Source organism: Nannobrachium achirus (genome assembly GCF_963921795.1).
Source record: "Nannobrachium achirus genome assembly, chromosome: 5".
NCBI lineage: Eukaryota > Metazoa > Chordata > Actinopteri > Myctophiformes > Myctophidae > Nannobrachium > Nannobrachium achirus.
Window position 1 is genome coordinate 6088384 of NC_137814.1, and position 72089 is coordinate 6160472.

A 72089-nucleotide genomic window follows, 5' to 3' on the forward strand; every position below is an offset into this window, starting at 1 on the left:
GGGATCAGTCCTGGGGCCAAAGCTTTTTATTTTATATATTAATGATTTATGCAATGTCTCAAGGAAGCTGGGCTGTGTCTTGTTCGCTGATGATACTAATCTGTTTTGCTCTGGTAAAGATTTAAAGCATCTTCTGGATACAGTGGAAACTGAATTAAAAACAATAAAACGATGGTTTGACACAAACAAATTATCATTAAATCTAAGTAAAACAAAGTTTATTGTATTTGGAAATCGGCAAATTGACAAAGATATACAAATCATGATAGACACAGTAAAAATAGAAAGAGTCTATGAAAATAAATTCCTTGGAGTGGTTATTGACCATAAGTTGAGCTGGAATGCCCATATTATGCAATTAAAAACAAAAATATCTAGAGCCATCGCAATACTGCATAAAACTAAAGATATTCTTTCCACAAATTCACTGTATATCCTATATCATTCATTAATAATTCCATATATTACATACTGCATTGAAGTCTGGGGAAACACCTTTAAAACTGTAAGCAACCAAATATACATACTACAAAAAAAGGCAATGAGAATTGTGAACAAAGTTGATTATTATGAGCCAACCAACACATTATTTATACATTCAAACAGTCTCAAATTCAGTGAACTTGTGGATTTTAAAATTGCTCAACTTATGTTCAAAATGAATAACCGCATGCTCCCAGACAGTATCCAGAAAATGTTTAATAAAAGAGAAACGAAGTATAAACTTCGGGGTACATGCATTTACTCAAGAGTAAAGGCTAAGACCAATGCTAAACAGAGATGTATAACATATGCAGGAGTAAAGTTGTGGAACAATCTTGATAAAAACATCAAATTGTGTAGCTCATTAAACATATTTAACTTTATAATTTTTATCCCACAATTTTGTAACCCATTTTTTCACCCAGTGCTAATTGCCTATGTAATCCTGGGCTCTGCTCTCCCTCTGCCGCACCAAGGGAGACAACGGACTGACCTCATGCTTCCTTCTATGCATGAGGAATCCAAGTTGCTTCTTTTCACCTGACAGTGGAGATTTCCCTGGTTTGGACGTAGCGCGTGGAAGGAACACGTTATTCCAACCAGTTCCTTTCCCCTCCATCAGGCGCCCCGGCTGGCCAGGGGGAGGCATTATTGAGACCAGGATTACGTGCATGTTTTTGTGAGGGTATCAACCCTAGGAGACACGGGGAGAACATGCAAACTCCACACAGAAAGGCCCTATCGCCAACCCCACCATATTTAAAAAACGACTTAAAAATAAGATGATTGATAGTTATAGAAATATGTAAAACCCAGTACGTATGTGTATGTATGTATGTGTATATATATATATGTATGTATTTATGTATATGTATATATATATATATATATATATATATATATATATATATGTATGTGTATGTGTATGTATATGTATGTGTATGTGTATGTATGTGGGTATATATATGTGTATATGTATAGCCCACTTGCATAAGATTAGAAAACACTGCTTCCATGTTTTGAACGCCCAACATGTACAGCAAAAGTGTCTTGATCCTTGCTTCCTTTTTTCTCTATTTCCTTGTTTGTTTGTTTTTTCTTTTCTCTTCATTTTTGAAATCTCCATCTCAAATCTGTTTTTGTTAAAGGGTAGGCATAATAAGCATTGCTTCAGCCTATGCCTTTTTGGTCAGAAATGTGGCTCTATTTCGTTGAATAATTTTCTTTGTATTTTTTACTAAAAAAGATGTGTATGATGCCACAAGAATGATTGAAATAAACTAAACTAAAAAAAAAAAAAAAAAAAAGAAGAGATCATGTCATTAAACATGGTGTCACTGTCCTTCACTGCTCTGTCAGCACAGTGATTGATGGACTCCACATTCTTGTGAAGCACCTTCACATCTTTCACTCTCTGCTGGATTCTATGCTTTATGTTTTGCTGACTTGTATCAAGATCTTTCTGTCTCTCAGTCCTCTCTGACGCAGCTGAGACAATAGTGTGACCTTTGTGTTCTTCCACAGAGCACAGATAACAGGTACACTGCTGATCAGTACGACAGAAAAGCTTCCTCACCTCACCGTGACGAGAGCAGATGTTCTCCTGAAGCTCGCTGGATGCTTTGACCAGCTTGTGATTCTTAAATGCAGGAGACTGATAGTGAGGCTGGAGGTGAGTGTCACAGTAAGAGACCAGACACTGAAGACAAGTCCTCACAGCTTTAAGTTTTCTCCCCGTGCAAACATCACAGGCCATGTCTCCAGGTCCAGCATAGCAGTGATCAGGAAGAACATCTGCTGTAGCTGAGACGATATCGTGGCCTTTGTGTTCTTCCACAGAGCACAGATAACAGATACACTGCTGATCAGTACGACATAAAAGCTTCCTCACCTCGTGGTGACGAGAGCATATGTTCTGCAGAAGCTCGCTGGAGGCTTTGACCAGCTTGTGTTTCTTAAAGGCAGGAGACTGATAGTGAGGCTGGAGGTGAGCGTCGCAGTAAGAGACCAGACACTGAAGACAAGTCTTCAAAGCTTTCAGTCTCCTCTCAGTGCAGACATCACAGGCCACATCTTCAGGTCCAGCATAGCAGTGATCAGGAGGAGCATCTTGGAGTCCTGTCTTCTTCAAGCTCTCCAGCACCTCAGCCAACATGATGTTTGTCTTCAGAACAGGTCTTGGGATGAACGTGTGTCTCTGTCTGCACTGTGGACAGCTGAATGTCCCTCTTTGACTCCAGTATTCCTCAATACACCTACTGCAGTAGCTGTGTCCACAGGGAACACTCACTGGATCCTTCAGTAGATCCAGACAGATTGAACAGCAGAACTGATCCCGAACCAGTCCATGGTGTGCCATTTTACAGTTGGCTGGCTGACTGACTGACGTGAGCTCAGTTTGGTTTTACCTTCCCATACGTGTGTGTGTGTGTGTGTGTGTGTGTGTGTGTGTGTGTGTGTGTGTGTGTGTGTGCGTGTGCGTGTGTGTGTGTGCGTGTGCGTGCGCGTGTGCGTGTGCGTGTGCACAGTTTATGAGAACATTGATTTGCTTAGCCAGCAGAACTTCTGAGAAGGTGTGACTCTTCTGGTGCCTAGACCTGTCTAATATTCCAGTAGCTTAAGCTTAGTGACTCGTTCAGGTGTGAACTGGATTGTGCCTCTGCCCTAACCGAAGGGCCTGTCTATATAAGACACGGTTGCCATTGGACGGCCTATGACACCGGCCTAGCAACGGCTGCCGTCTATGACAACAGTCCTATATGACACAATGGACTATCCATTGGCGAGGCCAAGAATTGGCTATCTGGACCAGTTACCCAATCTCAACAGTGCCTGTTTAGATTGGCAGAACATGTCCATATATGGGCATTACCAAATGGGCATTCCCAGATATGCCCTTAATATTGAGGACATCGGGCAGGACAAGGACGTAATTAATTTGAAAGTGTGATCTGGGAATACCCATATATGGGCATGTCAGAACATGCCCATATTTGGGCATTCCCAGATATTCCCTTAATATTGATGACACTGGGACAGGGATCGCCATTTATGGGCATAACACGGACAAGGATGTAATTGATTTGCAAGTGTGATCTGGGAATTCTGACATCACATTGGGCATAAAAGGGACATGAAGTGTGATGTCAGAGCAGCAAACCCATTCTGTTAAGAGTGGTTCCCCTACATGAGTGATGAGTGAGCACTATGGGTTTTCCCCATACGTGGGATTCTTAGCACACCACACCCTTGGAAGCTTGTGCGTCAAGTCTAATGATGTTCATCTGGCCGCCCCGTTAACCACCTTCTTGTTGCCCTGCCCTTTTCCTCCCAGAAGAAGGGTAGTTTCTTGACAGCGCTGGCTTTCTTTTCTTGAGAATGCTGTATGGAGTTGGCCATGAGCTAGTGAGAGAGAGGAGAGAGAGAGAGAGAGAGAGAGAGAGAGAGAGAGAGAGAGAGAGAGAGAGAGGTGGTCAGATCAATGGGCTCCCTCGCACTAGACAATATTTATATAGGCGATAAATTCGACCTAGATCTAGATGCAGCCCCCCCGATACTCGGGAGGTTTGTTACATTTATCGGCTAGTGAAAGGCCACCTTAAACCAAGGAAACCCCTTCTCCCCTTCTCCTTTAAAACCCCTCCAGCCCACCCCCCTCACCCCTCTGCTGAAGCTTTCCGTTCGGCCGGTCGACTTCAAACTCTGCGTGAGGGTCAACAAGGAATCAAGACACCTGTGGCGTCAGGTGTGAAGTCAGACGGATCAGCAGCTTCTCCAAAAATAATATCGATAACTCCACGAATCTCCATATATGGTCAGATCAGTGGTTGGGATCTCCATACTGGCAGAAGACAAATCCAATGTCCAAGACAAATTTCCCTCAGGACCAAATAAATTAATCTTGAATCTTGAATACTGGGCACTAAAGGGACACAGACAGACAGATAGACAGACAGACAGATAGATAATTATAAAGATCTCTATATATGGGAGATCCATATGCGTTCCAAACGGGCGTCAGCCTAGTGACCCACATAATGTTTGCTGGCCATTACCAGCAACAAATAACATGAGCACTGGTCATCACCCTGTTGGCTTGTGGTGGACAGACTTTTCTTGTGGCCACGGACACAAAAGCTGAGCGGACAATTATAGGCCTAATATTACCAGAAACACTTAAAGAGATAGCCCTGATCGACCATAACAGGTCTGAAAGTGTACAAATGGAAACTGGAACCAACCATGTGTACACGTTCAGAGCTACAGTATGATGGTCCTTGCAAATAACACATTTGAGAACCACTAATACTAGTGAAACTAATATCTAACTAGAAACTATCTGAAAGTGCACAAATGGTTGGTTCCTACACACACACACACACACACACACACACACACACACACACACACACACACACACACACACACACACACACTATAGTGGACTCCTAATGTGACATAGTGTCGTAGTACATAAGTGCCATACTGTACATATTTCAAAGAAACCTGAGGACTGACATTCAGAAATGCTGTATTATGATCAAAATATCATGTTGTGTAAAAAAAGAAAATCTAAAATGTAAAAAGACGTGTGTCGTGTACAGACTTATTGATGACCCCAACCGACGATCACCTTCAAACAGGTTTTGTACTGCCGATGTCGCACTGTTGGCTGTGAAGTCATTTAGGATCAACAGTTCTCTGCCTTCCAGAATAGTGACCCTGCTGCCCCCTTCTTTTGATCAATCAACAAATTCCAGGAATCTCGAAGGTTTTCTGTCCAAACATGAACTCATAGTACTGCAGGAACATCCACTGCTCTTGAGGCATCACCAAAACACATTTATTTCATCATTAAAGTTCTCCTCAAAATGACAATCTATCCGTCAAGTTCTCCTCAAAATGATGTAATCTATCAGTCAAGTTCTCCTCAAAATGACATACCGTAATCTATCAGTCAAGTTCTCCTCAAAATTACGTAAGACTCTACCTTTGTACCGACAGTACAAAGGCAGGACCCTTAGCCAATGAGTGCAGTCAAAGGGTAGATCTTTGTGTCCATACATGGTGTTACATGCAAGCCCACACTGTTTCGTAGGAACAGTATTTCTAGTTTATATATGTATTTATTCATACGTTTATTTGGATCGCCCAGTTCTATTAATGAACACCACACATAAAACGCTGTGTAAATCCACCGGATCTAGCAAGAATCCGTAGTCCCCGACCAGTGCAGAAAAAAAGCAACATTACAAAAAAGAGCACATACTGTATAAACATTACTAAAAGCATATAAACAGTAAAAAAAAAAAAAAAACTACAGCTAAAAAGTACCATTTAGTTTATGGACCTTAAAAGATGTAAAGGATGGACACTCTTATGTTAGTGGGTGTTCCAACACAGTCCTTTTGGTGCAATACTCTGATGTCAGCCTTGCCCAAATATAGAGTTCCACACGGCTCCAAACTGGGTTCCAAGTACTCTGAGAGGTTTGGAAACGTTTCCTAATATGGGCGCTCAAGAGGTTCTATACTTTGTGTTGTGATGTCACGCCAAATCTCTGATCTATATAAGAGGATCTTCCCTGTGTAACTTACAGCAGAGATAGAGAGAGACCAAAATATCCTCCAGGACATCAGAGATCCACGCTCCACACCCATCACAGTCCATGGATAACAGCGCCTGCGAAGATAAACCTCGGCTCCAGGAAGGAGCGACAGACACGCTAAGATCTCACAGTGTGCAGCAACAGATTACCGAGACATTAACTCGGCCAGAAGTCGAGACACGTCGTCTGACTTACACGGGAAAGACCCACGTCTGCGAACAGTGTGACAAGCGCTTCGGTCGCTTAGACGCTCTGAAGATACACCGGCGAGTTCACACCGGAGAGAAACCCTTCCGATGTACAGAGTGCGACAAAAGCTTCAGCCAGCTGGCCACGCTTACGTCACACCGGCTCACCCACACCGGGGTGAAACCGTTCCGTTGTACTCAGTGCGGCCAGAGTTGCGGAAGGTTGAGCGACCTGAAGAAACACCAGCGCGTACACACCGGGGAGAAACCGTACCGCTGCGAACAGTGCGACAAGCGCTTCACGCAGCTGTCCAACCTGATGAGACACCAGAGCATCCACACCGGAGTGAAGCCGTTCGAGTGCGATCAGTGCGACAAGAGGTGCAGCAGGCGGGGCGACCTGAAGACGCACCAGCGCATGCACACCGTCGCACTCTTCCGCTGTGAAGAGTGCGACGGGACCTTCCACCACCCAAGCACCTTGAAGATACACCAGCGCATCCACAGCGGGGAAAAACCCTTCCCCTGTGGACAGTGCGGGAAGCGGTTCAATCACGGAGGCACCATGAGGAGACACGAACGTATCCACACTGGAGAAAAGCCGTTTCAGTGCCAACAGTGTGGTAAGAGTTTCAATGATTCGGGTAATCTAAAGGCACACCAGCGTATTCACACCGGAGGAAAGACCTGTCCACTGTAATCAGCGTGACAAGAGACAATTCCTGTGTGGCGAAGTTTGACGCTTCGCCACGCTCACGCCGTTTTACGAAAACTCACGATTTTGATAACTTATCATCATTAAGGTGTCTTGTGTATGCTGAGCGAATTTGAAGTTGATCCTATTAACCCCCTGGCCTAGAAGGAGTTTGTTAAAGTGCGACACATGAAAACGGCCCAAAATGTGCCAAAACGCCACAAAGAAGTAAAAATGTCTGACTTCCTGTTTGGTTTCGGACATGGCGCCATGAGACTTTTTTGTGAGTCCGTACAACAGCTCCAATAGTGAGGGAAAGTTAGCCGATTGCTACATCAATCTGGGAACTAAATCTAAATAAATTGCTTTCTCCACACTGTCCACAGATGTGTTCATAAAGGTTAAAGTTACTCCTTGGCCATAAAATAGGCCTAATTGGCTAAGGCTTAGCCAATCATGTAATTCGAGTTCACCTGTGTCCTGTTAGTCCCTATGTTTTAAACCCTGTGTTTGAGTGTTCCTTGTCAGATTGCAAATGTTATCCTGTTTGTCATGATGTGTGCTTACCCGCCCGCCTGATCTTAAATAGTTTTCATGAATTCCAACTCCAACCATTTTTTTGTATTGCCAATATTATGTCTCATGTGGCCTATTTTATGGCCAATGAGTCATTTTTACTGATAACCAATGGTTGGAATGGATTCAGCAGCCCAAAAATACCATAATTACACACCTCAAACGTTCATATTGGCCATTTTAAAATGTTCCCCCTTTAATCCCAGGCCCTCGGGATACCCCCAACTTTGATTGGCTCCCACAAAGTATGTCAAGGGAGTTGGGTTTGACAGTTCAGAGGTGATAGTAGACACCTTTATGAACACATCTGTGGAGAAAGCAATTGATTTAGATTTAGTTCCCAGATTGATGTAGCAATTGGCTAACTATCCCTCACTACAGTGCCAACAGCTCCCTCCTTCCGTGTGCTCGCCATCTGAGCAGCCATCTACTGGGAGAAGCTGTAAAATCCATCAGAGGCGTCAATTGGGAATGGCAAGGTATGGCAGCTGGCATACCTTGGCTACAGGGGGAAAAAATAAAATGTACTTAAAATAAATTCATCATGCCTGTTGCAAATTATTTATCTATTATAAATAATAGATAAATATATAATAATAGATAAATACATATAATATTATTATATGTATTTATCTATCTAAAGGTAATCTATCTACCTAAATGTATGGCAACAGCCTTTGCTGAACTGACACCACTGAAATCCTTTTCCAATTCCCCCAGACACCATTCTATTGATTAGTGTTTTAGTCTTGAAGCATGGTGAATAAACATAGGGTCTATACATATATCAGATACCCAGCCAGCACGCCCACATGGGTTGGTTACAAGGTGGGCTACTTGGGTACCAAGTGGGCATGGGCTTGAAGTGGGGAAATTACAAGGGTCCCACATGGGCTAAATTTGGGCTGGCCCCATGTGGTTCCCACACGGGTCTATTTTATAGAGCCTTGTTTTTGTATAATTTTTTTTATTTCAGTTAACTGATTTATATTTTTTTGCTGTTGGGACAAATATATTTCCTTTAAATATTTCTATCTGGACTTTACCAACCAAGTGTAGCCTAGTTATTAACAGAAGCTTGAACAAAATATCTATAGGCCTACATAGGTTGCTTGTAAAGAAAAAGAAAAAAGAAATGATGCTACAACAATTCTATGCTGTATTGGTACCAAGAGGAAAGATAGATAGAAGAATAAAAGTCTGCACACCGATTTATGCTCCCAATGATAAAAGTTTACTTGTTGTCATTGGGAGCATAAATCGGTGTGCAGACTTTTATTCTTCTATCTATATTGCACTGTTTTAGTCTAGCACCCAGCCAACTTTGGCTATAGATGTGTGTGCCCTTTGGCTGCTTTGCGGTCATCTTGCTTACCAATAGGAAAGATAACATTTAAAACATTGATCAAAACAAGAATTCTACATTCTACATGTGTAGAAGAATAATTGTAATCTTGAGAGTGTAAAATTAAAGCAAATGGACCTGTAGATCTATAAGGGTCCATTTGGTTACCATGTCCCTTTAAATACTGTGTGTTATTGTGACCGAAGGTCACAGTTTAGTATGTGAAACGGCACATCAGGTCTCCGTCCGTCTGTCTGTCTGTCTGGAGGTGTACATTTTTTACGGTCTATGGGATTGCCGCTTTGACATCACTGTGATGTCACACTAACAGAATCCCTTTTATGCCCATATATGGAGTTCCCTGATGAACAGGACTTCATATGGGAATATATGGGAATGCCCATATATGGAGGCCACATCGGCCACATACCACACTAACAGAATCCATATATGGCCAAGACAGATGGCCAAGACAGCCCATATCTGTGAGGCTGGTTCTACAGACAGGGATCTCCATGGGCATAAAAGGGCATGATGTCAGATGTCATAGACATCATAGGACTTTCACATAACGAATAACTGAGTAAGCATGTTTAGACTCTCACAGCATATCTCCATATACAGTACATGGATCTACATATATGGGTACCAGGGGTCTCCATATATGGGTAACTGGTCCGATACACTCGCCCTGAGGCATCTTACTAGTAGTACTATGCATAAATGGAACATGCTAGATTCCTTACATAAATATAAAAATCACACCCAATGTGAAGTGAGCGGTGGTCGTGCTTGCATAACGTCTTCAATTGGTAATTGGTGATACAGGCTACACACACACGCACATTGCTATGGCAAAACGCTGAGGAAAACACATTGCTATGGCAAAGCGCTGAGGAAAAAGACTAGGATATAAGACAGTCTAGGATGTAATTGGTGATGTAATATGGCTACACAGTACACACACACATATTGCTATGGCAAAACGCTGAGGAAAACACATTGCTATGGCAAAACGCTGAGGAAAAGTGGCTACAGATAATTGGTGATGTAATATGATGTAATATGCATGGCTACACACACACACACACACACACACACACACACACACATATTGCTATGGCAAAACGCTGAGGAAAACACATTGCTATGGCAAAACGCTGAGGAAAAGTGGCTACAGACACACGCACAGCCACTCTTAGGAGCGGTTTACCACCGCTCAAAAATCTAGTTGTACCAATTCATGGGGGCCCAACTCTTGCAAAAAAGAATAAAGAAAAACAGGGCCTGCTCTATTTACACACATATATAATAATAAAATAATTAATAATGTCCGAGGTAGGAGGGTATCTGCCATTTTGTTTACACTTGAAAAAGAAAGAAAGAAAGAAAGAAAGAAAGAAAGAATCAGAATCTATATATTAAAAATCAAACCTCGGTTCGAAGTGAAGCGGTGAATCTTAGTATAGAATTGTCTGGAGAGCCGGTATGACAGCCGGTATAATAGGTTTTAAAAAAATATATAAAAGATCCTGCTTGCTCAGTATTCTGGACGTACAGGACAGATAAAGCCTATTCATTCTGAACTGAAATTACCATATATGGACATGGGACACACATTTTGCTTTTTGAAAAAGCCTATTCATTCTGGACTGATATTTTGCACGTACGGGACAGGAAAAACCTGTTCATTCTGGCCTGGAGTGACCATATATGGACATGAGGTGACATACATTGTGTTTTTGAAAAACCCTGTTCATTCTGGACTGAGATCACCATATATGGTAATTAAACGGACATTCTGTTTTTGAAAAAGCCTGTTCAATCTGGACTAAAATCACCATATATGGGCGTGATACACACGAAGCCACTCATTGGAAGCGGTTTTCACCGCTTCAAAAAGATGTTATTAAAAATCTATACATGTTTTGAGTCATCGTAAATCAGTGTCATACATATTCTGAAGAAGACCTGGAGACTTGTCATCATTCAGTAATTAGTGTGGTTGCCATACAGGCAACACAATATTGTATTCTGTCATAGATTGTATATTTATTTTATTCCCCGCCATGTGTTTTGTTGAGTAATGTTATCTGGCTCCACAACAGAAATGTGAAGCTTTTGGTCATGCTTCACTTGACACCACAGTATATTTGTGGGCTCGCCTGAAAGGCAAGAACACTATGTTATCCTCATTATGTAGAGTGAGTTCCGCCGCATATTTCCGCCGCATATTTCTGCCGCAGACAGTACAAAGGCAGGGCCCTTAACCAATGAGGTGCAATTGGTGGAAACAAACCTGGGAGTGGTGTTAGCTGGAGTATTGGTTGAAATTCACAGACAGTTAGCACGCTGCAGAATATAGTCACGAGCGAGCCCACACTGTTTCGTAGGAACAGTACTTCTAGTATAATATAATAATCGTGTCACAGCAACCACACTTGCATTTTCCCAGAGCTGCATCTTTCTAGTTGGTTAGCATGATCAAAATAGGAAGATTATAACGGTGTGTGAAACAGAAAATAAAAGATATGCCACGGACGCATTTGTCCACGTTTCAGGCATATTGATGACCCCTGGGCTGAACCAGTCAACAGCAAATTGATGTTGATCAAGTAGTAGGAAGTGTCAATCCAGCAGCATATGAGTGGCATTGTCATCATGAAGTACGGTACGGGAGCTCATGGTTGGCGTTGTACTTTACCTCCATCTCCTAAGGGTCTAGACCAGGATTCCCCAATTAGTTTTCCCCAAGGGCCGAATTATGTCTAGGGTACCAAGCCGAGGGCCACAACATTGCAGGGGGCGACGGTGGCGTTCCTGCTACTCCAGCGACAGTTTTCGTCGTTGTCGGGTGAAAATCGTGTATGTCCAAAACAGTTCGTTTTGAATCATTTTAAAAATGATTTAAACTAGTCAAAACAGCCGATCTACAAGCACACAACGCCTCGCGGTGAGAGGCATTGTGTGCTTGTAGATCTGCTGTTTTCACTACTTTTGTGCAACGGCCTTGTATGATTTGCAAAGAACGTACAAATTCAAAAGATTTCCACCCGACAACGACGATATACTAGTGTTGTTGCTGCTCTTATACCACCATTATTACTGGGGTTGGTGTGGGCCAGACAGTAGCCCCCCGCGGGCCGCAAATGGCCTATTGGGGAACCCTGGTCTAGACGCAGTGTTCCTCAACCCTTTTTGAGCGGTGCTAACCACTCCCAACATCTGGCTTTGTCTGTACGTACGTCCCGCCCCATCCCACATTGGCCAGGAAACTAACTCATACAGTAATTAGCTCACTTCACACTGGGTTTGATCTTTTAACTTCAAGCATTAATTAGGCCACGGACCCCCGTCTGAAACCCCAATCTACACAATGAAATCCTCAATGTTGATTTAACTCTGAACTTCTGAAGAGGGTACAAATGGAACCAAATCTATTCAGCAGCACCGCTGCTCGCGGTTGGTCCTCGGACCCGACTTTCAGAACCAGAAGTCCCGCAAATCGATGAAGGGGGTAGACACCCCTGTTCTTGGCAGCCATAGCTGAAATGGGTAGAGAGGCTATCTGGGAAATAAAAGGGCCCGGGTTTGATTCCTTGTCTGTGGGTAGAGTTGTTCCTGAGTCAGACACTTACAACTCATAACCTCTCCCTGCTCTGTGTGTAGAGTTGTTCCTGAGCCAGACCCTTACAACTCATAACCTCTCCCTGCTCTGTGTGTAGAGTTGTTCCTGAGCCAGACCCTTACAACTCATAACCTCTCCCTGCTCTGTGTGTAGAGTTGTTCCTGAGCCAGACCCTTACAACTCATAACCTCTCCCTGCTCTGTGTGTAGAGTTGTTCCTGAGCCAGACCCTTACAACTCATAACCTCTCCCTGCTCTGTGTGTAGAGTTGTTCCTGAGCCAGACCCTTACAACTCATAACCTCTCCCTGCTGTGCAGTCAAAGCCATCTGAGTGAAGCCCTCCCCCAGCAGGATTCACAGGGTCTCCCCTGCTTACAGGATTCACAGGGTCTCCCCTGCTTACATCTCGTCCAGATCGTAGTCTTCCTGAGCGTAGGCCCCGACGGTAACGTTCAGCGGCTTAACGAACGCTCCGTACCCGTCCTGGCACTCGAAGTACCGCTTTCCGTCGACGCTCCCGTCGTGCTTCCCCAGGGGCTCGTCGTACCTGACGCCCACCCAATAGCCCGGCTTGAAATCCGTCGCGCCCACGTACATGACCGTGCCGGTCTTGTCGGGCTGCCCCGGAATCTGCACCCGGCACCGGTCGCCGACCGCGATGCCGCCCGCGGCCGCCTTCTCCTTCGCCTCCTCCAGGGCGGCGGCGGCCTCCGTCTGCTTCTTGGCGACGTCCCCCTCGCCGAAGAGGCGCCCGGCCTTGGCCTTCTTCAAAAACGACCGGGCCGATTCTTTCCTCCTGGCGTAGGCCTCGTCCGAGATCTCGTACTTCTCCACCCGCGACACGTCGGTGAACTCGCCCGTGCGGGCGCCGCTGCGGTCGGTCACGTGGACGCGGCAGTCGTCGTCCACGTGGTAGGAGCCCAGCAGCGCGTTGTTGTCGTCGAGCTTCTGCAGGAAGGCGTCGGCGACGCTGAACAGCTCCAGGTCCATGGAGGTGGCCGGCGTGCCCACGATCAGCTCCAGCTTGCCCTTCAGCTCCGCCACGCTGAGGCCCCGGCTGAACTTGCGGTTCACCTCGAAGGATGAGAGCGTCGATGTGAGGCGCAGGGCTACCGTGGGACTGGACACGACCGTCACGTTGCCGTCCATTTGAAGACGTTGCGCCGATAAGTTCGATAACCACTCAAAGCCTGCGAAAGAAATCTCTGTAATGGGTTGATCCGATGAAGAGAAAACTGTGGAATAGCAGCTTTGAGCAGCTATAAATACATAATACAATACTTTAGGCAAGACCATGTGATTGTACTGCTGATGTCACGGTTGTGTGACATCAGCAGTGATGTCATTGACTGGTCCCTAGGCGGAGGTGGGTGGAGTTGCCAGGTATAACAGTGATGTCAGTTCAAATTTGGGAATTGTTTCAGCGTGCGGCTGTTACCATGGCGGAAATGCATGCATAGTACAGGCTGCGGAATCAGTGATGTTGTCAGAAATTTGGGCACTGTTTCAGCCATTTTATAATGATTACTTTCAACTTTTGGTGCTTTAAAGATGGGGTGCCATGCACAAATAGACATCAAAGGGGGCTTGAGCCCCTGCCCTTTATTCGTTTGCTCCCTCCAGACCAAGAAAGCAGTTTTTACTATGGTGAAAGAAACGCAAATGCCCTCCTTTTGCAAATGCCTTGTCCAAACTCTAGGAACAAGATGAGCAGGAAATTACACTCATGACTACCACTTGATTACAGTCGGCAGATTCGTCGCACTCTGTGGCAAATTCACACCGGAAGTTCGGTGAATAACATTAGAGTCTATGAGGGCCGGCTGGACCAGCTCATGAACAAAAACTATTTATGAACGACTGAGACCTTTGTCATATAATCGGTTCAGGAACATAAAAGAAGGGGCATACCAGAATGTTACGTGTTGACATCATAGGCTGACATCAGAGATATCTGACATCATAGACCACATGAGACTGACACAGTATATCCATTGGGGTGCAACGGTTCACAAAATTCACGGTTCGGTTCGGTTCGATATTTTGGTGACACGGTTCGATACTTTTTCTATACAAAAAATAAACAGAAATGTCCTTGATTTATAAATGCATTTTTATATATAACTATGTATTTTTTTTGTTTTAACAATACGGTACCCAACCTCTAGGGTAGTGGTTCTCTAAGTGGGCTCTGCGGACCCCTAGGGGTCCTTGAGGGGATTCCAGGGGAATGTGGATGTGGAGTGGTATTGTATGTTTGGTACAGGGTCATTCGGTTTGATATTATTCGGTTCGGTTCGATTTTCGATATTGGGTTCGATATGTTGCACCCCTAATATCCATATATGGGCTTTCCAAGATAGGGGCTTAATATTGATGACATCAGGGATCTCCATATATGGGCATAAAAGGAACAAGGACTGACAGAGATCTCCATATATGGCCATTAATTTATTAATGAATACATGTTCCCCATTGACTTGAAAGGGGAACTTTCACTTGGTAAGACGAAATTAAATTGTGAAATTCACATCACGGCAACCACACTTGCAATTTCCAATAGCATCTTTCTAGTTTGTTGATGAAATTATCAGTATTTTTTTGTTTTAGTCCTCATAGCTTAGTTTTTATTTTGTTATTATTTAGTTTTCGTCAGTGAAAAGATTTAGTCGACGAACATCTTTCTTCATAGTTTTAGTCGACAAAATCAACACTGGCTTGAACCTGCGTGACTTTGAAGTAGCCTACCCGCATTGTGACGTGTTGTGTTTAATACTGTTACGAAGGCTTTCACTCACTTTGACGTCATATGGATATTTGATAGGTTGCCATAATTACCCACTGAATATTGGTACTCCACATATGGAGCTATCTATCCAACATATCATTTAACTCATTGAATGCCCTTTTCAAGATGGCCGCCAAGTACCAGGATGCCACGTTCCTAAATTTCTAGTGCACGGATCAATTTTTAGTGCACGGATCGTGCACGCCCATGCACCATATAAATGCACCATATGTGTAGTACTTTTTAGCAGCTTTCAAACAAAAAAATCCGCTTGGAAATCCGTTCAGGCATTCATGAGATAGAAGCCTTCAAAGTCAGACAAAACAAACACTGCCACCTTCCTACATTTCTAGTGCACGGATCAATTTTTAGTGCACGGATCGTGCACGCCCATGCCTAGATCATGCACCATATGTGTAGTACTTTTTAACAGCTTTCAAACAAAAAAATCCGCTTGGAAATCCGTTTAGGCATTCATGAGATACAAGCCTTCAAAGTCAGACAAAACAGCCATTTTTGACATTTTGAAAGATGTGTTTGTTATGGGGCTAAACATGCAATTTCGCAATTGCGATCATGCCTAATACATTTGAGGCATTTTTAGAATTTTTTTTATAAAAAATAATTTTGATTTTTTTTTTCTTTTCTTTTCTTTTTTTTTCAAAATGGCTTCCAACTCGGGAAACTCGGGCTGTGGCAGCCTGGGACTACTGTAATAACTCGGGAAACTCGGGCCTTGGCAGTCAAAGTATGACATTAGAAACTCCACATTTGGGCGTGGTTGATCTAGAGCTCCATATATGGAGCCAGCAGAGATATGACATCATGCTAAATGATTATTGCAGTATGGCTGAGTCATCGTGACATCATTGAGATGTCACAGGCAGCCAGCCAGGTACTATACCCTTGAGGTGAGATGCAATCAGCGTTACCTCATAGTCCCACCACTATCTATTGAGACTAGAACCTTCAAGATTATCGACCGGCTCCCACCAGGAGAGAGTCCAACAACTTCTGTACGAACCAGGATATTTGCAATGTTCCTCTGCAACGTTCTTGATTACCAGGGTTAACATCTTGGTTAATTTCTTAACGGACACCACTATGGTGAGTCCTACACTTAGACAACCAGTCACTTTCCTTTGAAGTAGTATTTTATAAATTCTGTGTCGACAGACTCGACACACCCTCGATATGAGGGTTCTGAAAGCAGGACTAACTTTTGGAACAGCACGCCTTCTTGCACCAGGAACCGTCGCTCTCAAAAACGCGCTCATCAATAGCGGTCGGACATGCTCCTCTGGCATCTTCCCCAACGAAAGGATCCGCAATATTGGCATCTCGGCCCACATTGACTCTGGGAAGACCACCCTGACGGAACGTGTGCTCTATTACACTGGCAGGATAGCCCAGATTCACGAGGTGAAGGGGAAAGACGGCGTGGGGGCCACCATGGACTCCATGGAACTGGAGAGACAGAGAGGCATCACCATCCAGTCCGCTGCCACATACACTGTGTATAACAACAACAACATCAACATAATTGACACGCCGGGCCACGTTGACTTCACCATTGAGGTGGAGCGAGCTCTGCGCGTGCTGGACGGCGCCGTGCTGGTCTTGTGCGCGGTGGGAGGCGTCCAGTGTCAAACCATGACCGTCCATAGACAGATGAAACGCTACGACGTGCCCTTCCTCACCTTCATCAACAAACTGGACCGCGTGGGCTCCAACCCCACCAGGGCACTGCAGCAGCTCAGAACCAAACTGAACCACAACGCAGCCTTCGTGAACATTCCCATCGGGCTGGAGGGGAAAATGAGCGGCGTCATCGACCTCATACGCGAGCAAAGCGTGTATTTTGAAGGTCCCTTTGGCCAGAACGTCCGGTGCGATGAGATTCCGGCGGAATTCCGATCCGAGGCGGCAGACCGGCGGCAGGAGCTCATAGAGTGTGTCGCGAATGCGGACGAAACCCTCGGGGAGATGTTCGTGGAGGAAAAGAGTCCCACCGTTGACGACTTGAAGGCGGCGATCCGCAGGGCCACGGTGCAGCGTCTGTTCAGCCCGGTGCTGGTGGGCTCGGCGCTGAAGAACAAGGGGGTCCAGCCGCTCTTGGACGCCGTGCTGGAATACTTGCCCAACCCCGCAGAGGTCTCAAACTATGCCGTCGTGAACGACGAGGATTCCAGTGAAAGCTCCATGGTTCGCATGGACCCCGTGAGAGACGACTCGCGCCCCTTTGTTGGCCTGGCCTTCAAATTGGAGGCGGGGAGGTTCGGTCAGCTGACATACGTGCGGGTGTACCAAGGCTGCCTGAAGAGGTCCGAGTACATCCGCAACACGCGCACCGGCAAGAGAGTGCGAGTACAGAGGCTGGTGCGTCTCCACGCCGCCCAGATGGAGGACGTCGACGAGGCGTATGCGGGAGACATTTGCGCTCTGTTCGGGATCGACTGTGCCAGCGGTGACACTTTCACCTCCCAGAACGGCGCCAACCTCTCCATGGAATCCATTCACGTACCAGAAGCCGTCATTTCCATGTCTATGAAGCCCGGGAACAAGAATGACTTGGACAGATTCTCCAAGGGCATCAACCGCTTCACGAAGGAAGACCCGACGTTTAGAGTCCACTTTGACACGGAGAGCAAAGAGACCATCATTTCCGGCATGGGAGAGCTGCACCTGGAGATCTACTCCCAGAGGATGGAAAGGGAATACAACTGCCCCTGTGTGATGGGAAAGCCCAAGGTGGCCTTCAGGGAAACCGTCACCAGCGCCGTGCCGTTTGACTTCACCCACAAGAAGCAGTCCGGAGGTTCTGGCCAATATGGCAAAGTGATTGGAGTTCTAGAGCCCCTGGGGGCAGAGCGCTACACCACGGTGGAGTTCGAGGACCAGACCATTGGCACCAACGTCCCCAAGCAGTTTGTTCCGGCTGTCGAGAAGGGATTCAAGGACGCTTGCGAGAGAGGACCCCTGAGTGGACACAAGATCTCCGGCGTCAAATTCGTGCTGGAGGACGGAGCGAGTCACCTGGTCGACTCCAACGAGATTTCCTTCGTCCGCGCAGGAGAGGGCGCGTTAAAGCAAGCTATGGAGAAGGCAAACGCCGTCATAATAGAGCCGATCATGTCTGTAGAAATCGTAGCGCCCCAGGAGTTTCAGGGAACCGTGATTGCCGGTGTTAACCGGCGCCACGGTGTTATTACAGGACAGGATGGGGCAGACGGGTACTTTACACTGTATGCAGACGTTCCTCTGAATGACATGTTTGGTTACGCCACTGAGCTGCGCTCTTGTACGGAAGGACAAGGCCAGTTCACCATGGATTACAGCAGGTACCAACCTTGCCTCCCGGCCACACAAGAGGACCTCATCCACAAATACCTGGAGTCTACAGCAGGCTAGCTACCTGCCAAGAAGAACAAGTTTAAGAACTGAAAACTGTAGCTGCACAATATACAGGGCACCTAAACATTGTGGGCACCTCTATTGGATGAAATAATTGCTGTGTGTGGGTCTATATGGGGTGTGTGGTTCTATTTGGACTCTGTCAATCATTTTGACAAATAATAGCTTGGGGGGGGGGGGGGTTTGTTCATTTTGGGGAACCATAAACTTGAGTTCAAAATGTGGAATTATGAACCATGAAATGAACTAGTTCGTATAGAAAGTGAACTTTCCCAACACTGCTGTCTTGTTCAATTCTGACTGCAGCAAACTTTTAGAGATGGAAATGGCCAATGCGGTGCAGTGCAGGTGCATGAGAACCGATAAGGCACACTTTGTCATCGATGCAGTGAGGAAAAAAGGAACTGCTGGAAGTTCAACTATGATATTGATTCTCAGTGATCTTGATTCATTCCTCTCTGAACATCTTGGGTTGGTGTAAATCTGGACTGAGGTACTTTAAGGGGTTTTTCACTTCCAAAAGGACTCAACCCCATGAAGCCTGGAATTCAAGAATTTTTTCGTTTTTGTTGCATTCCTGATCCATTATTCCAATATCTGATGCGAATATTCAGCTCCAGGAGGCCATGCTTAGCAAGAGCACAGCAAATGCTTATAACTTCCACAGTCTTCTTTGGATTCTACTGAGAGTTGTTTTGGAGTTCATACTGGTACATTCTTTTAGTTTAACTACACTAGACCTTACCCGTTCGAATATATGTGCTGCAAAATATGTGCAGAGTGTGGGTTATGGGGAAAGTAACTGTAACTGCATGGTGCGTGCGTGAGAATATGTGGGAGCATCATAATGTAAGGAGCAGCCCATGGAGGAGTGTATATTTATGATGGATACTGATGGAATTTGGATCATATTCCATATGGATAAACAGTTTTCCCCAACCATAATAAAGTACTCCACACAATGAATGAGACCACACCGGGGAATATGCGTTTTTTGATAAGTTGTATTGAAAATATAGTCAGTTTAAATTGTACTGTACAAGTACAGTAGAGCAAAATCACCCATCGTAGCTCTCAGGTTAATAGACAGTTGACATGATTTTATATAGTTACTGTGAAGCAGTATGATGTAATATCGTGACCGTGGTCACCTCATCGGCTGACCTGACCTTTATCAGTGGTCAGAACACAACAGAATTGTTGATTAAAGATGGTTTGCCAGTTACATACTGTATCAGGCCCTTGTACAGTGTCAAGGCTGTAGGAACAACAACGTTAGAACAACAGGGTTTGTTTTGGAACAGGGTGGCAAACAGCACAATCAAAGAGTTAAGATATTTGACCGTTATACACAAATTGGTACACACTATATTAATATTATTTAAAATAATATTAATCCATCAGATACAAATAATTTAACAGCAAAATTAGGTGAATAGAAGTATGAGGATGTATTTGCTCCACATAATTTTTCTATACCCGTTGGAAGATGAGACACACATCACCCGTTGCATGAGAGAGAGAGAGAGAGAGAGACAGAGAGAGAGAGAGAGAGAGAGAGAGAGAGAGAGAGAGAGAGGGAGGGAGAGGGAGAGGGAGAGAGGGAGGTGTGGGCCCGGGGCTACAGATCCCATGGCCTGGAGGAACGGACCGTAACCCTGACAACAGGCTGTAGAGCTGTATAGTGAAGAAACGCTAATAAATAGCTAGAATTTGGGAAAAATGAAATTCGGGCTCCGTCACCGTGTGTATAATGCTTATGGCCAATGCCATGTTAAATTTGAGATCAGTCGCTGAAGCGAGTGAATAGATAATGCATTTTGTGACTGACTGACCTCTCTCTCTAATTATAGTATGGATGAACCCTAGCATCCCTTTTTGGGGCAAGTCATAGAGGTGAACATTTGTGAGCTTGTAGATCGTAGAGGGTGAAAAGGAGGGGACCAGTATAGATCCCTGGGGCACCCCGTCAGTAAATGAAGTATATCGTCACTGTCGGGCAGAAACCTTGTATCTCCAAGTTTCACATTTGTTTGTTTCTTTTTGCAAATTAAAGCCCTGCTTCATCATACAAGGCTGTCACACAAAAGTAGTGAAAAAAAACAGCAGATCTACAAGCACTTTTAGACCAGATGTTTTCACTAGTTTAAATCATATTTTTAAAATGATAAATACAAAACGAACTACGGTTTTGGACATACAGTAGGCCTACAAGGTTTCTACCTGATCATCATCATTATTATTATTATATAGTCCTTTTTCATTCTTACATGAAAAAAGATAATCTTGATGTATTACTGTACATATTTCCCACACATACACTGTACAGTGCACAGTGCACACTCATCATGGCATTGTGTGTGCAGACAGAAACACCTCCCCTGCAGCGAGCACAATTCTACAAGTCACCGGTTCCAGCGTAACACCCATCCCAGAGAAGAAAGGGAGGGAGGGAGGACGGACGGACGGACGGACGGACGGACGGACGGACGGACGGACGGACGGACGGACGAGGGAGGCGGTCAAGTAGGCACGCCCACTCCCCCAACCCCGCCCCCTTTGTCCCCTTCTATTGGCTGCAGCGCGGTGACGCAACCCCCTTCGGCGCGCTCCCATTGGCCGGCAGGGAAGCTCACTTGACGCAGGGCTCTCTCTCTCCACGTGGTTCCAGACAGACAGACAGCATCAAGATGGCAGCCTCCTTGTGTCGCTGTTATGAGGTGAGATGACATTTAAAAGCAGTGTTGTGTGTTTAACATGATAGAAGATAAGAGCTGTATACACATGTACAGCTTAGCTCTTATAGGGGTTTGTGTCCAGGTTATGGATCACATATTGTTATGAGTTGAGCTGTCAGATGCAATACATTAGCCTGCTTGCAGCATCCATTCAGATTCAGCAGTTCATTCATTCAAGCAAATGTAGCCTACAAGCTCACACTGGGTTGCGATGTGACATCCACTGAGCTTGTAGATCGGCACATATTTAAGAAGCCTTGACAATAATGTATTCAGTATTGTATTATTGTATTCAGTAAGTGTGTACAGTATATATAGGCCAGTGGCGTCAGTTCAGCAAAAGCTAGGGTATGGCAAAGATGGGAGTCCTCATGGAAAAGAGGCATTACATTTTGTATAACACGGTTCTATTGTGAAAATAGCAGATCTACATGTAGATCTGCTATTTTCACAAGGTTTCGATGGTTTCTTGGGCTGGATATGGCAGCCTGGAATGGTTGTTCAAGTGCAGCTAAACTTAGCATGTTAGTAAGTGTGCCACAATTAACAATAATGCATTGCACCTGTGCAGCTGACCTGCGGAACCTGGGAATATACCATTTTGTCAAGCTGGGGAGAATACCAGTGGAGAATATAATCATAATACTTTGTTAAAGTGACCATTTTGTAAAATTTTGCATTTGTAGTTATTTTACTGTAATTTAACAACATATAATAATAACCAGCACAGATAGACAAAGAGACATTCATGGATTTATATTTAAAAGTAACTTTTATTTTTCCCCCTGGACCCAGGGTATGGCAGCTGCATACCCCTGCCATACCCAATTGACGCCCCTGATATAGGCCTTTCACAATTATTTGAGATCATTCCATATGTTTGCGACCGTCGGTCGCATTTAGTATGAAAACCTGCAGATCATGTCCGTCTGTCCGTCACACCTCATGTCACGCTCCATACAGTATATGGCCAAGACATGTCCATATATGGAGCTTAACTGTGTATAACTGTGTGCTTCCAGCTGGTGGGCAGACGTGTGCTGTGCGTGTCGGCCATCCGGCCTGTGGCCTGGTCGCTGGGGAGAGCAGACGGACACAGGACACACCCCTCTGTACCTGCTGCCCAGGTGAGACCTGAGGCCCATTCTGAAAAATAATGTCTTCTAATTCAGGGGTCCTCAACGTTTTCATGCCAAGGACCCCTTAGTTGAGGGAGAGATGAAGCAGGGACCCCCACAACCTGTTCATAGATTCCATATAGTTTCATCGTTTGACAGCACACAATCATCAGTATATTTTGGATTCATGTCAATTTGTGTTTTCAGATATTTAACCACTTAAACCGTCAATACTTAATAAACTTGACCTTTCACTGTACTGTAAGTCTGCTCTTTTCCCCCTCCAAAGGTCTTTGCCTGAGGCGTTGTGAGCTTGTAGATCGGCTATTTTTGGCTAAAGTTCTCAGAATATGGACACTAGGGTTCAAGTGGTTAATATAAAAAAGGGGGAAAAAAACAAGTTTCCATCACACAAAGATTTGGAGGACCCCCTGTAGTAACCATGAGGACCCCCTAATGGTTTTCTGAAAAACATACATTTCTATGATCAGTGGTACAATGCCAAGGACCCCTAGAATTATATGTATTTTACCGTGGACCTCCATCTCAAAGTATTTAGTTCCAGGGACTCCAAGAGTTACACATGTTCAGTGTGGTGATCTTCATGTACTGTATGGGAATCCAGGTGATGATAGTCAGAGAAGTATTGATTTGCAAATCAATTCATACAATCAATGCTAGAGGTCAGAGTCAGTACAGCTATAGTTCAAAAAATCCATAGGACAAAAATCCACTCGTCTGAGACAGTTTGCCCTCCTGGCCCTCAAACTGTGGAATAAACTCCCTGTCGCACTTAGAACTACAGACTCACTAGCTTGAGATTCCGCCGTGGACTGAAGACTCACCTCTTCAGACTCCACCTAAACCCATAGCACTACTGTAACACTCCCCCTTCCCTCAATGACCATCAATGACCATACATGAAGCTAGATAGCATTTTTGTAGGTTTTAGAAGTTTTTTACTAATTAGGTGCGTGGTCTACCTTTGATATTCCTATGCATTTGTTGTATTGTTATATTGTTGTTAATGTACTGACATACCGGTAGTATCTTGCTTATTATAGTGATGTGTATTACCTGCTTATTGTAAGTCGCTTTGGATTAAAAGCGTCTGCTAAATGCCTAACCTGTAAACTGTATAGTTCCAGTTAAAAACCCATTTAGAACGGGTACACATTATTGTGTATCATTATTTTATGCTTTAACTTTTGAAAAATAGCAGATATACAAGCTCACAGTGCGGCGACGAGTGCCACGCTGCAAGCTTGTAGATCTGCTATTTTTTTTAAATCGTGAAAATTAGAATTTTTTTGACCCGATTGTGTCTTTTGAATCCTTCTAAGATTTTTTGAAAAAACTATGTTTCTATGTCAGCAATCTGGCCAGCCATCGTCAAAGAAAATGTCCTTTTCACTTAACTGGAGCTCAGTTAGTCTGTTCTTGTCAGTGATTCTCAAACCTTTTCTTGTGAAGGACCCCCAAAATGATATGTATTTGGCCACGGACCCCCATCTCAAAATATCTAGTTCCAGGGACCACCCCCAGAAGCAACATTTGAGTTACAAACGTTTGCTTTGAAAATACATACATTCAAAGATTTGCACACATTTTCACGACTTTTTCAAAAAATAGCAGATCTACAAGCTCGCAGCGCGGCACTCGGTGCCGCGCTGTGAGCTTGTATATCTGCTATTTTTTCACTGGTTAAAGCATTCAATAATTCTAGGCCTAAATGGGTTAGTTAAACAAGGCTGTCTATCCGTGCGTCCAGCAGGTGAGGTGGTCGTCGGGGGGCCGTCGGGGGGGCTTCCTGGTCCAGCAGGTGAGGTGGTCGTCGGGGGGCCGTCGGGGGGGCTTCCTGGGGGAGCTGGTGGAGAACATTCGTCAGGAGCTCAGCAGGAACCAGCAGATGAAGGACAACCTGAGCAAGTTCAGAGAGGAGGCCAGGAGACTGGAGGAGTCTGACGCTCTGCAACAAGCCCGCAAGAAATATGTAAATATATACTGTAACTACCGTCTGATGCACTACAACAGGCCCGCAAGAAATATGTAAATATATACTGATACTGTAACTACAGTCTGATGCTCTGCAACAAGCCCGACGCAAATATGTAAATATATTTATTATCTACAGTCTGATGCTCTGCAACAAGCCCGCAGGAAATATGTAAATATATACTATATATACTGTAACTACAGTCTGACGCTCTGCAACAAGCCCGACGCAAATATGTAAATATATATACTGTAACTACAGTCTGACGCTCTGCAACAAGCCCGACGCAAATATGTAAATATATACACATACACAGTCTGATGCTCTGCAACAGGCCCGCAAGAAATATGTAAATATATACTGTAACTACAGTCTGACGCTCTGCAACAAGCCCGGCGCAAATATGTAAATATATATATACTGTAACTACAGTCTGATGCTCTGCAACAGGCCCGATGCAAATATGTAAATATATATATACTGTAACTACAGTCTGATGCTCTGCAACAAGCCCGACGCAAATATGTAAATATATTTATTATCTACAGTCTGACGCACTGCAACAAGCCCGACGCAAATATGTAAATATATATACTGTAACTACAGTCTGATGCTCTGCAACAAGCCCGACGCAAATATGTAAATATATATACTGTAACTACAGTCTGATGCTCTGCAACAAGCCCGACGCAAATATGTAAATATATACTGTAACTACAGTCTGATGCTCTGCAACAAGCCCGACGCAAATATGTAAATATATATATACTGTAACTACAGTCTGACGCTCTGCAACAAGCCCGACGCAAATATGTAAATATATATACTGTAACTACAGTCTGACGCTCTGCAACAAGCCCGACGCAAATATGTAAATATATATACTGTAACTACAGTCTGATGCTCTGCAACAAGCCCGACGCAAATATGTAAATATATACTGTAACTACAGTCTGACGCTCTGCAACAAGCCCGACGCAAATATGTAAATATATACTGTAACTACAGTCTGATGCTCTGCAACAGGCCAGACGCAAATATGTAAATATATACTGTAACTACAGTCTGACGCTCTGCAACAAGCCCGACGCAAATATGTAAATATATACTGTAACTACAGTCTGACGCTCTGCAACAAGCCCGACGCAAATATGTAAATATATATATACTGTAACTACAGTCTGATGCTCTGCAACAAGCCCGACGCAAATATGTAAATATATATATACTGTAACTACAGTCTGATGCTCTGCAACAAGCCCGACGCAAATATGTAAATATATACTGTAACTACAGTCTGATGCTCTGCAACAAGCCCAACGCAAATATGTAAATATATACTATATATACTGTAACTACAGTCTGATGCTCTGCAACAAGCCCAACGCAAATATGTAAATATATATACTGTAACTACAGTCTGATGCTCTGCAACAAGCCCAACGCAAATATGTAAATATATATACTGTAACTACAGTCTGATGCTCTGCAACAAGCCCAACGCAAATATGTAAATATATACTGTAACTACAGTCTGATGCTCTGCAACAAGCCCGACGCAAATATGTAAATATATACTGTATATACTGTATAGAGGCCAGGAGACTGGAGGAGTCTGATGCTCTGCAACAGGCCCGACGCAAATATGTAAATATATTTATTATCTACAGTCTGACGCGCTGCAACAGGCCCGACGCAAATATGTAAATATATACTGTAACTACAGTCTGACGCTCTGCAACAAGCCAGACGCAAATATGTAAATATATACTGTAACTACAGTCTGACGCTCTGCAACAAGCCAGACGCAAATATGTAAATATATACTGTAACTACAGTCTGACGCTCTGCAACAAGCCCGCAGGAAATATGTAAATATATACTATATATACTGTAACTACAGTCTGACGCACTACAACAGGCCCGACGCAAATATGTAAATATATACTGTATATACTGTAACTACAGCCTGACGCTCTGCAACAGGCCCGACGCAAATATGTAAATATATACTGTATATACTGTAACTACAGTCTGATGCTCTGCAACAAGCCCGACGCAAATATGTAAATATATACTGTATATACTGTAACTACAGTCTGACGCACTACAACAGGCCCGACGCAAATATGTAAATATATACTGTATATACTGTAACTACAGTCTGATGCTCTGCAACAAGCCCGACGCAAATATGTAAATATATACTGTATATACTGTAACTACAGTCTGATGCTCTGCAACAGGCCCGACGCAAATATGTAAATATATACTGTATATACTGTAACTACAGTCTGATGCTCTACAACAGGCCCAACGCAAATATGTAAATATATACTGTAACTACAGTCTGATGCTCTGCAACAAGCCCGACGCAAATATGTAAATATATATATACTGTAACTACAGTCTGATGCTCTGCAACAAGCCCGACGCAAATATGTAAATATATATATACTGTAACTACAGTCTGATGCTCTGCAACAAGCCCGACGCAAATATGTAAATATATATATACTGTAACTACAGTCTGATGCTCTGCAACAAGCCCGACGCAAATATGTAAATATATATACTGTAACTACAGTCTGATGCTCTGCAACAAGCCAGACGCAAATATGTAAATATATTTATTATCTACAGTCTGACGCTCTGCAACAGGCCCGAAGGAAATATGTAAATATATATATTAGGGATGGGACGATATGAAAAATCAACATTATTGTGACCAAAGAAATTGCGATTTACGATATTATCGCGATAATTAAAATATCCTGGTGCGGAATATTTGCAGATAAATAGCAGATCTACAAGCTCACAATGCATTGTGAGCTTGTAGATCGGCTGTTTTCGCTTGTTTTGTTTAAATACATTTTAAAATGATGAATACAAAAGGAACGGTTTTGGACACACAAGGTTTCAACCCGAAAACAACAATATAGTCTGATGCACTGCAACAGGCCCGCAGGAAATATGTACATGATGTCTTTAGTCTGTAACAGGCGTCACTTACACTACCTTTAACCTTGATAAACACGAGTTAACTGTGTGTGTGTGTGTGTGTGTGTGTGTGTGTGTGTGTGTGTGCGTGCGTCTTGTCAGAAATCCATAGAGTCGGAGACGGTGAGGACGTCAGAGGTGTTCAAGAAGACTCTGGGCTCTCTGTCTGATACGGTCAAAGAGGTGAGCTTGCGTTGCGTTGTGGTGAGGTGTTGTGATGTGCGCTGGTGTTGTGCGCTGAAAATAGCAGATCTGCAAGCTTTGCATTCGACAAAGCATTTGTACAATGGATGGAATGAAGTGTGTTGTGTAATGTGTGCCGGTGTCGGCCACTGAAAATAGACGATCTACAAGCTCAAAATAGCTAAGAGAAAATATCTACAAGATCAAAGTTGCAGATCTGCAAGCTCACAATGTGTTGCGGTGTGACGCGTTGTCAGCTTGCAGATCTGCTATTTTCAGCTTGAGGATGTTGAAAATGGCAACAACAAAAAATACATAAATTGATTGATTGATTGATTGATTGATTGAAGACTTTATTAGAAGTTTGCATAGAAAAAGGTACAGTTTCATGACGGTACAGTTCACTGGTACAATGTCAACTAAAAGGAGATCCTAGGAAAGCACTTGGCTTATTTACACAGGAAACCATTGAAGTATCTCATATAACATTGAATGACAGTCATGAAATCAGTGTCCTAAAATGTACAATTTAGGCATTTAGCAGATGTTCTTAATCAAGAGTGATTAACAATAAGCAAGGTAATTCATCAATGCATCGACATCAAATGCATAGAAATAGTAATACAAATAAAAACATAGCCAGACCAAGCACCTATTCCAGGGGTCCTCAATAGGCGGACCGCGGTCCACGTCCGGACCGCGAGGCACCGCCGACCGGACCCAGGACGAATTATATATATAAAAAAAAAAAAAACTCCACGTTTTGTTTCCACTTCTCCTTGTATTCATTCATTTCATTGCATGCGCTCTGAAGTCTGTGTGCGAGAGAGAGAGAGAACGGCACGCTGATTGGCTGATGCCGGGGCATAAACTATTATGGGTTGTCATCTCTATGACAATGACGTGCTGATAAACTGTTACCACCGCCTCTGTTCATTTCACAGCGAAGTGCGGAAGTTTTCGAAGCGGGCAGCACGCAGCAGCAGCGATTAGCTGCAGGCTGTAAACTAGTTATAAATCAGTGGGTTTCATTCGCGCACAAGCACAACATCAACGTGAATACGTTTGCAGGATGAGGATTATAATCTTCTCTGCAGAGAGTTTTCGCGAGGTGCCACACTGCAGCCACAGCTGGCTGCCTCTCTCTTTCTCCATGGATATGCAGCCAGCGAGCCATGCAGCAAAGCGAGCCACACGCATTACTCGGAGTGGGGAGGCTCTCTCCACGCATCGTCTCCGACGCGCGACACCTTGTTTTCAGGATCGATATTCACGTTGCGACACAAGCATAAATCATTCGAAGATTATCCCAGTTTGCTAATAGAAACAAACACTAGCGCAAACAAATAATTTTCGTAAAATAAATATCTCTGCTCCACCTTGATTTATTACATTCTGTTCTCCCTTCAACGGGTTGTTACTCTTTAGTCAAGTGAGTCAACTTGTGGGTCAAAGAGGACCCCAAATGATTTTGGAGGAGTCCCCAGGCCAGATGAAAGTAAAGTCATAATTAAGGACTTAACACCCTTTTAATAAAGAAAGAAACAGAAAAAGACCATTACTGCATCAACAAACTACTAAAAAAAACATTAGCCAATGTAAAATAATGTATGAAAGGGATATATATATATATATATATATATATATATATATATATATATATATATAATTTATTTATATATAATTTATTTTTCCCCGGACCCGGACCTGTTTCAAAAAAATATTTGTGGACCTTCAAGATTTGTATTTGAGGAGTTCCGACAAGATGGCGACCGAGTAGGACGCGTTTGTTGAGCTCTGTAGAGGTGCAAAGTTTTCACATTTTTTAAGCCCATTTTTTACTGCCTTTATAGTTCTTTTGAGACTTTAAACGCCAAAACACTGGTGAGTGTCTGTTTTTGCAGTTGTTTCGTGTTTCATGCCGAATACGATTAACACGAGGTCGAGGAGTACCAGGTCTCCGACCGCAAACGCTGACAACATGGCTGGCGCAATGCAGGGCGACGCTGACGCTCCGGTTACAAAGAGCATGCTGCGCGAGGTCCTCAAGGAATCACTGAAAGAGTTTATGGATGGTTTTATTCAACCCATGATGCTTGGCTTGGAGAAGAAATTACTGAAGAAGATTGATGACTTCGGAAAGGAGCTGCGTCCTGCAGTCGCCACGCTGAACACGACCGTGGCTGAACATGGGGAGGCCATTGAGAACTTTGGTTCCTCCATGGACAGTTTGCAGATGTGTATCACTGAATTGGAGAGAAGATGTGCTAATCTGGAGGAGAAGCTCGTCATAGCAGAAGACCGGAGTCGTAGGAACAACATAAGAGTGATTGGGATCTCTCCTGGGCTAGAAAAGGCTGACCCAGTGGCCTTTATCCAGTCTTTTTTGCAGAAAACATTCCCCGACGAGTTTCCCGACTCCCCCCCGGAGGTGGATCGTGCTCATCGGACCGGCAATCCACGTTCTGATAAGCCAAGGGCTTTCCTGGCAAGGATCCATTTTTTCCGGGTAAAGGAACGCATACTCCAGCTCTCCAGGAAAGCAGGCCAACTGACATACAATGGCAAAAAGGTGTATATTTTCCCCGACTGGTCTGCTGAAACATCAAAGAGAAGGGCAGCTTTCGGGCCAGTAAAGGAATTCCTACGTTCCATCACCGCGGAAGGAGTTAAATACGGAATAAGGCACCCGAGCAAATTCTGGATAACCGTGGATGAGGCGACTTCTACTTTCAACTCACCCAAGGAAGCGCTGGCCTTTTGCAAGGATAAGTTCAAGACTCCAGGTGCTGCGGACGAGACTCTAGCTACGCAGGATGATGAGACGACAGTTACAGAGAACTAACTTTTACCAGGGACACTTTTGCTTTTGTGATCGCGTGCTTTCAAACACATTCTGCCGATGTGATATCCTTTTGCCTTTAATGGACTGTTGGTAAGCTGGCTGGGACTTTGGAGATGACTTTTACGCAGCGTCTTTCTTTCCTCACTCTCTCCTCCTCCTCCTCCCCAAAGGGTGAGTTGTTAATGTAAGCCTACTTATTGTTTTGGACTCATCATCTGACTTGACGTTGTGTTTTCAAGTGTTTCGTTTCATAATGCCTATTTTATTTGTATTGAAGAATAAGATATATTTTATTTTTTAATAAGATCTGTAAGCAGATGGGTGTTACTCGTTTTAATTTAGGTTACCGCAAGGAGAGAGGATTTAGGGCTGATAAAGCTATAAGCATAATTCACTGTCTTTTTTGTTTGAATATAATGGACATTGTTCTTGTTATTATTGTATTCTTTTTCTTTGCTCTTATTGAGCGTTGTGCTGCTTACTATATAGGTCTAGAGGGTTTTATCTCTCTCTGTTAAGCTTTGTCTAACGTGTTCCGTGTCCCGGTTCCGAGCCTGCTCTCTCTCTCGTCTTCCCTCTGTGTCTCTCTATCTATCTCGGCTTTCCCTCTCTCTCTCTCTCTCTCTCTCTCTCTCTCTCTCTCTCTCTCTCTCTCTCTCTCTCTCTCTCTCTATGGCTCTCTCTCTCGCTGTGTGTGTGTGTCTCTCTCTCTCTCTCTCTCTCTCTCTCTCTCTTTCTGTTAGGTAATGGCGGCTATGTTGGTTGTTAGTTTATGGTTCGTTTATGCCTCCTAAAACGCTACTTTCTCGGGTAGGAGGGCGAGACTGGGCTTTGGCCTTTGTATTGAGTAATGTAGCCTACTGTTTAAGGCGAAACAGATATAAATAATATGGTCTAAATTGTGAAGGCTCCGCGGTTCCAGAGACCACTCGCTCTCCCGCCCTTTCTCTATGTCTCTCTACCTATCTCTGCTTCTCCTCTCTCTCTCTCTCCCTGGCTCATTGACTCGTTCTTTTCTTTCCTTTTTTTTTTCCTAATCTTAATAGCTGGCGGATGTACGATCTCGTGGCGCGTTGGCTCTACGTGCTCGTGGATCCGCTGTCTGGGGGGGGGGGGGGGGGGGGGGGTAGTTATTTACCTACTTTACTTGTTGTCTTCTAAGATGTTAATTTCTTGATGGGGGAGAGGGGAGCTCTGAATTGGGGATATTTATTTTGTAGTCGTGATTGGGTATGTTCACTGTTTGAAGTATGGTAGTTTACTGTTTAAGACGGAAACAGACTTAACTAATATGATTGATATTTATCTAAGTTTGCACTGGCCTTTTGGGCATGTACAGGGAGCTGTATATGGCGCAGTATGCATCATGTGTGCTGTGTTGTATATGGTTTCCTGATCATACATAACTGTGTTTTATGTAAATACTTATGTATACAGACTTTTCTTTTCTTTCTTTTTTTCCCCCTTCTAATTAGTAATTGTGGTTTGTATGCATGGATGCATAGGGGGGGCTGTGTGTGGCGCAGTATGCATTAACACTGTGTGTGCTTTGCTGCATATGGCCCCCCGTATGTGCTTTTAATTTCTATTTCTAACTACATATGTAAGTGCATATATGTTTTATATCATATACACTGATTTCCTTTTTTATTTATTTTTATTATTAATATTATATTAGTGCCTTGTCGTGGTGACAGCCTTATTTCCACATATCTGTCACAAGTGTTTGGTTATTTGCATTAACGTGGCTTATAGGGCTTTATCACATTCTAAGTGGGCCTAATGCTGGACTGATTATTATTATTACAGTTGTTATAGTCCCCTCTCTTTTTTTTCCCCCTTTATTCTTTTCTTTTTTCTCTCCCCCTTCTTTACTAGAAATGTTAACATACCATTCTCATTTATTTAAGTGATATGAAGTGGGGAGATTGATCATAATTTGAGCGGATGGAATGTTTCAGAGCTATTCAGCCACAAGAAGGCACTTTTTTGTTGTTGTTTTTACTTTGGTGATCTGTTATATATTTACATAACCACCAGAGGGCAATGTATGGTTACTTTTGGGCAGTTACTTGTTTGCACTCTCTGACAGAGTGAAATGAAGGTTGACTAATAGGTTGATGGGGTGGGGAACTGTTTTTGTGCACTCTGATGCTAATGGGGTTTTCCCCCTCAAGCTTCAATGTTATGTGTTTTTTTATGTTCGTTTGATGTTGCTTTTTCCTTTCTGTTCCTTTTGGGGTTGTTTTGTTTTTCTGTTGGGAAGGTTTGTTGTGAGGGACCAACTAGGAAATTCTAAAATGTTCTACTGTGCTTGCTGTGCGTATGGTTTGAACCACAATTATGACAGAATATAAATTTCTAAGTTTCAATGTAAGGGGAGCGAATATACCGCATAAGCGAACCAGCATTTTGGGGGTTTTGCGATCTAAATCAATTGACTTTGCATTTATACAGGAGTCTCATCTTTTAAAAGAGCATTCCAACCGATTGGCTAATAAACATTATCGTGTTTTAGCCTTTTCAGCTGCTTCTTCCAAAACCAAGGGAGTAGCCATATTGGCTAGACGTAACCTTAGGTTGGATTTTTTGGGTGATTGGTCTGACAGTGACGGGAGGATAGCTGTTGCTAAAATCCGCTTGGAGGGTAAAATGCTAGCACTAGTCTCTGTGTATGCTCCAAATGTTTTAGACAAAGAGTTTTACAAATTACTAACTAAAACCTTATTGGAACTGACGGATTTCAAATTCATTGTTGGTGCTGACTTCAATGCAACATGGCAACATAACCTAGATAGATCCACTGGGGTAGAAAGCAGAGAACAAGCACTAGCGTCTGCAGAACTACGTGCTTGGGCAAACTCAACTGGCTTACTCGACATCTGGCGTTTAATGAACCCAACGGTTAGAGATTTTTCTTTTCTGTCGGGTAGGCATGCTTCATTCTCTAGGATCGATTACGTTTTTGCCCCTGTTAGCTTGTTTCATAAAATTGCCAAGGTAGAGTTGCTCCCAATGTCACTCTCGGATCACAAGGCGGTGCTGTGTGTTGCTTCACTGAAACAGGTTATAGATAGAGCTCCTAGATGGCGGTTTAACACCACACTGCTGCGCGATGCGGCATTTGTAGCTCAGTTTCAAACTGGTTTGCGCGAATTTATAAATATCAATACAGGCTCAGTTGAGGATCCCAGAATTCTTTGGGATGCAATTAAAGGCTTTATCAGGAGTAATACAACCCTCTATGCGTCCACTCAGAGAAAATTAAGGTCAGCCAAACTGGTGGAATTGGAATCTCGGTTTTCTACTTTGGATAATTCTCTCCAAAATAACTTTGATGTTAGTACAGCAACCCAGAGGGAGCTAGTTAAGAAAGAAATTAACTCCATTCTCAAGCGCCGCTCAGAATTTCAAATGAAACGCACAAGGCAAAACTACTATTTTAATAGTGCAAGACCCAGTCACTTACTGGCTTTACGTCTTAGATCCAATGAGCATTTTGCTGATATTGTTAGTGTCAAATCAACAACTGGAGCCATGGTTACAGAACCCAAAGAGGTCAATGCCACGTTTCGTGCTTTTTATGATGAGCTCTACACCTCCGAGGTCATTCACGATGATGCAGTATGCAATGATTTTTTATCCAACATACAGTTACCAACCCTTAGCGAGGCGGATGCGGAAGCCTTAGATAGACCGCTCCATCTGGCGGAATTACAGGAAGCTGTGCTCGCAATGCGTAGGGGCAAGTCGCCTGGTTTGGATGGGATACCCCCTGAACTTTATGCCATCTTTTGGGAAGATCTAGGTCAGCTGATGCTAGACATGTTTCGATATGCAATTGAAAGTGGCTCTTTCTCCAGGGATGTGAATGTAGCTATTATATCATTATTGTTGAAGAAGAACAAGGATCCCACAGATTGCGCAAGCTATAGACCGCTTTCACTTTTGAATTCTGATCTAAAAGTTTTTGCTAAGGTGCTTGCGCGTCGCTTGCAGGGTTTTATGACCACCTTAGTACACTGTGATCAGACAGGTTTCATAGGAACTAGACTAGCCTCTGATAATACTAGACGACTATTGCATATCATCGATAGGGCTAAGGAGCTGAGGACCCCCGCCGCAGTGTTGTCGCTCGATGCGATGAAAGCATTTGATCGTCTGGAATGGTCTTACCTGTGGGCTGTACTAGATAAAATGGGATTTGGTGCTTCATTCATACATTTTGTTAAAGTACTTTATTCTAATCCGTCAGCCATGGTCCTAACCGGTAAGATCTGTTCGCCGCTATTCACGATTGGCAGATCTTCAAGGCAGGGTTGTCCCCTTAGTCCTCTCCTTTTCGCACTTTCACTCGAACCCTTGGCTCAGACAGTGCGTCAGTCTGCAGATATTACTCCTGTTTCGATTAACAACACACAGCATCGCATTTCCCTATATGCTGATGATATTCTACTGTTCCTTGAGAATGCACCACAGTCAATTACTCACGTCCTTCAAATTTTTGAACAGTTCAGTTCCATTTCCGGCTACAAAATTAATTGGACGAAGTCAGCCCTTCTACCTCTAAATGATCAGATGAGATCTGCTATCCTGCCGCCCATAATCCCAGTAGTAAGCCAATTCAAATATCTTGGCATAGATATTTTCCCCTCTCTTCAGGCTATTGTTAAGAACAACTATGGTGACACTCTAAATAAGATTTGTCTTGATTTAGATAGATGGTCATCTTTGCCCAACTCTCTCCAAGCTCGAGTTTCAATCATAAAGATGAATGTTCTTCCTAGGGTTAACTTTGTAAGCTCTATGCTCCCTTTGCCACCACCGCCGCAATACTGGAATAAGCTTCACTCTTCGATATCTAAGTTTGTGTGGAAAGGGAAACGCCCTCGTCTTAAACTTTCTCTATTACAACGTGCTAGAGATGATGGCGGCCTTTCATTGCCCAACTTTAAATTTTATTATTGGGCCTTCACGCTCCGCCCCCTTTTAAATTGGTTTAACCCAGCAAATAAGGTTTCTTGGAGAGAGCTTGAGGAGAGTTTAGTGCAGCCTGTTGAATTGAGAGATCTTATCTATTCAAACATAACTACACATCAATGCAAAGTTCGCTTTGGACCTATCATTTCTCATTTAGTGGCAGTATGGAGGGCAGCTGAAAAGATGTGTAAGATTGATTGTAAATGGAACTTATTTTCCCCAGTGTTCAATAATCAAAGACTTTTAATCGAGGATCGCCCCATTCGCTTTCCAAGGTGGAGGGCTAAGGGGATTCGTACATTAGGGGACTTATTTGATAGAAATGGTTTACGACCTTTTCGAGATTTGTGTGACATCTTCAATCTGCCTGGAAATACCCTTTTTTTCTACTTCCAACTGAGAACGTCCATGAGGACCTATGGGGTCCCATGGCAAGCTCCCCTTAGATTGCACCCCTTCCATGAGTTTATCTGTGATGGTAACAGAACAAGAGGTTTGGTTTCCACCCTCTATGGTTTTTTATTAGACTGTAGTTATGGGCCCCTATCTGTTGATACTGTTTGGAGGAATGATGTACCAAATTTGGACCCTGACTTTTGTTGGGACACAGTATGGTCTAACATTAGGCTATCTTCTAGAAATCCAGACCATCAACAAATTCATTTAAATTTTGTTCATCGGACTTATTTAACTCCCCGCAGACTATGTGCTATGAGGATTTTGAATAATCCCAACTGCACTCTCTGCGCCTCAAATAGTATTGGTACCTTCCTTCACATGGTTTGGGAATGCCCAAATGTGTCGTCATTCTGGAATATGGTTGCCTCAAAACTTTCAACTATTTTTAGTATCAATATCATATCTTCTCCTTCTTTATTTTTATTAAATGACGTCTCACAGTTGCAACTAAACAATATACGCAAGCGCATCTTCTTTGCTGGTGTAACGGCGGCGAAGAAGATGGTAGCTACGCGGTGGAAACCTCCTCATACGTTAACGTTTCGCCAGTGGGCCTTAACCTTTCTAGATATAGTATATTTAGAGCAGTCGATAGCAAGGTTACACGGAGCAAAAGAAGAAAACATTAATATGTGGTCGGACATTGCAGATAAGCTTAAGGCTATGATTCAAGAAATCACTATATAGTGGTAACAGCCTAGCACAGGCATGCACTATTGTACATTCCGTGTTGGTCCGGGGAAAGGGGGTGGGTGGGTTTTCTTTTCCTTTTCTTGTTTTACTATTGTTTGTGTTGTTTGTCTGTTAATTGCATTTTTCTTTTGATTATGGAAAATAAAAATATTTGATAACAAAAAAAAAAAAGATTTGTATTTGAGGACCCCTGACCTATTCAGTAAAAACACTTTATAAAATCAAAAGACATTATAAAGAAATGACATGTACAGTATGGTCCTAGAATGTTGATAGTAATACAAACCTGTGTGTGTGTGTGCGTCCAGGGCCTGGAGGGGGTGGGGCGCTCGGACCTGGGGAAGAAGATCAAAGAAGGGGTGGAGGAGGCCACCAGGACGGCCCGCCACTCTGCAGAGTCCGTCTCTAAAGGAGGAGAGAAGCTGGGCCGAACCGGAGCCTTCAGAGCCATCTCACAGGTAGGGGGCGCTACCGGAGCTTTCAGAGCCATCTCACAGGTAGGGGGCGCTACCGGAGCCTTCAGAGCCATCTCACAGGTAGGGGGCGCTACCGGAGCTTTCAGAGCCATCTCACAGGTAGGGGGCGCTACTGGAGCCTTCAGAGCCATCTCACAGGTAGGGGGCGCTACTGGAGCCTTCAGAGCCATCTCACAGGTAGGGGGCGCTACCGGAGCCTTCAGAGCCATCTCACAGGTAGGGGGCGCTACCGGAGCCTTCAGAGCCATCTCACAGGTAGGGGGCGCTACTGGAGCCTTCAGAGCCATCTCACAGGTAGGGGGCGCTACTGGAGCCTTCAGAGCCATCTCACAGGTAGGGGGCGCTACCGGAGCCTTCAGAGCCATCTCACAGGTAGGGGGGGCTACTGGAGCCTTCAGAGCCATCTCACAGGTAGGGGGCGCTACCGGAGCCTTCAGAGCCATCTCACAGGTAGGGGGCGCTACCGGAGCCTTCAGAGCCATCTCACAGGTAGGGGGCGCTACTGGAGCCTTCAGAGCCATCTCACAGGTAGGGGGCGCTACTGGAGCCTTCAGAGCCATCTCACAGGTAGGGGGCGCTACCGGAGCCTTCAGAACCATCTCACAGGTAGGGGGCGCTACCGGAGCTTTCAGAGCCATCTCACAGGTCAGTATGGAGCCTTCAGAACCATCTCACAGGTCAGTTGACACGTGTCAGATTGTAGATAGAAAACAGTTAAACAATGGCAAAAAGGTTTAGGGATAAGAAGTAATCCACAGGTGAAAATAGGGCCCCAAGTGCCCAATATTTATGAATTTCCTCCCAGCAGAGTTCTCAACGGCCCTACCCGAGGCCCCACGCGTCTTTTTTCACACGGAAAAGAAAAAAACACAACCGTGGTGATCCATGAGTCAGATATAGTCCATAGAAAATGGAAAATGAAGTGAGCAGTGCTCAGTTCATTTCATTAAAGTGCCATTTCACCTCTGGGACAACCCGATCTTATTTTATTGTTGTTTGGGACACGATCAAAACAATCCTGTGTTATTTTTTGTGTTCAATCTGTTTTTTATAGATATTTTAGTATTTCAGCATGTACTAGTGATGCATTTTGCATCATATGATGCAAAACGCATCACTGATGATGCAAAATGCATCACTGAATTACAAAAATATCTATAAAAACAGATTGAACACAAAAAATAACTCAGGATTGTGTTGATCTTGTCCCAAACAACAATAAAATAAGATAGGGTTGTCCCAGAGGTGAAGTGGCCCTTTAAGCATCCTGCAAAGCTTGGCCAATGTGACCCTGGGCGTACAACAAACTTTGGGCGCTTTGTGCCAAGATGTAGGCCAGATGTAGACCAGATGTAGACCAGATGTAGACCAGATGTAGGCCAGATGTAGACCAGATGTAGACCAGATGTAGACCAGATGTAGGCCAGATGTAGGCCAGATGTAGACCAGATGTAGGCCAGATGTAGACCAGATGTAGACCAGATGTAGACCAGATGTAGGCCAGATGTAGGCCAGATGTAGACCAGATGTAGGCCAGATGTAGGCCAGATGTAGACCAGATGTAGACCAGATGTAGGCCAGATGTAGGCCAGATGTAGGCCAGATGTAGACCAGATGTAGACCAGATGTAGGCCAGATGTAGACCAGATGTAGGCCAGATGTAGACCAGATGTAGGCCAGATGTAGACCAGATGTAGACCAGATGTAGGCCAGATGTAGGCCAGATGTAGGCCAGATGTAGACCAGATGTAGACCAGATGTAGGCCAGATGTAGGCCAGATGTAGGCCAGATGTAGGCCAGATGTAGACCAGATGTAGGCCAGATGTAGACCAGATGTAGACCAGATGTAGACCAGATGTAGGCCAGATGTAGACCAGATGTAGACCAGATGTAGACCAGATGTAGACCAGATGTAGGCCAGATGTAGGCCAGATGTAGGCCAGATGTAGGCCAGATGTAGACCAGATGTAGACCAGATGTAGGCCAGATGTAGACCAGATGTAGACCAGATGTAGGCCAGATGTAGACCAGATGTAGGCCAGATGTAGGCCAGATGTAGACCAGATGTAGACCAGATGTAGGCCAGATGTAGACCAGATGTAGACCAGATGTAGACCAGATGTAGGCCAGATGTAGACCAGATGTAGGCCAGATGTAGGCCAGATGTAGACCAGATGTAGACCAGATGTAGGCCAGATGTAGACCAGATGTAGACCAGATGTAGGCCAGATGTAGACCAGATGTAGGCCAGATGTAGGCCAGATGTAGACCAGATGTAGACCAGATGTAGGCCAGATGTAGACCAGATGTAGGCCAGATGTAGGCCAGATGTAGACCAGATGTAGGCCAGATGTAGACCAGATGTAGGCCAGATGTAGACCAGATGTAGACCAGATGTAGACCAGATGTAGACCAGATGTAGGCCAGATGTAGGCCAGATGTAGACCAGATGTAGACCAGATGTAGACCAGATGTAGGCCAGATGTAGACCAGATGTAGGCCAGATGTAGGCCATGCTTCAGAGCCAGTTCTTGGAGCGTAGCACCTTCCAGGAGCACCGCTCCAAAAAGATAAGCAACTAGATCCACAGCAGGATCTAGTCTGACTAGATCCACAGCAGGATCTAGTCTTGACTAGATCCGATCTAGCGCCAGTAAACTCTCAATGTTCCGGAGAGATCTGCCACTTTAAGGACATTCTATTCAAAAGACCGTGACTTAAAGGAGTAGTTCACCCACAAAATTAGTTTTTTTCTTTTAATTACTCACGCCATGGAGACTTGAGTTCAATACGATTTTTTTGTATTTGTCGCATTCGAAAGACAAAAATTTGATGGTAGTAAATTTACCCCCATTGATTCCATATGAATTTGGGTCCCCATCCGGAATGAATGGGGGTACATTTATTGATAATAAGGAATGGGACAAAGTCCAAAAAAATACTATTGAACTCAAGTCTCCATGGCGTTAGTAATCAATAGAAAAAAGTCATTTTGGGGGTGAACTACTCCTTTTAAACTAAATAAAAATTTGCTGTCAAAGTTTACACTGCTCTGTCTCCTCCTGTCTCCTCCCTCAGAGCGTGGAGAGCATGAAGAAGGAGATGGATGTGGGAGAGGACGGGCCTTACAGAGCACCTCCTCACCTGAGGAAGAGGAGCCAGGCCTCCTCCAAGGAGGCTGAGAGCAACACCAGAGTGTTCCAGGCCAATGAGTGAGAACCTCCTCCTATCCTTATCTAGGTTGACCATTAATTGTCACATAAATAATTGCAATTAACATTTCATCACATCCACTGTGGCCAGGATGTACTAAACAAAGAGCACATGGCCGGGCTGTAAAAACAAATATCAGAAATAGCCGATCTGCAATCTTGTAAGCTTGTTGATCTGCCATTTTTGCTGTTTTTGGAAACAGTTAGAAAATGTTACAACGTGGAAACAGTCGCTATGCCCCTCCTAAACCCGTGCTTGCCCAATGCCACGTTAGCGACAGGTTACTAAGGCGGGTGCCTTGGCAAGCTGCCATGGCGGCGTGCAGAGGAGGAGAAGCCAGCTGTCAAAATCCCATGTTAAACCTGCCACAAACGCACGTCCAGGAAGAAAACAATAGCCTATACTAAAGTCAGATTAACATACAGTAGGCTACACAAGTGTTACCAGTTATATTTTCTCATGAAGTGCTCCTAAATTATTCCCGTGGGTTTGTGTAGGTCAGTGCAATCCGTTGTTTCAGTGTTTGTGACACGGAGCGAGTGGGTGGGACGTTCGCGAACGAATCGAGTCTTTTGAACGGCTCTTTGAAATGAACGATATGATTCGGTTCACAGTAGGGAGCCGTTCCTTTCTAATGAACAGTGGTGGGAAAAGTACTAAATTTCTTTACTTAGGTAAACATATCAATACTGCAATCAAGTTTGGAATGTTATTAATGTACTTGAGTAAAAGTAAAATAGTATTGGTATCAAAATGTACTTAAAGTACCAATATTAGAGCGTACTCATTATGCAGAATGTCCTGTTTCACAGGTTTTCCAATGAGTAAAATGTAGAAAAATCATTTGCAAATAGCCGATCTACAAGCTCAAAATGCATCGCAACGTGACACATTGTGAGCATGTAGATCACCTATTTTCAAATGCCAGAAATGTATCCAATGGCCAAAATGTATAGGCCTATTTGGGTGGAAGTGATTTGCAATCATAATCAAAATCTACAAAGTAACCAGTAACTAAAATGAGCTAGTCTTTTGAACGGCTCTTTGAAAGGAACGGATCTCAGAGATCCGGCTCACTTCAAAGAACCATAAATTCCATCTCTATCTAGCAGCCAGACTCGCGGTACACCGATGCGCGCCGCCATGGCAGCTTGCCAAGTCAGCTGCGTTAGTAACCTGTTGCTAACTTGGCATTGGACAAGGACAGCTTTAGGAGGAGCATAGCGACTGGTCAATTATGAGGATTATGCAAAGCGATTGCGATTACCTCAAATAATCGCGATCCACTAGCTCAAAGCAAGCTTAAAGATCTGCTACTTTGGATGCTTTGGCGTGATGCTGTAGTATGATCAAGTAGGTAGGGCTTTAATTTAAAACACACACACAACGTTTGAATATGGAGATAAGGGGTTTCTGCTGGATAGCAGACATTAGACACACACTCACATTAAGCACACAGCCATGGACACGGCCTTACGCCATTATAGTCCAATATAATTATATTTGTTGTAGGCCTATAACCTACTACTCCTTTACATTCAATTCATGTTCAGTCCCAAATATAGCAGTAGGCCTATACTTTAACTGTTGTTATTGGCTACGTATGTGCACCTGCTTGTCATTCATGCATTAAAATGATTGTCTGGTATTTTTTATCAGAAATTGAAATATCTCTTTCTCTCAAATACTGATACCTCACAAGTATAGTCATACAAGTGTGTGTGTGTGTGTGTGTGTGTGTGTGTGCGTGTGTGCGTGCGTGCGTGCGTGCGTGCGTGCGTGCGTGCGTGTCACACAGGGAGGCTATGGGTGTGGTCCTCCATAAAGACTCAAAATGGTTCCAACAGTGGAAGGACTTCAAGGACAACAACATGGTGTTCAACAGTAAGGACATATCCTCCATAACATCTGTACAATTACATGGTGTTCCTCCATAACATCTGTACAATTGCATGGTGTTCCTCCTTAACATCTGTACAATGACATGGTGTTCCTCATAACATCTGTACAATTACATGGTGTTCCTCCATAACATCTGTACAATTACATGGCGTTCCTTCATAACAAAACATCTGTACAATTACATGGTGTTACTTCATAACAAAACATCTGTACAATTACATGGTGTTCCTTCATAACATCTGTACAATTACAAGGTGTTCAACAGTAAGGACATATCCTTCACATTGCTGTATGAAAACAAAATCTAATGTATGCCATTATAATGGTGTGTAAAAACAACTAAAATTCGCCACGGACCAGGCCAAATCTTGCCACAGACAAATTTGTCAGGATCTCCCCACCCCCTCCACATACATTTACTAAAAGAATAAAATCTGTTCTAGAACATGTTGGCAAGGTAGTTTGTTTAATTTATTTTATATTTTTAAGTAAAGCCCTATACCTACAAGTACTGTATATTGAGATGTTTATACAGAATGTTATGTTGACAACAGCGTGTGAGTCACTTTTTTGGCAGCAGGTGGCACTATACTCATGAATACTGAATGTGTTTGTGTCATGAGCAGAGGTGTAGAGAAGACAGAAACCTTTACTCAAGTCAAAAATATTGTTACTTTAAACACCAGTAGAAGTAAAAACGTAAAGAAAAAAAAAAAGTAAAGTACTTTTAAAGGTAAGATAGCTGTGTTGGGCCGCAATTCTCTTTTAAGTGCTTGTGGTGTGCTGTCTCCATGCAGGGTTCTTTGACATGAAGATGAAGTACGATGAGAGTGACAATGCCCTGGTCAGAGCCTCCAGAGTGGTCACAGACAGAGTCACTGACCTGCTAGGTGAGTGGTTACAGACAGAGTCACTGACCTGCTGGGTGAGTGCAGTTAGGGGTGGGTGATATGGTGATAATTATCGTTGAGACAGAGATACAGAGATTCATTGCAGAATTCAATTTAAACCTGCATTTTGGTCTAAATCAGTTGTTCTCAAACTTTAAAATGTCAAGGTCTCCACTTGACTGACAGTATACAAATGAAACCAAATGGACCCCGTAATGGTCCATTTGGTTTCATTTGTATACTGTCAGAGTTACATACTTGTAAAGTTCAATTTAGACCTCCCAAAAGGAACCCAGAGAGTCTAAGTAACTTGAAAAATAACCATAAAATACAACGTGAAAAAGAATCGTGATAAAATTGTGTATCGTGATACAGCTTGGGAAAATATTGTGATATTGTATTTTTCCATATCGCCCACCCCTAATTGCAGTACTGTGCCTTGTCCCCTTTTCACATCCATTATTTATTCCACATTTGATTGTTTGATTGTAACCAGTGATTCTGAATGCTGATGTTGTCTGTCTGTCTGTCTGTCTGTCTGTCTGTCTGTCTGTCTGTCTGTCTGTCTGTCCAGGCGGCCTCTTCTCCAAGACGGAGATGTCGGAGGTGCTGACGGAGATCGTGAAGGCGGACCCCAACTTTGACAAGGACCGTTTCCTCAAGCAGTGTGAGAAGGACATCATCCCCAACATCCTGGAGGTCTGTCTGTCTGTCTGTCTGTCTGTCTGTCTGTCTGTCTGTCTGTCTGTCTGTTTGTCTGTCTTGTCTGTCTCTCTTTCATAGCCTCCAGTGGTGGAGAAAGTTCTCAATTTATTTACTTAAAAGGATCCTTGGCTAATAAGCCTTAAATGCTTTATTACATTATAATCGCCCTCTATAACTACGGTAATTATGAAGCCCACTATTTTAAGAGTTAATATGTTGTGTGTGATATGAAATGCCTACCACTAAATACTGAAGAGTACTAATCAAAGATATTTTGACAAACACCAATGACACCAGTGCTGCGTTGTAAGCTAGTGAATCAGATATGTTTTTGCGCAGCATATAAGTGTTTATTACTGTAATTACCATTCTCTCGAGACAGAGTAGTAGCTGGGCTACTGAAAAGAGATAAGTGGGCGGTCCCTTCTCTTGACGATGGATAGCCAGATTGGTAATTACTGATTACTTTGATGCTGTAATGGTGTTTGTTCATTTAGTTTTTCTTTCTTTTCTTTAATCTCAAACTGGGGACCCACAGGTTGAGAACCACTGAGCCAGGGGGGAAGAGAAAAAAGAGAACATTATGAAGATTATAGTCTTCTGTTCTTTAACCTAATTCTGAAAGGTCCTGTATACATAATGGATGTCCTACCTACTGACAACTTGCCCTATATCTCTTCCTCACAGCGTCTCTCTCTCTCTCTCTCTCTCTCTCTCTCTCTCTCTCTCTCTCTCTCTCTCTCTGACGTACACACACACACACACACACACACACACACACACACACACACACACACACACACACACACACACACACACAAACCGTCATTACCAACCATGTGTCTTGTCTCACCAGGCTATGATCCGTGGGGAGTTGGATGTTCTTAAAGACTGGTGCTATGAAGCTGTGAGTACACAAAGCCTTGTCATTAGTTCCTCCCCTATTTAGTCGCTTATGCCAGTTAATTCCTCCCCACACTATTCATTCTGACTTTCTCCCATTTATCGCTATTGGCTAAACGCCAGCCAATGAGGGTTTTTTAAACATAACTACAAAAGCAACTACAAAATAAGCCTATCGCTGTTGCAACACTTAAAATATTGAATATGAAATTTGTACAGTAATATCGTAGCCTAGTAAACCACCAACTTCCGTAATCCAGGAGGATTCAAATGAAAATGCTTTCCGGAAGAGGGCGGTTTAAGAGGCTATATAACATCATATATCGTATCGAAATATTTGTCATGAATATACCAAGATATGAAATGTTGTCCATATCAGTTTAGTGAAGTGTGTGTGTGTGTGTGTGTGTGTGTGTGTATGTGTGCGTGCGTGTGCGTGTGTGTGTGTGTGTGTGGTCAGACGTACAGTCGTCTGGCTCACCCGATCCAGCAGGCCAGGACGCTGGGCCTGCTGTTCCAGTCTAAAGTCCTGGACATCGACAACATAGACGTGAGTTACTGTTCACTGACACACACTGACCCTACTGACCCACTAGGACCACTTCACCACTGTTCAACCTATCTTCATATAATTGGTCCTCACTAATATTTAGACCCTTACACATCCCCATACAACTTAAAGGACAACTCCTCCCTAAATCACTTCTAGGCTCATTTTCCTACTTATATTGATCTAAAAGGACTGTCCATGGGGTCTATTAGGCAGAAATGCCCCTGTTGTCCAGTTTCCCCAGCAGAACCTAGCAGCTCTCATAGCATAGAGTGGAGATTATAAGCCTATCGCTTTTACACTATTTGTTGTGGTCAAAAGTGTTTTTATTTTTCATGAACGTGGTACTAGTTGTCATTACAAACACATTCATGTCATCGTTGTCCCACACAAGCCCTCACACTCTGCTAAACAGATGTTATTCTCTTATGTGTTTTGCCAAGTCCCGGAAAAGATGCCCTGTGATTGGCCAGTACAGTCACTTTGATTGGCACCTGTGCCAAATGCTCCCCCCAAAACATTATTTATGAGAGTGTGGTGGCTTGTGTTGGACAACCAAGGCATGGATGTGTTTGTAATGACAACTGGTAACACATTCATGAAAAACAAAATCACTTTTGAACACAACAAATAGTGTAAAAGTGATAGGCTTATGGGCTCCACATGCTATGAGAGCTGCTGGGTTCTGCTGGGGAAACTGGACAACAGGGGCATTTCTGCCTAATAGACCCCATGGACAGTCTTTTGGGATCAATATAAGTAGGAAAATTAGCCTAGAAGTGATTTAGAGAGGAGTTGTCCTTTAAGGCATACAGACCACCCATACTTTAAGGTACCCAGCAACACCAGCTTGGTATGTGACCGACGCGCATTTAAATTCAAAGCCCCGGCCGATTGGAATGACCTACCAAGCTCTCTAAGATCAATTTCCTCCCTTAACCTGTTCAAAGAATCTCTTTTCACTCACCTTCAAACACCATGCTCATGCTTTTAATTTTGTTTTGTTTTCTGCTTTTTGCCTTAGTTTTCTTTTGCTGATGTGGAATATTTATTTCACTATGTATGGGTTGAATTGGTGGGGTGGGAGCGGCTAACCTCTGGGAGAGACCCTGTCTTGTTTGTTTTGTATGAATGTATTGTGTTACTGTGTTATTGTATGTAATGTATTGTTCTGTGTTTTTTCTATATGGACCCTCTCTAAAATGAGATGCTACATCTCAAGGGGATTATCCTTCAATAAAGGTCATAACTCACGTTCGCAATAAAACAGCGCAATTATCTTCTGCTCTGTGTCTCTTAGGAGGGCTGTGGACGGTTCAAAAACCTGTCTGCAAAGATCGTTTTTTAAAAACAAAGATAAAAAAAAAGTTTTTTATTATGGTGAGAACAATGGCTTCCATTATAACATTGTAACTCTTCGGGAACAGAAAGCCTGCAGTTTCTATTCGCTTGGATTCCCCATCGATGATGTCACTGGTAGACGGGTTTCTGAACTGTCCACAGCCCTCCTATGAGACACAGAACGAGTAGAAATAAATTGTGCTATTTGAACATTATTGAAGACCAATTGTATGAAAATAGGTTGAAAAGTGGTAAAGTTGTCCTTAACCACTTTGATACGTGTTTTAAGGACCAGGACAAAGACTGTTATGATTGGTAAAAACATCATGTCATAATTGCTTTAAACTCCAGTGTGTATATTGTATGTATTGTGTGTTCCAGTTGGCCATGGGGAAGATGATGGACCAGGGACCAGTCCTCATCATCACCTTCCAGGCCCAGGTCGTCATGGTGATGAGGGACCCCAAGGGAGACCTGGTGGAGGGAGATCCGGTCAGTTTACTGTCTTAACTCAATATAATGATGACCAGATTGGATGAAATGTGGAACTCAACCTCACACATGTTTATGTTTCCTAGCGAGCTGGACAGACAGGGAGACCTCTGTTACTGAACAAACACTCTATAGAGCTTGCTTAATAGCTCTAGAGTCAAAGGATTCCTGACCAATAAGCTTTATGTGCCTCAATACATTACAATGACCCTCTATGACTAAAATGTAAAATTAAAAACATCTTCAAAATGTTTTATAAATAGTTGAAATAGTGAAATAGATAACTTTCGCACAAATCTGTCAGGTACCAGCCCTTTGGAATGTATGGAATATATACATGTGCCAACTTATATATACCAGTCAGACTCCCTAAATCGGGAGATAAGTGACCGTCAGGTCGCATGTAAAAATCGGCCTGATGGTGGCGCTATATGTGACAGATCCATGTTGGTGACATGACTGTAGACATACTGCGTGATTTTAGGGCAAAATTATTAAAGGACAACTTTGTTTTTTTACAACAAGGGTTCATATTTTAGATTGTAATTAGAGAAAAGTGAGTGTTAAAATGTTTTCATTTGCTTCGTTCTATTGTTTTATCGCGCTTACCGTGCTAAAATGTGGGGCATGCGTACGCATGGGGGCATGCGTACGAGTGGCTAAATATGTCTTTTTAGACACAATAGGCCAGCAGTTTCTTTATTGCTATTTACAGTAACACTTCTAGCCCCCATAAGTCACATCCAATCATGAAAGGTTGCGTTGTATCTTGGGAATGGGCTTATTCTGTGTAAAATGACATATTTAGCCACTTGTACGCATGCCCCAAACCACTGAAATAAGAATCTCTAAAACAATAGAAAGAAGTAAATGAAATAATTTTAACACTCATCTTTTATATTCTTTAATTACAATCTAAAATATGAACCCTTGTTGTAAAAAAACTAAAGTTGTCCTTTAAGAGCCGTGCCAAAAAATTTGTTTTGCAAGAATCTGCCTCATGGTGGCGCTAGAAGAGGGGCATGTTGGGGGTGGAGGTAGTGGTTTGGCAGGCAAGGAGTATGTGTGCACATTTTGTCATGGGGCAACGGTTGCGGAGATATGAGAAGGGTGACTGACTGACAGACTGACAGACAGACTGACTGACAGCCGGTGGAGGTTGATAGTAACTGATAGTAACACCTTGTGTCTCCTCAGGAGAAGGTGTTGAGGATGATGTACGTGTGGGCGTTGTGTCGCGATCAGGAGGAGCTGAACCCCAACGCTGCATGGAGACTACTGGACATCTCTGCTTCCACTACCGAACAAGTCCTCTAGAGGGCGACAAACACACAGGCACACACACACACACACACACACACACACACACACACACACACACACACACACACACACACACACACACACAGACACTGTAAAAATGTACCATGTACAGTAACATATATATGTATATGTGTGTGTTGAAGAATACATGTGTTGTAAGTATATGAACATAAAGATAACATGGTGTAAATAGATACTGTACATCTACTGTACGCTATAAGGATGATACCACAGCTGTGCTGAGGGCTCATCAACAGTAAAACTATTAAACTAACTCAGAGAACAGTGTTAATTCCTTCCACTAAAACTATGACTAAATTATTTTCCCCGATGGAAACAAAATCTAAACTGTGACTAATATAACAGGGATTGACACTAACAGTTGCCAAGAGCTTGTAGATCTGCTATTTTTTTGGAAAATGTTCCTCCCCAGAATAATGGATTTTGATTATCGTGATAATATTGTAAATCGCCATTTATTTTGTCACAATAATCGTGATATGACATTTTCATATCGTCCCATCCCTACTCTCGAGTCTCTCTCCCCAAGTCCCTCCCTCAGTCCCTCCAACTCCACACACTGAACTGAAGGAACCAACGTGCGTTGTCGTGCGGTGGTTGGCTAGCTGCTACGTGAGCGTGGTCAGGGACGTGCTGGCCATTGGGAAAAGCGGGACAACTCCCGAACGGCCGGTTAATTCCCATAAACTGTTTGCACAAAAGTAAAAAATTTAACTGTTTGCACAAAAGTAGTGAAAACAGCAGATCTACAAGCACACAGCGCCTCGCGGTGCGAGGCGTTGTGTGCTTGTAGATCGGCTGTTTTCACTAGTTTATATCATTTTTAAAATGATAAATACAATACAAACGGTTTTGGACATACAAGGTTTCCACCCGACAACGACGAAATACAACTCATGTAATTCTCATGTAACTTATGTAACTGTCACTTATCATGATCTGAAATGGCAAATCTTTGAGTATCAGCAGCTGCGCTATAGAGAGAGATCTCTCTCTTAAGCGCGAAGTGAGGGCCTCGCCAACTCTTTTTCCCGGGCTGAATCAGGGGCCCAGCACGTCCCTGAGCGTGGTCGAAACAAAACAGCGAATCTACCGGTGCTACAAGCTCACATTATGCTGAAGACATGCATGAGGGCGCGCAGCTGCAGTTATAATTCGAACTCACGCAATGCAAGTGGCCAAGACCTGAGGGCAAGTAGAACATGACCTCTGAGACCTTAGTGTCAACCCCTGAATATATTGACAATTTTGTCAAAACAAAACAAATGAAAATGAGACAAGAAACGTTAGGGAGGCACTAGTGGGGAAGAACTAAGAAGACGAGGCATTCCGAATTTCATTTCATTTAAATGTTCTAAAATAAACTTTTTTTTTTCCTAAAAAGTTAATATTTTGGTGGAGAATGCATGATTGAGTTATCTAAAACGACGCATTACACTTAAACAAACCTGTCACATTTTAGTCGACTAACTCAACATGAAGTTTTAATTCACTACAATGTAATTAGTCAACGAAAGCTAAAACATTTCAAATTGACTAAATGGCATTTCATTCAAAAGACTGACAAAACTAAATCAGAATTGCACTGCTCTGAGTTAAAGGATTTTAAGGATTTTACTGTGAAGCCATTTCATGTGCACTTATTTTCGTTGCAGTATTGTATGTACAATAGTGTGTAATGTATTTTACTAGACGAGGATTAAAGCTATACCGGGCAGTCTGGAAATAGCATAAACCTTATGAAGGATTTATCCTTCTTTAACCATCACTGTGTCTACCCTGTTGTAAATATCAATGGTCTCTATGCACAGCAGCCATATTGCAAATTGATTGGACCCCTTCCTTACTTTCTTCACAGGTGATGCCAATGATTCTAATGATCCTAATTCCATTTAGTGTAGCACAGTGGTTCTCAAACCTGTGAATTTCAAGGAATCTTATGGGTCCATTTAGTTGCATACTGTACGTACACTGTGTTGTTTTTTTTTGTTTTTTAATAGCAGATCTACGAGCTTGTATATGTGCTATTTTCTTTTCTTGTCTTAGTATTAATTTATACTCTTGTTTATGTGGACTGAGCCAAATTAAAGTGTCATGAAATGTGAATCAACTATTTGGTTCCACTTGTACACTCCTGAGTTTGAGACCTGTAATGTTACAGACCTGTAAGGGTCCATTTGGTTCCTTTTGTACAGTCCCCAGGCGGTCCCTGGACACAACATTGAGAACCGGTGATGTGCAGTATGTGGTTGTTAGTATGCGTGTAGTGGCTCTAACTTGTCCTTGAATGCCATTTCATTCCACATGTTGAAGTGCTTTGTGTAAAGACAGAATGCTGGGGAAGGAATGTATTTAAACAACTGGCAGAATGGTGGCCGGGGGACATACAAATGATATGAAGGTGCCGTGCCGAATTTGTTAAGAATACTATGCCTAACTCTAACCCTAACCTCAGTAACCCTAACTAAATTCGGACTAATGAACCTTTGGACTTATGGGCAGTCCCTAGGGATGGGTATCGTCTGCGATACGTTTAATGGTATCGATTGCATGACGTCGATACTATCGGGTATTGGTTCACGTAAAAACTAACGATACCTCGTTTCGATACTCTGGAACGCACCCCTGGCCGGTCGCATCTGTAACAGTTGGTCTACTGAGAGTTTAATGACTGCTTTAGTAGGCTAAACTCGTTACTGTGGAAAATAGCCGACAATAGCCTATAATGTTTATTATTATGATGATTATCCAACGTCTATACTCTCCGCTCCGCCACACTGTGTGATCATCATCATCACCAAATAAAAAGGGTATCGTATCGAATCTCAGGTATCGAAAAAGGTATCGTATCGATTCAAAGGTGAACGATACCCATCCCTAGCAGTCCCCGATATGAATTGGTCTAAACCCTGATTTCCAGGAAAATACTTGACTCTAACCTACCAATACAACTACTTACAAAACAACTTGTTTTGGGTCATTGTTCGTGACTGGCATGTTGGTGACATTTGGTGCTGGACAAATGTGATTAACTTGAAGGGGCAATTCTTTGTTTTTAATGAATAAAGTGTACTTTTGTCCAATCTCTATTGGTATATCTACCAGTGCAGTACACAATATAACGTTCAAAATCTGGCTGGATGTATTTTGTCTTCCTGCTCTTCTATTGAGACGTGTAGATCATGTCAAAGGTCACGACTCATTTAACCTGATGCTCAGGATTCAATGTATCCCCTGAGCAAGCAGGCAGGCTCTATTAGCTCAATGGTGAAACATTTCAGCTCTTGCACAGGAAACGGGGTTCAAATCCGGACGAGTAAAAGTGTTTTTCTCCGAGATGTACTGTAGTGCAGTAGAAGTAAGAAATTGGAAATACTCCAGTAAATTAAAGCTACATCAAAATGTAACTTAAGTAAACGTACTTAATTCCCAATGTGGCTTGTGTGCAAAGAGACCATTGTGAAAAGACACAAGCTGATATGCACAGAGAGTGTATGCTTATTAATAATTCCTGAAGTAATTTAAACTTTATTTCATAACCTGTATGTCCGTTCTGTTGTCTTTGAGTTGACCAAAGAAAAATGTTTGATTTTGTTTTGCTTTTCGTTTGCTTTTGTTTTATTTTTATTTTTAATATCATGATTTTGTTTTTATTTAATTTACAGTCAATAAACAAACAAACACTGTAATAGTCAGAATCAACGTCTCTGTTACATAACATGATCACAGGCGTAAGACAGTGGATGAAATTATATACTGTATTTGTCACACAAAAAAAAGAAAAGCGCAAGAAGGCTTTTCCCTTTTCTTCAAGCTAAGGAGTAGAAATGTGCAAAATTGTCTTCGTTATAGTGGTTATGCTTCATCAGAGAAAAACGCAAGAGAGAGAGGGAGAGAGAGTCGTATTTTTTTTACGTACATTAAGTTGAAGTAGGCCTACAGTTACGTATGTGTATTTGTGGGAAAGAGATTGATTGATTGATTGAAGACTTTATTAGAAGTTTGCATAGAAAAGGTACAGTTTAATGATGGTACAGTTCACTGGTACAAGGTCAACTAAAAGGAGATCCTAGAAAGCACTTGGCTTATTTACACGGGAAACCACTTAAGTATCTCATATAACATTGAATGACGGACGGATAGAACGATAGAGCGAGTGCCGCGCTGTGAGCTCAAATTTTGCTTCTGGGGGGTCCCTGGTAGGGTTGGGTATCGTCCGCGATACTTTTAATGGTATCGATTCACTGACACGATACTATCGAGTATCGGTTCAAGTAAAAACGAGCGATACCTTGTTTCGATACTTTTTAATGCCGGATCTGTCGCATCTGTAACAGTTGGGCTACTGAAAGTTTAATGACTGCTTTAGTAGGCTACACTCGTTACTGTGAAAATAGCCGAGAATAGCCTATAATGTTTATTATTATGATAATGATCCAACATAAAATAGCCCATAGAAAAAGTCAAATAATAATTATAATAATAATAATAAATAAAAAGTATCGAAAATGGCATCGAAAAAGGTATCGTATCGATTCCCAGGTATCGAAAAAGGTATCGTATCGATTAAAAGGTGAACGATACCCATCCCTAGTCCCTGGAACTAAATATTTTGAGATTGGGGTCCGTGGCCATATACATATCATTTTGGGCGTCCTTCACATGAAAAGGTTTGAGCACCACTGACATAGAAACATAGGTTTAAAAAAAAAAAGACGTAGAAAGATTTGAAATATTCAAAGACCTGCACACATTTTTACGATTTTTCTAAAATAGCAGATCTACAAGCTCGTAGTGAGATTGTAGATCTCCTATTTTTGGGTTCTATAGTTAAAGCACAAAATAATGCGTAATAATGCGTTCCCACTTCCAGTCTAAATGGGTTAAACCCCCTCCCCCTATGAAGAACATTCATGGGGGGCCCGCAGTGAATCCTTGTACCCAGGGCCCAGAATTTGGTGCCACACCCCTGTTGACATGTATTAAATCAATTCCGTATCGTTCCATTCAGAAATCATTCCTCTCCCAGAATGGGTGGGTGTTTCATTCATGAGACCAACCCCCTTCACCGACCGTCTTTCAACCAAGACACCGCCGCAATTGATGACGCCCAAGCTTCCTGGAAATAGCCGATCGACAAGCTGTGGGAGTGGGACGCGCCGCCAGCTTGTCGATCACCTATTTTCGGGCACGTGGCGAGGTATATAAATCACTGTGGGAGAGGTTCTATAGGCAGGATGTCCCTAATACTATAGCCATTCATCAGCGCAGACAGCTATAGGATAAGATGCTCCCATGCATTATATTGTCCCTGTGTGTGTGTGTGTGTGTGTGTGTGTGTGTGTGTGTGTGTGTGTGTGTGTGTGTGTGTGTGACCAGACGGGGGTTATTTAAAGCGTGACCTTTCAGCTTTGCAAACTGCCAAAATCCATATAGCTTTATTATCAGGCGAGTCTCCGTGACCACATCCATACACATCTGTCACTGTCACCTGTCAGGTGCACACCTGTCAGGTGCACACTGTGTGTCCCACAACCCTTCCTTTAGTATTCATATTTTCTTTTAAACAGTGAGAATAGCCAATGTACAGTATACAGGTATAAAGTGAGTGTACATGTGGCCTATAAGTCGCTTCGCTTGATTTTGTTTGAATCATAGACCTCGTTGCTTATTTCTCTCACACAATCTGGCAACTTTTATGGCAGTCAAATAATTGAAGAAAGAGGCAATTGGCATTGTGAAATTATGATTTTTGTGAGCTTTGACTATTTTCACAATATTTATTGATGGTTCAGAGTCAAACAAAATGTAATGCCTACAATTCCAAGTGCTTGTCAGAGTGGGAGCGCCCCAGTTCAAATATGATTCTTTTGGGTGGTCGCGGTCTGAAAAGGTTGAGAACCACTGCCTTACGAGTGTTTAACTGAGAACTTTTTTACACTCAGGTATTAAACTCAGAGTATTTAGGACATAAGGACACTATATTATGTTCTTATAGGTATTAAACTCAGAGTATTTAGTATATAAGGACAGTATATAGGTATTAAACTCAGAGTATTTAGGATATAAGGACACTATATAGGTATTAAACTCAGAGTATTTAGGACATAAATACACTATGTGTTCTTATAGGTATTAAACTCAGAGTATTTAGGACATAAGGACACTAGGGTTCATGTTCTTATAGGTATTAAACTCAGAGTATTTAGGACATAAGGACACTATGTGTTCTTATAGGTATTAAACTCAGAGTATTTAGGACATAAGGACACTATGTGTTCTTATAGGTATTAAACTCAGAGTATTTAGGACATAAGGACACTATATGTTCTTATAGGTATTAAACTCAGAGTATTTAGGACATAAGGACACTAGGGTTCATGTGGTTACAGTAGGTATTAAACTCAGTGTTTCTCCCACCAGTGACAGCTGTGTTCCAGGTTCCTCAGAAAGGGAACATGCCCCATGGGCTGGGGGCAGCGTGGCCATGTCTGCTTATTATAAGCGACTTTGGCCTTTTTTTCTTTTTCTTTTTTTCTGTATAGTCGCTTTTATAAGGGCCTAAAGTGTAGTTGATTATTTGGGCTTGCTTCCTAGTGTTGTTTAAGCCAGTGGTTGTCAAACAAGGTCCCCCCAAATGATTAATACCGGTATTTGTAATGGCCTACTATAATCTAATCTAAAATATGTACATTTTGTGCATTAAGTGGTTCCTAAGCCGAAAAGCTTACTAGGATCTCCTTTTAGTTGACCTTGTAACAGTGATTTGTACTGTCATGAAACTGTAACTTTTCCTATGCAAACTTCTAATAAATTATTCAATCAATCAAAACCAGACTTCAAGAAAGTAGTCAATTCAAAATATGTAACTTTCTTTTTTTAAGATTATCTTTTGAAAATAGCAGATCTACAAGCTCACAAGTAGATTGTCTATCTACAGATGGCCAATGTGTGTTGGTTTAAAGTGCGCATGTGGCATAATACTGCACGTCGTTTCTTTTGGGCTTGAATTCATAGACCTCCTGGCTTATTTCTCTCGCAGAATCTGGCAACAGTGGCTGGGGGGGGGGGGGGGGGGGGGCATGTGGACACCAGCCAGTCTTTACAACACACCAGTGCACACATTGTGAGCATGTGAGTCAATGGACTCTAACATGTGGAAAAGACCCTGTAGGCTTTGAAACGCTGCCCTTTGGTTGGGAGGCTACGACTCGGTAGTACTGTACACTCTGTTCATTATTTATGGCACGGAAAATGGAGGTTTTCAAAGAAAATGGTATAGACATTATATACAAGTTTCAAATGCATGTTGTTTGGTTAAGTAAAGCCCTGCTTCATCATACAAAAGTGTCACACAAAAGTAGTGAAAATAGCAGATGTACAAGCACTGTGCTTGCACAGTCTGCTATTTTCACTACTTTAGTTTTTAAAACTATTTAGACGACTCAGGGCGACATGCAAGCTCGCCTCATGCCAATTCTTGGCTATCTGGCCAGTGATGTATATCGGACCATTTACCCAATTTCAACAGTGCCTGTTGAGATTGGCAGAACATGCCCATATATGGGCATTCCCAGATATGCCCTCGGGACATAAGTAATTTTAGTATTTCAACATGCTACAAAGCATCATATGATGCATTTTGCATCATATGATGCATCAGATGATGCAATATCATGTTACATATGATGCTTTGTAGCATGTTGAAATACTAAAATATCTAAAAACACAGATTGAACACAAAAAATAACTCAGGATTGTGTTGATCTTGTCCCAAACAACAATAAAATAAGATCTGGTTGTCCCAGAGGTGAAGTGGTCCTTTAATGTTAGCCTTGTAAAATTCCAAAAATGTTACTTACGGCCTTTGCGCTCCAAGCCCCTCGATATGATATTTACGGTAGACATTATGTTACGAAAAAAACTATCGCACAGTATGAGGTGAAGGTGCAAACGGTGTCAGCGCGTTGTCACGTTCAACCACATAACTGGACAAAAAGGTGAGACGCCGAGACGCTGTGTCCTCACGCTGTGTCCTCAATACCTGCTGCGATGTGTTTATGACCTACATCTGGGAACTGTTACAACCCACTGGCTACACTGTAAAAATATATTGTTAATTTATCTCTGAGAGTGCACAAATGGACCCGCGAGGGTCCGTTTGTGCGCTCTCCAAGTTAAATGAACACCCTGGGTGTTAAGTAACCCCGTTGTGCTCTCTGAAGAGGCGATGTGATAACATGTTGACAGTGGTGGAAAAAGTACTCAATAAAAGTAAAAGCATCAATACTGCAATGTAGAAACTCTCTGTTACAAGTATAAGTCAGGAATTCCAAATGTACAAAAGTATTGGTATCAAAATGTACTTAAAGTACCAAAAGTAGAGAGTAGGCCTACTCTTTGCATTTCATGAGTTTTCAAATAAAATGTCTAAATAGTAGATCTACAAGCTCACAATATGTAGATTGGCAATTTTCAAATGGCAATTTGCATCTGAGATGTAGTAGTGGAGTAGACGTAAAAGTACTGAAAATTTGAAATAATCCAGCAAAACCAAAAGTCAAAGTAACTCAAAATTAAAACTGCACTTAATAAGCACAGTACCTGAGTAAATGTACTTAGTTACTTCACACCACTGGAGGTTGATGCTAGACGGTATTGACAACTCATGACTGTCTTAATGATGTGTCCCATTGCGTTCCCGCCGCTCTGCAGAGCTCATTATGTGTATTATAAGGACATCATTATGTGTATTATAACTTTATAAGGACGCCCTGCGCTGATCTGCTCCAGATCTGCAGTGTTGTAATGCAGGGTGGCATCATACAGTGCATGTGCCATAAGCTCATGATGTAAGAAGCAAAAGCACAGTAAACAACGACTGTGACAACGTTGGTGTTTCATTCTTGAGGTGTTTCTTTTCTTTTCTTTTCTTTTCTTTTCTTTTCTTTTCTTTTTTCAAAGCAAACTATAGATGATAGAGAACCTAGCAAATGAATGAATAGGATTGCGTAGTACCGGTACTCCTATGATTTGCTTTGATGGAAATATAAATTATTATTCTTTACAAAAAGTGTAAGACGTCACTTGCGGTCTTATTTCTTCATTTTCAGAGTTTGGCCATAAAAAGGAGACATATGAATACATGACGGTTGACATAAAAATAACAGTTATGTATCATAAGAGAATTAGGCCACTTTCTATTTTGGGCAATTATAAACCTGACTTAGGCCAAATGATGGGCACTTGACTACATTCTTTTGGCCCAAGTCACAAGGCATGATCCGCATTTCTACTGCAGGGCCAACTCAGAACCAGAACCAAGAACTTTCAAGAACCTGTGAAGTTCCGGGACCAAGTTCTGCTTACGTTTCCATATAACCAGACCTAACCAGGAAGGTCCCCAAAAAAGAGCAGCAGCGCTGCTGGCCCCGCCCATAGGTTCCCAGAACTCAAGTTTAGGTCTACGTCAGAAGCAGGACCTAAAAAAGGTCCAGGAACCTTGTCTGGAAACGGGCCGTACGCAATGGAAACAAAACCAGAACCAAAGAATTAGGTTCAGGTTCCTGAAAGTTCTGGTTCCATCTTGCAGTGGAAAGGGGGCTTTAGACTTGGCCCAAGTCACATGTTACAGTATGTCACTCTTGAGATAAGCCATTATACTAAAAAGTAAAAGCCAGTATGTGGTGTACAGTGTAAATGACCATGTTACAATGTCCAATACTTTTACTTTTACTCCACTACATCTCAGATCCAAATATTATACTTTTACTCCACTACAATTATTTGAAAGGCTTAGTTACTAGTTACTTTGTAGATTTGGATTGGTACAAGTCAGCCAGTTTGCAGACATGCTGCATGCATCTGTATTATGATTTGAAGGAATCATCTGAACTCTTCAACTACTGTATCAGGTCAAGATGGTAAATGTCATTGTGTTTGTCTGCTGGTTCCAGTGATCCGACCCTTACATTCTATTATCCAGTCCTCTTAATGGAAACGAAGCCCCCTGGGCACTGAACTCAATTAAACCAAAAGGACAGAAAGAACTGTTCATGTATGTTTTGTAATACAACATTTTTGCTTCTGAGATGTAGTGGAGTAGAAGTAAAAAAAAAAAGAAAGCAGTCCAATTTCTTTAGTTTAGTTCAGAACTTGATTAAATGTAGCCTACTTAGTTACTTTACACCGCTGGTCAAGGGCTCTAATGTCATAACAACTTGACCCCTTCAAAACAGGAGTTCGCTCCAATTCTAACATTAAAAAAAGACTGCAGTTGTTACTTTATGAGATTTATCAGTCAAAAAAGAACAAAACTAAAATGTAAAGCTAGTCTGATCATTGCTGTATAGAGTGTTTGTTCAGTAACAGTGTTAAATAGCTCTATATTGTGATAGTGATAGACTGAACAAACACTCTATAGCAATGATTACTGTCACAACATAGAGCTATTTAACACGTAATCTAACAAACAATAGCACTAGCCCTACTTTTTACACTGAGTGCGTAAGAAATGGTAGCAACTGGACCCATGGCGGGTCCATTTGCTACCATCTGTATGCACTCAGCATTAGGTAACAGCTGAGGGTTTTCCAGTGTGGGTAGAAATAGAAGCAGGGGAGGGGAGGGGGGGGGGGGGCAGGGTGGTCACATGGGGCAGATCCCAGCAGATAAAAGGGGAGCTGTCCCTGGTGCTGGAGACCACTTACAACTTCCATTCACCACTGGAAGGACCGAGGCAGCTGCTGTAGACACTTCGGGCAAAAAGTAAGTTCCCTTTTCGGGCAGTTGTCGCGTTGCTCGGCTGAATCCTTTGAATCAGTCTGTTGAAAAGGTCTCGTATATTTAACCTTTATTTTATGATTTAACTATTAAAAAATAGCAGATATACAAGATCTGCTATTTTTTTTAAAGATTGTGAACATCTTTGAATGTTTTTGACCCGATTCTATAAAATATCTTCTGAATCCTTCTTCTAAATCAGTGGTTCTGAAACTTTTTCATGTCAAGGACCCCCCAACATGATAATTATTTATTTGGCCACGGACCCCCATCTCAGAATATTTTGTTCCAGGGACCCTACCAGAAGCAAAATTTGAGTTACACATGTTCGCTTTAAAAATACATATATTCAAAGATTGGCACACATTTTCGCAACATTTGAGAAATAGCAGATCTACAAGCTCGCTGTGAGCTTGTAGATCTGCTATTTTTTGACAGCTAAAGTATAAAATAATCCCAGGTCTTAAAGGGTTAAAAAGAAAAGGAAAAGGTGGAAATAGCAGATCTACAAGCTGACATTGTGAGTTTGTAGATCCGCTATTTCCACCATATTTGAACGTCATCTGAAAAGAGTTACTGTGTATGGTCTGTTTTTGGCAATAGTATATCATTTATTTATGATTATTGCCGGTGGCTGTTGTCAGACATATCTTTGTATATTTCAGCTGTTTGTCATATCTGTCCTGTGCAATTTCCGTTTGCAATGCCTAAAAAGGCAAAACAGATGATTTATGTATTTTGTTATTTATTCAAAATCACATTTATAATGCTGAAGGGACCGCTTGTAGACAAGAGACCATGTTGCCAGTGGTGGAAAAATTACTACTTTTTTTTTTTTTTTTTTTACTTAGGCAAAATTATCAATACTGTAATTTAGAAATACTCTGTTTTCAAGTAAAAGTTTTCAAATGTATAAAATGTATGAAAAATTGAATTTTCAAATGGCCGAGATGTACATATAGGACTGAAGTGGTTGATAGATGTTTTAGATACTAGTAAAAATCTACACAGTAATACGTAACTAAAGTTTTATATGTGTAGTGGAGTAAAAGCACAATATTTGCCTCTGAGTACTGAAAATTGCAAATACTCCAGTAAAGCAAAAAAGAAATAACTCAAAATTGTACTTAAGTACTGTACTTGAGCGAATGTTCTAGTTACTATACAACGCTGTGTGTTCCTAAGATCCATGGATGTGTGGAGTACTTCTCAAATATTTTCACATGAAAGACCCCCAAATTGGTTTGATTGATTGATTGATTGATTGATTGATTGATTGATTGATTGATTGATTGATTAATTGATTGATTGATTGAAGACTTTATTAGAAGTTTTCATAGGAAAAGGTAACTGGTACAAGGTCTATTAAAAGAATACACCCCAAAAAAAACAAAAAACAATTGAGGTCCTTTTTTTAACTTAACATTGAATGACAGATAGAACACAGTATATCGTCACTGTCGGGCAGAAACCTTGTATCTCCAAGTTTCAAATTTGTACGTTTTTTCGTGAAGTAAAGCCCTGCTTCATCAGACAAGGCCGTCGCACAAAAGTAGTGAAAACAGCAGATCTACAAGCACACAGATGTGCTGTTTTCACTAGTTTAGTTCGTTTTTTTTTTTTTTATTATAAAAACAAATGGTTTTGGACATACAAGGTTTCCACCGGTCAACGACGATATGCAGAAGTGTAGTATATATTTACAATAGCAAGGCCAGGGGGAGGTACAGTAAGGTACAGTAAGGATAGGCTTTGTTTTCTTTTACCAGTTTCCAGTAGCAGCCTCCTCTAAGTGGCTTTTCAGTGCCGTTTTAAAGGAAGGTAGGGATTTACACTACTTTAAGGCCTTCGGTTATTTTAGCGGCATAGCAGAACGCATCCCTGGCTAATACGACAAATATGCCTTAATACATTATAATTGTCCTCTAACTACAATGTGAAATTAAAAACACCTTAAATATTTTATTTCTTCTAGAAATAGCTAATCTTTCACTGAATAGGGGAAATGCCCGTCGCAAGTTGATGATGTCATAAATGTCATGTGTGATCTATCCCTATGGAATTTATGGCATGCATGTAAAAGAAACACATCTGAAATATTGATTTGATGTTCATATTAACGATAGGAAGTATTACATTTGTTCATGGTGTTTTTTCCCTTTAAGAAAAAACAGGAGGCGAAAAAAAAAGAATCCACCCTATGCGCGTGGAGTGGACCCCCCTTTCCTACTAGCCTAGTCCACCACTGGTCAGAGTATTCCAGTAGAGTCTAGCAGGTCGCAGGGTTTATTCAGTCAGTGGAACAAACGTCTCTCAGACAGACTGCCGTGTGCATTTAACCCAGGCTTCCATTTGACCCAGTATATAAGCACACAGGAGCCATTTGATAATTGATGCCGGAGGGGGGTCCCGTGGGGGGGAGGGGGGGGTCCCATTAAACCTGGGCCGGGGGTCCTGTGGCTTCGTACAGCAGCTATTAACCCATTAATGACCTGAGGCCGACTCTACCAAATGCAGGGGGGGGGGAGTGGGACTGAGTTACTAGAGTCCAAGGTGGAGGGGCCTTAATTATGTTATACTTTAGCATATTGAAAAATAGCAGATCTACAAGCTCACAGCGTGGCACCGAGTGCCGCGCTGCGAGCTTGTAGATCTGCTATTTTTTGAAAAGTCGTGAAAATGTGTGCAAATCTTTGAATGTATGTATTTTTTTAAGCGAACATTTGCTTATGGGAAACAGGTTTTTCAAAAAACCTTAGAAGGATTTGAAATAATTATTCAAAGACACATTTTCAAGATTTTTCAAAAATAGCAGATCTAAAAGTGCTGCGCTGCGAGTTTGTATATCTGTAATTTCTCAATAGCTGAAGCACAAAATAATGCGTTCCCACTCTAAATGGTTTAAACCCCCTCCCCCTATGAAGAACTTTCATGGGGGGGCCCGCAGTGAATCCTTGTACCCAGGGCCCAGAATTTGGTGTGACGCCCCTGACAAAATGTCTTCTAAATCCTGACAGTTCACTGCCGTGGCTCAGGGGTAGAGAAACCGTCATTAGAACACGGAGGGTTCCCATGCAGTTCAATCCCCCAGAGTTAGTGTGGAAGAGTCCTTGAGAAAGAGGCTGAACCCCTAGTTGCTCCCAGTGAGCAGGTTGGTGCCTTGCATGGTTTCCTCTGCCATCGGTGTATGTGTATGAATGGGTGAATGTAATGGAATGTGTGTGTGAATGGGTGAATGTAATGGAATGTGTGTGTGAATGGGTGAATGTAATGGAATGTGTGTGTGAATGGGTGAATGTAATGAATGTGTGTGTGAATGGGTGAATGTAATGGAATGTGTGTGTGAATGGGTGAATGTAATGGAATGTGTGTGTGAATGGGTGAATGTAATGAATGTGTGTGTGAATGGGTGAATGTAATGAATGTGTGTGTGCATGGGTGAATGTAATGCATGTGTGTGTGAATGGGTGAATGTAATGAATGTGTGTGTGAATGGGTGAATGTAATGGAATGTGTGTGTGAATGGGTGAATGTAATGAATGTGTGTGTGAATGGGTGAATGTAATGGAATGTGTGTGTGAATGGGTGAATGTAATGAATGTGTGTGTGAATGGGTGAATGTAATGGAATGTGTGTGTGAATGGGTGAATGTAATGCACAATCTCTGTAAAGCGCCTTGGATAAAGGCTCTATATAATGCACCATTTACCCTTTGGAGTAGCGGTTCGAGCACCTGTAGGCCCAGTGTAGGTGTGGGTTCAAGTCCACCGACCCCCATCTCAAAATATGTTGTTCCAGGGACCCCCTTCCAGGGACCCCCTAGCCTAGAAGGACCCCCTAGCCTAGAAGGAAAGATTTGAGTTTTAAATGTTAGCTATAAAAATATATAAAAAACACGCACATACCGGTATGTATAATTCAAAGATTCGCACAAATTGTGTGTTCTTTACATAGCCGATCTACAAGCTTGTAACGTGGCAAGAAGTGACGCACTATGAGCTTGTAGATCTGCTACAGACAGAGAGAGAGAGAGAGAGTGAGAGAGACAGACAGACAGAGACAGAGAGAGAGAGAGGGGGGGGGGGGGGGGGAATTGGAGCACACAGTGCTGACTTGGGAGGGTTAGTGCTCTTTGCTCTTTCCGAAGCAATGTTGCCAGATTTCCAGAGAGAGAGAGAGAGAGAGAGAGAGAGAGAGAGAGAGAGAGAGAGAGAGAGAGAGAGAGAGAGAGAGAGAGAGAGAGAAGCAAGCAACCCAGTCTATGACAGTGGTGGATAAAAGCACTGAACTGTGTTGCTTCAGTAAGATAGTATATATGCTCCAATGTGGAGTATTCCAAAAGCAAAAGTACTCATCGACCACGAACAAGTCCTTCACATGAAAATGTTTTAGGAGATTAGGAAGCAAGCCCCAAGAAAATCAACTACACTTTGGAACAAAACAACTACCAATTAGGGCATTAACGAAAAAGTCGACAAGTCGACTCAGTCGATTTCATTACACAAGTCGACTTCCACCAGAGAAAGTCGAAAGTCGAAGTTGGAAAAAAAACGTTCTATTGTGAAAATAGCAGATCTACATGCTTTTTTGCATTTGCAATTGCATGATCTACATGCTCACAACGCCTCGCAACGAGGCGTTGTGAGCATGTAGATCTGCCATTTTCACAATTTCTGCCTTATTTTAGAGGTATTAAAAAGTCCTTACTGTTGAGTGAGAAAACAATGTTTCACATTAAGTTAATCATCTGGGGTCCCCCCAAAATAATTTGGGGGTCGTGTGTGATGTGATGACGTCATCAAACGATACAATCGACTTCAACTCAACTTTTTACTGTCGTTAATGCCCTACTACCAATACAAATAACAAACGACTTCACGCGGGGAAACAATCCCAAAGTGGCTTATAATAAACAAACATGGCAACCACTGCTCCGAGGACCATTAAAGAAGCACTGGAGAGGAGAGAGAGAGAGAGAGAGAGAGAGAGACAGAGACAGAGACAGAGAGAGAGAGAGAGAGAGAGAGAGAGAGAGAGAGAGTGTCTTCCCATCTCAGAGGATTGGGGACATCAGCGCGTGACTTATTTATTGATGTTGTTTATTCATGCTGTGCTCTACCTGGCTGGCAGGGAAGACCAGTCGGTTGTTCCTACACGTGTTTCCTTGTAAAGGCAGAGAGAGAGAGCATGTTCACATGATGAGATGCAACGCTTTGGCTTTTAAACACTTAAACCCAGTCAACCCGAGGCCCATTCTAAAAAGGTCTTCTTCTGTTTTATGAAACACTCACTCTGTATACTGTAGATCAGTGGTGCCAAATGTTTGCCTGTTTTGGCCAAATGTTTGCCATTTTAGCTGAATGTCCCCCTGTTTTCACTGAATGTTTGCCTGTTCTTGCTGAGGGTTAGGCTCAGGGTTAGCGTTAAAGTGTACAAATGGAACCACATGGAAGAGACTCTTTTTTTTCCTGACTGATAAACCCAAAAATGAATTTTCTGTGGTCTGGGGTTAGGCTCAGAAAAGTCCTGCGATTTGCCAGTGGACTTTGATGTTTACCTTTGGTACTTTAAGTAGCCTACATTGTGATGTCAATGCTTTTATACTTTTAATCATTTTGAATTCTGGACTTGCAGTAATTGACGCTTCCAATTAAATAAAACATTTGACTACTTTTTCCACCGGGTTTCTGTGTTTAACTCATTTACTCATGAAACAATTTATGCTCTTTTGTCCCTCCTATAGGACAGAGACGGTTTAAGGTGTGATCCCGATCGACGGATCGAAGACGTGTTTCTCGGAACAGTCGAGGCGGAGCCACAGTCCACACCAGGACGCACGCCCTGCTGACTCAGAACAACCTGACAATCAATCAAACAAACAATCTCATCTCCTCCGTCATACAGGAGACCTCGAGTGCTCGGGTGGAAAGAAACTATAAACGTAAAACACTTTCTATGAAGGACCGCCACCAATCGGTTTAGATTTACCCAACCCCTCGCTTTCTAATTCCAAAACCGAGGCACCCGGGGAGGGGTCAAAAACCACTGGATGACATACTGACTGACTAAAATACTGACGCGTCGACGTCTGCTGTTGTCACTGAGAAAGAACTGCTACTGAACCGTCCAAGCAAGTCAGTTTCGTGATTGGTTTAAAAACACGTGTACACGCAAGTCCCACTCCAACGACACTTTCAGTAGTTCTTTTCCAGGGTTTTCTCCTGAGAAGTCTCGAGGCGAGGTGAGCACAGACTTGGCCTCACAAGTCATACGACTATTCCACTGACTTTTCCACTGACGGTTGAACGCTACATAAGAGACTGCAACTACACCTTGAAAGCTGCCAACAGAAGCCGCCTTCCGCTTGTCACGTCCTTTTTGAATTGCAATTTCTGCCAAGAAGTACCCCAGATATAGTCTACAACAAATTTGATATAGGCCCAGGATTTTCGTTACTGCAAAGACGGAACGGAAGTAGGGTAGACGCCAGGCAGTCGTCTCTTCACGTTCTCAGCGCTTCCGTAGCAAAGCCTGTTCAGCCGAAGCATTTGGAAAATCTACAAAACACAGAGGCTACGCCTGAACGCCCACCAGTAGAACATCTCACCCACTGAACACTTCCCAGAATTCCATTCCCAAAGGGGGAACGCGTCTCATTCCCACGCTCCCGTCTAGCTCGCCAGTTGGACAGGAATGAGTGACACCAACTACTGGGTGGTGGACTATGACTTCTCGTCCCCCGCCCCGCCCGCCCCCCCGGCAGGGGGGGTCCCCAGGGGGGCGTCCGGTGGAGCGGCGGGCGCGGCGCTGCAGTCGCTGTCGCTGCACGGCGAGCAGGGCACGGCGCTGTGCTTCGTGGCGCTGCTCCTCCTCCTCCTGCTCTTCCTGCTGGTGCGCTGCGTGCGCATCCTGCTGGACCCCTACAGCAGCATGCCCGCCTCCTCCTGGACCGACCACAAGGAGCAGGGCCTGGACAGGGGCCAGTTCGACTACGCTATAGTGTGAGTGTAACAGAGGTGATCCCAACCTCCCCACCCGGCTTCGAACCCGGGTCTCCCGCGTGAAAGTCCAATATCTTAACCATTACTCCAAAGGGATATCTCTATGGAACGAGAGCAGATACTAGACTTTTGAGGCTTCAGGCTGGGGCTGCGACTCTCTCCGCCACATGAGCCGCGCCGTGGGTTTGGTTCTCAGACTTTTTTCTGTGTGCATTTCGAGGACCCTCTCTGTGAATCTGGCGGTGTACAAGACCCTCGGGTGAACCCAGATTGGTCCCCCTGGACCCCCACTCTGAGAACAATAATTGGTTTAGCGGAGATGAGATTTGGTCGGCCAGGGACAGAGAGTGGTTTGCAGCGTGGACAGCAGGCAGGGACATGCTGGGCCCCTGATTCAGCCCGGGAAAAAGAGTTGGAGAGGCCCTCATTGCGCTATAGCGCTGCTGCTACTCAAAGATTTGCCATTTCAGATCATGACGAGTGACAAGCCAGTGGGCCAATTACATGAGTTATATTTCGTCGTGGAAACCTTGTATGTCCAAAACCGTTTGTTTTGTATTTATCATTTTAAAAATGATTTAAACTAGTGAAAACAGCCGATCTACAAGCCATGCTTGTAGATCTGCTGTTTTCACTACTTTTGTGCGACGGCCTTGTATGATGAAGCAGGGCTTTGCTTCGAGAAAAAAATTACAAATTTGAAGCTTGGAGACACAAGGTTTCTGCCCGACAGTGACGATTTACTTTGTTGGCCGCCCAGCCCCCAAAATGGAACAAAGGCCGAAATGTTATTTTTTATTTTTTTCCTAATGGCCGGGAATGAACCGGCCGTTCGGGAGTTTTCCCGCTTTTCCCAATGGCCAGCACGTCCCTGACAGCAGGACTTTTTGAGTCAATAGTTTGAGATCAGGGCTTGAATTTGGTCTAAAAAACGTATTGGCAAGAAAGAGGCCAGGTGGAAAAGGCTGAAAGCAGTTGGGGTAGTACGGGTGGGGCACTATAGTGTCCCTGTGGCCGAGCGGCCATGTTTTATACGAGGGAAAACAACACAGCTTTCACACGTACACGTTGTTACATTTAAACGGGACCGCCACATATTCAAAACTTTCTGCGATTCTGCCGATATGATCACAATATAAGCTAATTTGAGACGCTTACAGTTTCTCTCAGGCCAAATCACATGACGTCGAGACAGATTTGTATGGGTCCCTTTGTTTTTTTTGTATTCTACATTTTGTTATTTAATTATTATTATTCAGAATATTTTCAAAAAACATTCCCAAAAAAGCTAAATGTTTGTTTGCTTGTTTGTTTTTAGCTTTTTTCAGTAATTTCAGGTAGAAATCAAAGAAATATTCCATAAATTAGAACAGAAATGTTTAAGAAGTTGTGAAGCTACGCATTGTGAGCTTGTAGATCTGCTGTTGTCAAAACAACGACAAGTCGACTTCATTACACAAGTCGACTCCCACCAGAGAAAGTCGAAAGTCGAAGTTGGAAAAAAAAAAACGTTCTATTGTGAAAATAGACAATCTACATGCTCACAACAGCGTTGTGAGCATATAGATCGGCTATTTTCACAATTTATGCCTCTGACAATTTGGACAATGTTTAATTTGTCATTTTAGAGGTTTTGAAAAGTCCTTAAATTGTCACTTTAGAAATGTGAAGATACCCTCTATACACTTAAACGTTATGTTGGTTTGTTTACAGTTGAGTGAGAAAACAATGTTTCACTTTAAGTTAATCATCTGGGTGATGTGATGACGCCATGAAACGATAAAGTCGACTTCAACTCAACTTTTTACTGAGTCTTGCAAAAATCACAAGTCGTTTGGGAAGCCTATTGGGAACCACAGGTAAAGGTTCCCAGTGTTAGTTTAACTTTGAAGAGTGGCGTGGAGTTAAATTTAAGCTGAGAATCCCTGTGCATGTTATTATGCAACATTCTCGCAATCCATTCGGTGCACACAGGCTGTGTCACTTAGAGGGAGAGACACAGAGACACAGATGCATCTGCAGTGTTTGTGTGTTCGTTCGGCCGTCGTATTCCGTGAGCGTGTTTAATGTGGAGACGAATCCCAGGACCGGATCAGGGGTCAGCGACAGAGCAGAGCGCTCTGGCTGCAGATGCAGGGGACATCCTGATTCAATCACACGGACCCTTAAATGACTTCAGGGATACACATGGCAGGAGTTTATGTACACATGACTAACTATCATCATGATCATCATCATCATCATCGTTATAGATCCAGGGAGACATTTTTAAACCTCTAGCTCACTGGTTTCCGAAAAACACTGGGTCGGGACCCATTTGTGGGTCTGAGTAAATATCCCTTAATTTTGATGAAAACATGCACCTCATGTGCGTCAGCCTGTTGTCTGGGAATGCCCATATATGGACATATTGTGTCAGTCTCTGTTGTTTCAGCGCCCTTAGGGCGTCTTACTGGTATTTACTTTTGTGTGTACACACATGATAAAAAAAGAACTATTTCCAGTGACATGTGTGTCAACTTGAGTACAAAGCAGGTTTGTGGCATTAACTGTCTGCGTATTACACATATACTGTAAATCTGTATACATAGTAGAGTATGTACAGGTATTCAGGTTTCTGCTGTTACCTGCTGAACACCCCCAAAAAAGGATAAGATGTTGTATTCTAGCTGTAATACCCTTTAATATCCTTGACAGATGCTCAGGAAAGCAACCTGTTTCTGAGATGTTATTTCTCAGAGGAAGTGAGTTTTTTTTTTAACGAAGCAAAGCAAAGGGTATTTCATGTCAACAAAACAATCTATCATGTGTTTTTTATAGTGTGTGTGTGTGTGTGTGTGTGTGTGTGTGTGTGTGTGTGTGTGTGTGTGTGTGTGTGTGTGTGTGTGTGTGTGTGTGTGTGCGTGCGTGTGCGTGCGCGTGTGTGTACATCAGGGGTCAGCGCCATGGTGGATTGCGGTGGACATTTTCGTCGAAATTCCATTTCTGCCACGGACAGACAACACAACGAGCGGACAATCACCAGAACCATTAAAGGAGTAGTTCACCCCCAAAATGACTTTTTTTCTATTGATTAGTCACACCATGGAGAGTAGAGTTCAATATTATTTTTTGTTTTTTGTCACATTCCTAAGACAAAGATTTGATTACAGTAAATTTAACCCCATTGATTCCGGATGGGGACCCCTTTTCGAAACGGGTCCCCATCCGGAACGAATGGGGCTAAATTTATTGTTATCACATTTTTGTCTTAGGAATGCGACAAAAAACTAAAAATATTATTGAACTCTACTCTCCATGGCAGAGTAATCAATAGGAAAAATGACAATTTGGGGGTGAACTACTCCTAAGAGCTAGTCCTGAATGACCATAACAGGTCTGTAACTCTGAGAGTGTACAAAAGGGTCCATTTGGTTCCATTTGCACACTCTCAAAGTTATGGTGTCCCTTGCAAATAAAACATTTGAGAACCACTAGTGCTAGTGCTCTCCTAATGTGCCATAGTGTCTACTGTAGTAAATTCTTACATATTCTGAAGAAACCTGGATACTTGACATTCAGTAATTTGCTCTTACGATGATCAAAATAAGAACAGTTATAATGTTTCAAAACGAAATCTAGAGTTTGCCACGGACAAGGCTAAGTCTTGCCGCAGATACATTTTGTCTGTATACGGATACATCGATGACCCCTGTTATACGTATACTGGTGTCCTAAACCCATCTGCCTTTACACCCCTTATACTGTATTCAACAGTGCCTTTAGGAACATATTATAATAACATAACGTTACGCTGTACTGCCCTGCAAAGCCACAGTGCAGGAAATACCCTTTTGGACACACTGACTTACCGTTGTTCCCTATTGAGCTTGGCACATTTCCTGGGGAAAGCTGCCCAGAACACACATGTCTTCTTATTTTTTTCACTCTCAAAAAGCACCTGCAATGTAGTGCAATGTTGCTGTGCACATCATGGAGTGATTACTTCTTGCCTCCTGTGAATTGTTTTATGTTTTATTTTTGTTTATTTTCTGTTTATTTCGTTCCTGAGTGAGGTCAGCAGACAAAGTGACGTGAGTGAGATGAAAGAAATCTGGATGAAATGTGCCAATCTCAACAGGAAACATCGGTATATTTGTGTATCCCAAAGGTCAAATTAGCCTTCGTGATTTTGTCGGATAAGCAATTGCCGTACAAGAACAGATATTGGTGTAACCCATTTGGCTAAACATTTGAAACCAATTGAAACCCTTTAATCCGTTACATTGTTTGCGTTATACTTTGGCTTTGTGGGGCAATGTGTTTTTCTTCTTACTGTTTTTATCTTATTGTTCCTCCTACCCGAGATATGTTTTTTTATTTATTTGTATTTTATTCGTATATTATATAGGCTACACCAGGGGTCTTCAACAGGGGGCCCGGGACCCCTAGGGGGTCCTCAGAGTTACTACAGGGGGTCCTCAAAAACTTCCAATCCCTTTTATATTAACAACTTGAACCCTATAGTGTCCATATTCTGAGAAATGTAGCCAACATTAGCAGATCTACAAGCTCACAACGACTCGTAGCGCGAGGCGTTGTGAGCTTGTAGATCGGCTATTTTCAGGCGAAGAGATTTGATGTAGTTGGGAAAAAGAGCACAGAGTGAATGGTCAAGTTGATTAGGTAGGCCTAATGACAGTTCAAGTGGTTAAATATCTGAAAACACAAATTGACATGAATCCAAAATACACTGATGATTGTGCTGTCGAACAATGAAACTATATGGAATCTAACAGGTCCCTGCTTCATCTCTCTATCAACTAAGGGGTCCTTGGCCTGAAAACATTGAAGACCCCTGGGCTACACTGTTCTGGTTTTATTGTAAATAACCGTGGATCAAAAGCACTTTTGACAGGTAAAAGAAAAAGCTCAAAGTAAAGCCATTGTTTATTATGTCACATGTTTAAGATGTTCTCTGTTTCTACTGTACTATATGAACCTTCCCTGAGATGAGATATTTTCCTAATGGGTTTCCTGATTATGTGAGACGTGCTTTTATAATGAAATAAATCCTCTTTGTCTGTGACAGTTTGTTTCTCTAAGCTGATTACCTTATCATGAACCCTGACGCGTGCACGCGTGCACGCACGCACGCACACACACACACACACACACACGCACGCACGCACACACACACACACGCACGCACACACACACACACACACACACACACACACACAGCAACTCATCCTTCACGGAGGGTTGTTCCTGGGATCGATCAGAGTGAGATTTAAAGCAAAGCAGATCAATGTAATAATCAATATGGGAGCCTGTAAAGAGACACGGACGCTTTAACTCCGGGGTCGCATCGGGCTGGCCCAGGCAGATCACACCCTGCTGATATACAGACAGTATATGTTATATAACCTTCCCTATCAGACTCACCTCACCGCTACTCACCAGTTAAGAGTGGGGTGGCTCAGAGTAGATGACAGAATACAGCAACTTGCAATGGGCCTGGTGTACGAGATACACTACACCACTAAGATACCCATGGACCTGGCAAAATACTTTTGTGAAGGTTAAGGATGTCCATAATTACAACACCAGAGGCAGCGCCACAGATCACGTTCAACCCAGAGTCACCTCAAAGAAAGGGTCAAACTCGTTCTTCTGCTATACCACAAAAATGTGGAACGCCTTACCGAAGGCCTCAAAGGAGTGTGGTAAAACTGGTAAAAACAAACATAGCCCAGCCTCCTGCCTCTTTG

At 42.8% G+C, this 72089-nt stretch overlaps 4 protein-coding genes across 4 annotated transcripts; 3 read left to right on the plus strand and 1 right to left on the minus strand.

Annotated features, from left to right (window-relative positions):
* Positions 1–12921: 12921 nt before the first annotated feature.
* On the minus strand, positions 12922–13671 carry LOC308285830 (tubulin-folding cofactor B-like; the record flags this gene model as incomplete). The annotated part of the gene is made up of 1 exon (XM_080726721.1): positions 12922–13671. One exon carries the CDS (start codon positions 13669–13671, stop codon positions 12922–12924), a length of 750 nt encoding a protein of 249 aa, XP_080582847.1.
* A 2833-nt stretch (positions 13672–16504) lies between these two features.
* Positions 16505–18721, plus strand: LOC308285508 (elongation factor G, mitochondrial-like; the record flags this gene model as incomplete). Its single annotated transcript, XM_080726278.1, has 1 exon — positions 16505–18721. One exon carries the CDS (start codon positions 16505–16507, stop codon positions 18719–18721), a length of 2217 nt encoding a protein of 738 aa, XP_080582404.1.
* Positions 18722–21414: 2693 nt separating this feature from the next.
* On the plus strand, positions 21415–48538 carry LOC308286199 (mitochondrial import inner membrane translocase subunit TIM44-like; the record flags this gene model as incomplete). Its single annotated transcript, XM_080727158.1, has 13 exons — positions 21415–21444; positions 22485–22589; positions 24352–24573; positions 27679–27759; positions 37045–37194; positions 40292–40425; positions 42225–42310; positions 43126–43218; positions 43793–43917; positions 44780–44830; positions 45287–45376; positions 47099–47209; positions 48407–48538. The coding sequence occupies 13 exons, from the start codon at positions 21415–21417 to the stop codon at positions 48524–48526; spliced, it is 1398 nt and encodes a 465-aa protein (XP_080583284.1). The 3' UTR covers positions 48527–48538.
* Positions 48539–66028: 17490 nt separating this feature from the next.
* LOC308285467 (cortexin-1-like) lies at positions 66029–66340 on the plus strand (the record flags this gene model as incomplete). The annotated part of the gene is made up of 1 exon (XM_080726237.1): positions 66029–66340. The coding sequence occupies one exon, from the start codon at positions 66029–66031 to the stop codon at positions 66338–66340; it is 312 nt and encodes a 103-aa protein (XP_080582363.1).
* Positions 66341–72089: the final 5749 nt, after the last annotated feature.